This window comes from Urocitellus parryii, chromosome 8, assembly GCF_045843805.1.
Source record: "Urocitellus parryii isolate mUroPar1 chromosome 8, mUroPar1.hap1, whole genome shotgun sequence".
In the NCBI taxonomy this organism is placed as follows: domain Eukaryota; kingdom Metazoa; phylum Chordata; class Mammalia; order Rodentia; family Sciuridae; genus Urocitellus; species Urocitellus parryii.
Window position 1 is genome coordinate 54,026,135 of NC_135538.1, and position 72,089 is coordinate 54,098,223.

The following is a 72,089-nucleotide window of genomic DNA, read 5'->3' on the forward strand; positions in this document are numbered from 1 at the left end:
TGAATTTGAGGTGGGTTGGTTTTCCTATCAAAGGAATATTGTTATTTCTAGGGATTAAAGAGTCCTTCCCTAGGTCCACAAGGCCCCACGATGTCAAAGCATTATAAAATATGGAATATAAAAAAACATGATTACTATGTCTGCCCAGTGAGTTTTATCAATTCTTCAAGAAGAAAAAAAAAATCTAATTTTACAAATTGTCCTAGAGAATAGAAAAAAGGGAAAGCTATCAAACTCATTTTACAAGGCTAGAAGAATATTGATTTAGGTAAATTAGAGCAGACTGTAACATTTTAGGTATTTTATTTATTAACATTAATGTAAAGTATTAAATAAAACATGAGAAAATTGAATCTAACACTGCATAAAAAGATCAAAAAGGATTTACAAGAACACTAACTTTAGAAAACTATTAATTTAATTCACCACATTAACATATTCAAGAAAAAATATCAGGTGATTATCTCAAAAGACATTTTTAAAGGCATTTGATAAAATTCAATACTCATTCATGATTAAAAAAAAACTTATTAGCAAATTTTAATAGAAGAGAATTTTCTTAATCTTGTTTTTGGTTATCTACTAAAAACATATATAAACAGTATGTTGAATGGTGAAATTTCAGAGGCATTTCTTTTAATGTTAGGAATGAGACAATACTAAATTCAATCACTCAAGTTATTCAACATTGTATCAAAGGTCCTTAAGAATTCAATGGGACTGAAAAAAAAAAAGAAAGAGGTTTTAAGAGCCAAAATATATATCTTAGAAGGCAGACATATATAGAAGATATATAGAAGGCTGAGTGAAGCTGACTCTGGATGATTACGTAGAAAAAGAAAAACATTATGAGAATGTTTGACAGCTCACAGAATCAGTGGGAGAGCTGAGAGACCAGCTTGAGTCTCTGGAAGGGGCCATAGCATGCTACCAAGATGGTCTTGACAAGGACTGCTTTGCTGCCACCACTGAGCCCTAGAGATGGCTTTGATCATCGTTTCTGCTCCTGCAACTTATCAGAAATGATAACTCCACTAACACTAATGCCAGCTCTGCTTCATCACTGGGACATTGTCACCACTGTCACCACTGTCACCACTAAAGTTTCCGTAACATGCCCATGCCTCAGCTGCAAGGAAGGCTGTGAAAGGGATGGTGGAATGTTTGAAGCATTTATAGTGGAGCAGTCTTTGTCCTGCAGTCAGATTCTTGAAGTGGGAAATTCCTTAAACTTGGAAAGGAGTTCAATGCTGGGTGACCAAAGCAAATGATAAAAGATTAGTCAAAAAAAAAAAGTTGTCACTTGCAGATGGTACCATAATCTACACAGAAAATCTAAGTTAATACATAGGCAAACTTGTGCAACTAATGAAGAAGTTTAATTTCCTTGATATAATACAAATATAAAAACCAAATGCATTTCTATAAATCAGCAATAAGACCTAATAGGAAAAAAAAATCCCATTCACTAAGCAAACAAACTAGAATGTATCTGGGAATAAATCTAACAAAAGATGCATACTTAAAAAAATTTTTTTGGTTGTTAATGGACCTTTATTTATTTATATATGGTACTGAGAGTTTAACCCAGTGCCTCACACATGCTAGGAAAGCACTCTACCACTGAGCTACAACTCCAGCCCAAGATGCATACTTTAAAAAAAAATAAAAGCTTTAAGGATGTAAAGAAGACTTCAAAAATGGATATTTATATAAATAAAAATTAAAGTATATCTATTTATCTACATATCTATGTATGTATGTGTACATATGTGTGTATGTGTATATACATGTGTGTATAGATATGGCCTTGTTTGGGAATACTCAATTTCACAACAATGTCAATTTCCTCAAATTTGAAGTATAAAATTAACATAATTCCAATTTAAAAAAAATCCACCTGGAGTTCTTTATACAACTTGAGAAACTGATTAAAATGCAAATGGCAAAGTAAATACCTAAAAATATCCCCAACAATTCTGAAAAAAAGAAAATAAGGAATAAGGAGGTAGGACTTGCTCTTTCAAATAACAAAAAGCCTAGAAATAGATGCATGCATCTAAAGAATCATAATGCACAAACAGAAGTGGTATCATAAATTATAAAGTGAAAGGATGGACAAGCTGATAAGTAATGTGAACAGTTCACTTTCCATGTAGAATTAAAATTAAGATCCCTACTTCAGACAAAATACAAAGGCAAATTTCAGATAGAGTCAAGCAGTAGGTAGAAAAGTATATAAATTTAAAAAATTAAGAAAATTAGGGCTGGCATTGTGGCTCAGTGGTAGAGCGCTTGCTGAGCATGCGTGAGGCACTGGGTTCCATCCCGGCACCACATAAAAATAAATAAAATAAAGGTATAGTGTCCATCTACAACTAAAAAAAAATTAAAAAATGAAAAAATAAATTAAGATAATGTAGGGGAAATCTTTAGGATCTGGGTCAAATTTTTCTTAAATTAGACAAGAAGTACAAATGATGAAGGTAAAGACTACATTTGACCTCACTAAAATTTTCTGTATGACCAAGGACATATGAAGTATAATAAAAAGCACGAACAATTTGATAGAAAGTTTATGAAGAGACTCATGGGACTAGGGAACCCAAATGATTTATTAACATATGAAAAGATGCTCTACCTTAAAGATAATTAGGAGAAAAAAAATGTAGTAAAAGAAGCAATGACACCATGTGTCACCAATTAAGTGTTGGCATAGAAGTTAGGGAAAGGTAAATCTCTTCAACTGCTGGCTTGGGTATAAACAGGTGTGATCATTTAAGAGAAAAATTTGGAAGCATGTTATAAAAATTTAACAACTTCTAGGTTTATAGAAACTCTTACACATGTATTCAAAGGGACATGTGAGAAGATGCTCATTGTCACATCATTGGTAACCCTTTCCTGAAAGAAAAGGAGACCAATGTCCATTAATAGATACTAATATAATTTTAAGTAAAACATGACAATCAATAGATTGGATATTTGAATAATGCCTAAAAGGAACTAACTAGATCTAAATGGATTAATATAAAATAGATGCCAAAAATAAAACATTGATAGAAAAAAAGGAAGATTCATTTACTTGTGTATATTGAAAAATATATGAAACATTGTACACTTTAATATTTTATATAAGGTAAAACATTCATTTATAGATATTTATACAGAAATATAAAATAATGAGCTAGAATAATACCCACTCCTACTCCCCTCTAGTAGACTTTTTTCCCTCCAATGCTGAGTTGAGTGCTGGGTATCAAATCCAGATGACTTACCTTTTTTTTTTTTTTTTTGGTACCAGGAATTGAACCCAGAGGCACTTAACCACTGATCCCCATCCCTAACTCTTTTTATATTTTATTTAGAAGCAGGGTTTTGCTAGATTATTTAGGTCCTTGCTAAATTGTTGAGGCTGGCTTTGAACTCATGGTCCTCCTGCCACCGTGCCCAGCTAGATGTCTTGCTTTTAATGAATAGAATTGATGAGATGTCGCTTCTGAGACTATGTATGACAAAGTTGACTTCTCTCTTTGACTCTGGCTTTCGTGTGATGAAATAAGACGAGTTTTGTAAGATTCCCCGTGGAGAGGCTCACCTGGCAGCTGGCAGCTCTAACTAAGGAAGTGAGGAGCTGAATCCTGCCAGCAACCGCTAAGTGACCTTGGAAGCTAACTCTGCCTCGGTGGACCCTGGAGATGACCATAACATCAGCCACCATTGAGACTGCAGCCTTTTGAGAGGTCCTAAGTCAAATAATACACCTACACTGCACAGATTCCTGAGCTACGGATCTGTGTCATCAAGCCACTAAGTTTTTAGGGTAATTTGTGCAGGAGTAGGGTCACAGTCTGGATTAGGGAAGGAGTAGGAGGGGATGGGATTAGAGCAAGGATGGAGAGTTAATTATAAAATTGCTTTCATATGAACACTTAAAAAAATTTTTAAAGTTCTAGATGGACATAATACCTTTATTTTTATTTATTTATTTTTATGTGGTGCTGAGGATCTAACCCAATGCCTCACATGTGCTAGGCAAGTGCTCTACCACTGAGCTACAGTCCCAGCCCTATGAGAAGAATTTTAAATAAACATGATGAAATATTAATAATCATTAAATTCTGGGTCATAGGTCCATGAGGGTTTGATTCATTATTATATGTGTTTTATGTATTCATTTCTCAAAAAAGAATAATTTTCAACCCCAGACTAAGGAGAAAAATCTACAGCTAATGCTGGCCTTTTATTTCATTTTGAGATGCTGTCATCTAACTCTCTGGAGAGGAGAAATACACTTCTTATTTTCAACTTTAGTTTCACAAAATTATTGGTACATTCCTTTTTTTAAAAAAATGTTTTCATTAGTACATTATAATGGTACATAATAGTGAGGTTCATTATGACATAATAGGTATGTACATAACATCATTTGTTCCATTTCATCCCCCTCCTCCATTCCTCAACACCCTCCCTCCATCCTAACCTTCTATTTATTTATTTTAAATTGGTGAATTATAATTATTCACAAAGTGGGATTCATCTTGATATAGTTATACATGTACATAATATAATTTGGCCGATTTTGTCCCCCAATTATTCCTCTTTCCCTCCCCTCCACCCTCCCTCTCTCTTGATACATTCTTTAAAATACTATTTCATTTATTGTTTATAGAACTAGTTGCAGAAGATAATAGAAAAGAGAGTGCATTTGTATAAATTCTAAACTCAAAATGACAAGATTTCAGGAATGATGACTACAGATAGGAGGAATTAAAATGAAAGAGAAATTGATTTATTTATTTTAAAAAATTTTGAATTTGTACTAACTAGTTATACATGACAGTAGAATGCATTTGACACATTGTACACAAATGGAGCACAACTTCTCATTGTTTTGGCTGTACGTGGTAAAAATTGATTTATTTTGAAAATTATTATACTACTAATAAAGTAGAAATCATCCAAACATTTGCTAGGAGATGTAATTAGACAAGTGCAATAATTATCCTCTAATACAGACAAAGCCCATTTTCCCCAAGAAAGAAACTTTGGGGCTAGTTAAGTTTTGGGACCTTTCTTCCTTTTCTTTCTCCTACCCCCCAACCCATTCTTCTTCTTCTTAAGATAAACTAACTTAAATACATTTACTTCAAAAGAATATATTTTATATTTTACTTTTTTTAAAGACTGAGTGAGAGGGAGAGGGAGAGAGGGGAGAGAGAGAGAGAGAGAGAGAGAGAGAGAGAGAGAGAGAGAGAGAGAGAGAGAGAGAGAGAGAGAGAGAATTTTAATATTTATTTTTTAGTTCTCGCGGACACAACATTTTTGTATGTGGTGCTGAGGATCGAACCCAGACCGCACGCATGCCAGGCGAGCGCGCTACCACCGCTTGAGCCACATCCTCAGCCCTCAAAAGAATATATTTTAAAGTTAGCATATGATAAGCAGCAACTGAAATTATTGAATATCATTTTTATTACACATTTATTAGTGTTTGCATGCATTTGGGTGATTTACTATAACTAATTACATATATTTAAATTATTTAGGTTTATAAAAATATATTCCTTGTAATAATTTTATAATTATGCAAATTCAATGTTAGGCTTTAATTTTAAGGCTCATTTCCACATAGTTTTATTTTTCTTTTCTGTGCATTAGCCATTTTATGAAGGCCATTTTGATTTCCTCTTAGGGAGAATCCAGTTTAACAGTGTTTCTTTCATTTCATAATGAATGGTACAATTAAGATTTAATTAGAAGCACACTAGTGAAGGAATTGAAAGCTACTCTGAACCTGAAAATGAAATGTTACACTTTTAAATTGCTTACATGTTGCAACCCACCCTCCTTAGAAAGCTACCATATGTAAACTTAATTTGAGATGGAGCTTTTTAAAATAGCATGATTGCTTGTTACATTGAACCTCTTCCTTGTCATGTGCCCACCAAAAAAGCCCATTTTATCTAAAGAAAAAAGACTCACAGATGCTTCAAGGAAGAAAAGGAGAATCTTTAGTACATTTGCTTTACAAAGAACGTTTTGTACAGGCATTTAAGGGTGAGGAGAAGAACTTTCTCTCATTAATGCTGTCTACCTCTGTCTCTTCCCTTTTCAGCCTCACAAGAATATTCGGGAAGTGATTTGTGTATCATGTATGAACTAATTTTGGAATAAATATGTAGCTAAACAATGGTTTAAAAACTAACACTTATTACAATTTGGGTCTTCATTGTTGCTTCAAACCCCATTAACTTTTTTTTTTCAAATTTAGATATATCCTTTCCAAGACTGAAATAGGATATATATATATATATATATATATATATATATATATATATATATATATATATATAATTTTTTTATTTTAGTTGTAGATGGACACAATACCTTTGCTTTATTTATTTATTTATTTATTTATTTATTTATTTATTTATTTATTTATTATGTGGTTTCGGGTGTTGAACTCAGTGCCTCACGCATGCTAGGCAGGTGCTCTACCACTGAGCCACAACCCAGGTCCCCCCTGCTCTCCCCGCCACCCCACGCCCCCTAGAAGATATATTTAAAGGTAATTTGCAATTATGAGCCTTCTCATTTAAATTGTGATTAATTACTTTCTGAACAGTGGATTGGAATAGTAATTTAGTGTAGAGCTATGAGCCCAGTGAGATAAGAGAGGAGAGTTCAAGGCTGTTGAAAATGACCTATTGACATCACTTGACTAGAGAAAGAGATGTAGCTTTGCTCCCAGGTGAATTTCAGACATTTATAGGTATAACTGCCTAAGACTTAAAAGTTTCAGACAGCCTGGACTAGAAGTAGAGAATTAATATCTTAATACCTTTCCTTTCTTCTTGTTCTTTACATCTGTGTCCAGAAATCCAATGGTAGGAGAAAGTAGAGAAATAATCAAGTGCATCAAAAATACTGATGGTCACCGGATGATCCAGATTCGTGTTTTAAAGCAGAGCATTTCTGGAAACATCTTACTATTTTCAGGTCTTTGTCACTAAGGCAATATGATATCCTAGGAAATAGGACTTCTAATAATGGTATTGTATATTTTAAGGGGAAAGTAGAAGGATCATCTAGAGGTCATTATTTTAGAGAGATGACTAATGTAACATGACTTTAGTAACATTAGTCTTTCAATTTCTCTTTCTATAGTCTTTAGAATATAGCCCAAAGAAGGGTGGCCACATATAATTTTGCTAAAATCTAATTTGTCCCAGCATGGTGCTATGATTTGTCCCCACCAAAACTCAGGTAGAGGCTTAATTTCCCAATGTAATGTTGTTGAGGGGTGGTAGGACCTTTAGAAGTAGTTAGGTAGCCCACACTTGTTTTTTATTTATTTATTTTAAATTTTATGCCATTATACATGTACTATGTTTTGCATTACAATTCTTAATACACATATATACCACATTTTTCATATCTCTGTTTGTATATAAAGTATGCTGACATCCATTTCAAGTCTTCATACATGTACTTTGTATAATGATGACCATCACATTCCACCATCCTTGCTAATCCCTTGCCCCCACCCTTTCCCTCCCACCCCTCTTCCCTATATAGAATTCATCTAATCCTCCCATGCTCTCCCTCCCTACCCTACTATGAGTCAGTCACCTTATATCAGAGAAAAAATTCGACATTCGTTTTTTTGGGGATTGGCTGATTTCACTTAGCATTATCTTCTCCAACGCCCTCCATTTACCTGCAAATGCCATGATTTTGTTCTTTTTTATTGCTGAGTAATGTCCATTGTGTATAAATGCCAAATTTTTTTATCCATTCATCCACTGAAGGACATCTAGGTTGGCTCCACAGTTTAGCTATTGTGAATTGTGCTGTTATAAACATTGATGGGGCTGTGTTCCTGTAGTATGCCGTTTTTAAGTGCTTTGGATATAGTCCGAGAAGAGGAATAGCTGGGTCAAATAGTGGTTCCATTTCCAGATTTCCAAGGAATCTCCATACTGCTTTCAAAATTGGCTGCGCCAATTTGCAGTTCCACTAGCAATGTATGAGCGTATCTTTTTCCCCACATCCTCGCCAACACTTGTTGTTTGTCTTCATAATAACTGCCATTCTGACTGGAGTGATTTGCATTTCTCTGATTGCTAGAGATGATGAGCATTTTTTCATATATTTGTTGATTGATTTTAAATCCTCTTCTGAGAAGTGTCTGTTCAGGTCCTTGGCCCACTTATTGATTGGGTTATTTGTTTTTTTGGTCCTTAGCTTCTTGAGTTCTTTATATACCCTAGAGATTAGTGCTCTATCTGATGTGTGAGGGGTAAAAATTTACTCCCAGGATGTAGACTCTCTGTTCACCTCACAGATTGTTTCTTTTGCTGAGAAAAAAACTTTTTAGTTTAACTCCATCCCATTTATTTATTCTTGTTTTTAATTATTGTGCAGCCCACACTTGTAATCCCAGCTATTCAGGAGGCTGAGACAGGAGGATTGCATATTCGAGGCCAGCCTCAGCAACTTAGCAAGATCCTGTCATTGCAAGATCCTGTCTTAAAGTAAAATAAAAAAGGGATGAAGGTGTGTGTAGTGAAGGTGTGTGTGAAGGTGTGTGAGCATGCATGAGGCCCTGAGTTCAATCCTCAGTACTACAAAACAAAACAACAACAAAAAAACTCACATTAGGTCATGGGGCTCCATCCTCACAAAAGGATTAATGTAGTACCCTCTAGGTGGGTTATTTATCATAGGAGAAGTTTGTTATAAAGCAAGTCTGGCATCTCCTCTTGCTATCTGGCACATGTGTTTCTTTTTAAAAAATGTTTTAAAATTTGCTCCAATTAATTATACATGACAGTAAAATGCATTTTGATACATCATACATAAATGGAGTATAACTTCTCGTTTGTCTGGTTATACGTGATGTAGAGTTACATGGGTCTTGTAATCATATATGCACATAGGGTAGTAATGTCTGACTCATTCTACTATCATTAAATGTGCTTCTTTTCAGCATGTAGCCACTTGCTCTTTCACTTTCTGCCGTGAGTTGAAACAGCACATGGATCACAGCAGAAGCTGAGAATGGGTACCATGCTCTAAAATGTTCAGAACCATGAGTCAAGACAAACATCTTTCCTTTGTAAGCTACCTCCAGACAGGTATTCTGTTATAGAAATAGAAAATGGACTAGGAACAGATGGCATTCAATTACCCAGAATTTATTTAACCAAAGATGTGTGGGTGTGTTAAACCAGAGCTTAACATCAGCTTGTAATAAAGATTTGCTGCTACCAGTTGATATAATTCCATTCTAAGGCAGATAAATTTGATGTTTTAGATAGCCTATCATAATTTTGTGCCAGAAAAGTTTATTATTTCCTTTGGACCTTATGAAACATTGGAAATAGCATATGGGACATCAATTCTTCCCTTGTGGATCCTTACATGTCTGTGAAGCTTGGTCTGTAATCCAGTGGTTTACAGAATGGAAACAAATGAGTTACTCCTTGCACACTATAGCCATTTCAGGCATTATGATAACTGAGTTGAATCTCTGCAAAGTTGATCTAGATAATCACCATACATTTGCATTGGAAGATGGATCAAAATCCAGGAATAAGTTTATCACAATCAATTAAATCTCTTTGTATATGAATAGCCCAAATAATAAAATATATTTTTTAAAAATATATCTCTGATATGAGTTGAGAGGGTCCACAAAGTCCAATTGTCTCAATTCCTCTTTTACCAAATATACCTTAATATCATTCACCACTTTTTCCTCAGTGTGGTGTCCAGAAAGGCACTGTTTAAAATCAATTTCCTATTAGGACAGAAAAGAAGGCTTTGCAGTGGACACCTATTGGGTCAACCAGTGCCCTTTCCTGCAACTCTTCCCTTTCTCATTCCCTGGTCACAGGCTGGCACCTGGCAGCTATGGTTGGTTATACCTTATGACCCCTAATCTATGTGCTGGCTACAATGTAGACTGGACAATACAAAATTGAAAATAAGAGATCTGGTTGAAACTTTTTAATGCAGGACACATAAAACTGGGGAAGATAGATTTAAAAAATTACATAGAGTAGCACAAAGAAGAGCCGGTGCATAGTTCCAGTCCCATCCTGAGATATGAGCTTGGTTTCATCTTTGTATCTTTATTTAAATTAACTTGAACTGTTTTCTCTGCCCCCTGCACCCAACCCTCTCTCTCTTTCTATCTTTGGGTACTGGGGATTGAATTCAGTTCATCATACATGCTAGGCAAATACTGAGCTATAGCCAGCCCCTCTCCACCCTTTTATTGGAGACCGGATCTCACCAAGTTGCCCAGGTTGGCTTTGAATTTGTGATCCTCCTGCCTAAGCTTCCCCAGTAGCTGAGATTACAGATGTGTTAGTTTCTCTCTCTCTCTCTCTCTCTCTCTCTCTCTCTCTCTCTCTCTCTCTCTCTCTCTTAAACCAAAAGAGATCGAACAGAGAGACTATCTTGATGGAAGTCCATATTGGTCAGTCCCCAAATCACATTACTGCTTTTGTCAGATCAGCCAGGATTTTTCTTCAATAGTTCAGACAATTCAATTTCCAAAGATTAAGGAAGACAAACAAGGTACCCTAGGAGAGTCAAAATGCAATCTTGGCTTATATCTGACTGGTCCAATATTCACATATATATATGAACATATGCACATTGATTTGCTGTAAAACCAAGTAATTAGTTTAAATAGTTGTCATAGTCTTTAAAATGGAATCAGACCAATAAATGGCAAGTGATGGGCAACTACCTCTCTCATGGTATGCAACAACAAATATATCTCTCTATATTATAGGTATATATATTTAATATACATTTTATATAATGTATAGTATAAAATACATATTTTGTACATATATTATATATATATTTTGAAGGGTGAGTAGGTCATTTCTTTGTCCATTGTTCTGGAAGGAAAAAATGATACTATCAATAGATTTATCATTCAAATAAAGTATGATTCTTCATTCTTTGTAAAAACTAGGGTGGACGCAGCTGGAAAGAACTGGATAATTAAAATATCAATCAGAACAGGGGAGATTAAATGACTTGAATAGAGTAATTGGGCAGAATTAGAGTTGGAAGGAAAATAAAAGAGCTTATTAAAAAAAAGCAAATATTTTAACATTGGCCCTGTCTTCAAGTAGGCACAGAGGGAGGATAAGAATAAGTGGTAATTGTTCCAAATGTTGCCATAGGTAAACTTAGGAACATCCACATCTCTGAGACATGGACAGTCATACACTATATTTTGTGTGTAATATTTGCTTCCTACTGCTTCTGTCGTTATGTACACAGATAATATAACTTATTTACAAAGTATATTCAAAATATCACTATTTTTTAAAAGCATACTATATAGAAATAGCACCTTATTGCTTTCTTTAGCAATCTACATATCTCTGGAATTTATAATTAATAATAAAACATACTTTGAATCTGTCAAAAAATACATAAAATCTGTGTGGTTTTTAATATATAATTAATTGCATTTTAATATGATTTTTAAGCAGTGAAATTGCTTTTCTATTTATAATTAAGATATCTCTATGAGTCAGGGTTCTCCAGAGAAACAAAATCAATAGGACATATATAGAGAGATTGATGAGATTTATTTTATTTATCTTATTTAATTATTTTTTTAGTTGTAGATGGACACAATATCTTTATTTATTTATTTTTATGTGGTGCTGAGGTTAAACCCAGTGCCTCACGCATGTAAGGCAAGTGCTCTACCACTGAGCCACAACCCCAGCCCTGATGAGATTTATTATAAGGAATTGGCTCATATGATGATGGATGTGGAGAGCCATTCTCACATGTGACTGGGCGACTCCCGGTTTGGGTCTGAGGTGTTCTGGCTGTGTCGGAGCTTTCCCGGCCCTCTCCTGATGAGAGAACCTGTCCATGGGAGTGTGACTGACCACTGACCCCGGGGGCCCAATCACTGACCCTGACCTTGGAGTGCGGCCCCCCCTCAAACTTCATTGGATGGAATTCTCCCCTGAATTTCTTGTTCCCTAATAAAAGGCTACTCCCTGGCGTGCTCGCTCTCTCTCCCTCCTGCTAGCCCTGAGTAATCCTTGCTGCCCTGTTTGAGGTGGGAGCCAGAGAGGGGAGCCGTCTCGGACCTGGTCATAGAAAAAGGTAACTGAGTCTGTGTGTTTTATTTTGATCTCTGCTAGCTAACTTTTATGCCAAAAACCTCATTAATGAAACCAGTGCGCTGGCCACATGGTGGAGATGGACATGGAGAAGCCTTCAGATCTGCAGTTAGCAAGCTGGAGCCCAGGTGATCCAATGTATAGTTCCAGCCTTAGACTGGAACTGAGAACCAGGTGAGCCAATAGTGTAAGTTCCCCTTTAAAGAAAAGCAGGCTCGAGACCCCAAGAGAATTGATGTTTCAGAGTTCTGAGACTAGAAAAAACCAATATTTCAGTTCAAGCAATCAGGCAGATCTTCAATTGATTTGTCACCAGAGGTAGTTTGAGGAGTTCCTGGAGAAAGGAACCTCAACTCAAGAGGAGTAGAATCCTTGACATATGTGACTGAAAAGGATTTCAGCTTGCATCAGTCAGAGACACAGAGAGAGATTGATTTAGGAAAGCAGAGACACATTCAAGGGAGAATGGGGGCCATCTTGAGAGTGAGAGATGCTTTGGGGTTCTTCGGGTCTTCTTTCAAAGGAACCTTGGTGCGGGTTGTAGTTCTTTACCTAGTGGGGTGACCCAAACCTTCATTCCTGAATGCCTGGGCCATTCCTAGTCCTGGCAGGGTTGCTGTTGTAGTGTTCTATTGACCTTAATCATAGGGCATGGCAATACTAAGAGATTTCTTGTCTTTCAGACATATTCTTCCTTACCTCTATTGTGGAATAGTAGTTCGATTTCTCCTTGGTTGTAAGGATCTGTCACCCTATCCAGTATGTGAACACTTTTCTTTGCCTATTGATTTAGAAATCTGAGGAAACCAAGATGGCTGGGTGACAGTCTTAACATCTAGTTCAATAGAATCATTGTTAACTCCTGGTGGAAGTACTCTTACCTTTGGAAGACTTCTAAGCCAGAAAAACATAAAGTCATGAGAAAAGAAAAATTTTTGCTAGTGAGTGAGTAAGGGTAATAGGGATTGTGCCACTTTGAGTTCTACTTCTTGATGCCTCCATCTGTGAATTGTGGCTATGGCAGAAACAGTACCAAATATTAGGTATCCAATTAACAATTATTTTCTTATTATATTAGAAAATGAATTCAGTGATTAGAATTCAGTCCTTGATAATATATTTCTACTGCATAAACACACATATTCAGGTATATTTTCACTCCTTTAAAAATATTTATCAAAAATATGTTGAGGGCTGGGGCTGTAGCTTAGTGGGAGAGTATTTGCCTAGCATGTGTGAGGCACTGGGTTTGATTCTCAGCACCGCATATAAACAAACAAAGTAAAGGTCCATCAACAACTAATAAATATTTGGGGCTGGGGTTGTGGCTCAGCGGTAGAGCACTTGCCTAGTACATTCGAGGCTCTGAGTTTGATCCTCAGCACCACATAAAAATAAGTAAAAAAATAAAGGCATTGTGTCCAACTACACCTAAAAAATTTAATAAATATTTAAAAAATGTTGACACAACCATAAAGTTTTAATAAGATTCATCTATTAGAAATAACACATTTACAAATAGTAGTTGTCAGGTAAATGTAATTAAGCTTCTTTGTTTTAAAAACATTTCCTGATGCTGAGGCTATAAAATAATCTGTCAAGGGTTGAAGATTTGAAATGAGATTGGCCACCAGGGTAAATGCATGGGACTCTTTGCAAAGTGTCATGTATGAACATATAATTTATATTCCATAGATTCAAATCATCCTACTTGGACTTGAAAAGTACATGGGTATTAGGAGTAAACTGATAGCATTTTTTTTGAGAGAGAGAGAGGGAATTTTTCAATATTTATTTTTTAGTTTTCGATGGACACAACATCTTTATTTTATTTTTATGTGGTGCTGAGGATTGAACCCAGTGTCCTGTGCATGCCAGGCGATCGCGCTACCACTTGAGCCACATCCCCAGCCCCCTAATAGCATTTTTTGCATAACAAAGAATTAGGAAAATAAAAACACATTTTCACTGATCAATGTAAAAAGGATTGAAATGTAAACAATGTAAGTAGATGTACATGTGTGTTACATAAATTCAGTGTAATGAACTTATGTTATACTAATAAATACCTGGTCTGCTACCTTGCACATAGAAGGAACTCAACATATCAATAGAAACGAATGTGTCGAGTTCATTCTATGTGCAAGATAGATGACCAGGTATTTATTAGTATACAGCTATAACAAGATACAGTCCCCAATCTAGATGAGATTATCATCTCGTGATGAGAGGGGTCATAAGATACAGATTCTGACTTTATAAAGAGTGAGGGGTTGGGGATTTAGCTCAGTGGCAGAGTACTTGCCTAGTACATGCAAGGCCTGAGTTTGACCCTCGGCCCTGGGGTGGCAGGGGGAAAGAAGAGTGAGGTAAACTTGGGCATGTTGTTGCATGTTTGTAAAATCAGCGAGGCAGGAGTATTGCAAGTTCAAGGCCAGCCTCTGCAATTTAATGAGACCCTGTCTCAAAAGAAAAAGTAAAAAATCTGGGGATATGGTTCAGTGGTAGAGTACTCTTGGATTCAATTTCCAGTACTATTAACACACACACACATACACACACACACACATACACACACACCCGAGGAGAAAACAAAATGAAAATATTGGGAAGTAGAAAGCAGATGGACTAGTAACAACTGACTTAGTAGAACCAGGAAAACTGAATCCTGAGCCTGGATCCAGGGGCTGGGGGAGAGGAGAAGCAACAGAATTGTATTATAGAACCCCCAAACGACTGAGCAAGTAGGGGATCAGGCACTTCTGAAAGTGTAGGTGAAGGAAGAGCCAAGGGCAAGATGACTGAAGGTTTGTTTACAATTCCCTCCTGATAACTTTATGCCCCACACTGACTCCCCAGAATACTCCTGAGGTTCTGATTTATGGAGTGAAGCAGAGGGTGATTCTGGACCAAGAGACAACCTTAACTGAGGGCAAGGAATTTTTCTGAAAATAGGGGATTAGGTAAAAGTTTACTAACTGGATGTTAAGAAGACAGCTTTTTCTACTACAGGATCTGAGATTGCAGGGAACTGGATAGGTCTTCTCTGGAGAGTATGACCTTCCCAAAAGAAAAGGTAGAAAGCACTGATGTTTCCCACTCGTTGTTTTGGGTGATCATCCTGAGCTCTGAAAAATATTTAGCATTCATGGTTTTTACCCATTAGATGCCAGTAGCATTCCCTGCTCCCAATTATGACAACCAAACATGTCTCTGGATATTGCCAAATGTCCTGTAGGTGCAGAGAACAAAATTGACCCTCATTGAGAATCACTAGTCTATAGTGAAAAACCATATTCAAAATGATCCATCCATGAGCACAGAGCTTCCATTCAGCATTGAGTGCCTCCCTTTTAAATACAAGCAGACAGTCAAGGTTAGCCAGACATTTAAGGAAAGATGTAGACAAAAACAAACAGGAAAAAAGCAACTTGGAGGAAAAAGACTATGAGGAAGAGAAAACTTTAAGAAGATGCAGCCTCTTAAAAAAAAAAAGAGAGAGAGAGAGAGAGAGAGAGAGAGAGAGAGAGAGAGAGAGAGAGCGCTTCTGAAAATTAAACATATGATATAACATAAATGAAAAGCACCAGGGAACCAAGTTAATGAAATCTCCAGAAAGCAAAGTAAAAGGACAGAGATGGAAAATAGGAAAGGATGTAGAAGACAACTGAAGTCACAGTCGAGGAGAATTGTATTAGAAGAAGCTTAAACTGCTATAACAAATAAACTCCAAAATATTGTGGCTTAGGCAGCACAGAGGTTCTTTCCCCACCTGTGGCATAAGGTAGGTAGCTGACTCTGCTTTTATAACCAGTTTTCTCTGTCATGATAAAGATGTTGTGTCCATGTCCATTTCTGTATCCAATCCTGCTGTGTCCATTGTTATCATGTTCTAACTAATGAAAGTTACCAGGCATGGAAAGAGGAAGAAAAAGACAAGACACACCCAAGAACAAAATTAACCAATAGACACAGATTGAGAAATGACAGAGGTGATGGTATTACTAAACTAGGAACTAAAAGCAGATTTCACAAATCTTTTAAATATTTTCCAGGATATCGTGTTAGCTTTCTGTCACTGTGACAAATGCCTGAGATGAACACATTAAAAGGAGGGAAGGTTTAATTGGGCTCAGGATTTCATAGAACATGGTCACTTAGCCCTGTTGCTTTGGGCCTGTGGTGACAGGTGGAGCACATGGGAGTGAAGGTCTAGTGACTTCTAGACCATTCATCTCTGCTGGGATGCAGAGATAGATAGATAGATAGATAGATAGATAGATAGATAGATAGATAGATAGATAGAAAGAACGAACGAACGGAGACGGTCAGAAAGGAGGGGCCAGGGTCTCAATATTCCTTTCAAGGACACACTTCAGTGACCTAATTTCTTCCATTGGGGCCCCACTTCTTAAAAGTTCCACCACCTCCCAACAGAGCAACAGCTGATGACCAAATCTTTAACACATGAGCCTTTAGGGAACATTCCAGATCCAAACTAGGGCAGATATGAAGAGAAACATGAACATAATGAGAAGAGAAATGAAAGGTATAGAAATATAAATATGCACACACACACACACACACACACACACATACATACATACATACATATGTGTTAACAACAGGCAAAGTAGGACTGGGTACAGAATTAGATATCTTCTTTTTCTTGAGACCTAGAGATGGATTCTCACATTGATGTTTCCACAGGTTTGGCTGTTTGATTCCTAGGCAATATCTCCCTCCTCCTGGGGCTGATGATATCCTTTTTTATACTCTCTCCTTCCTTCTTTTCTTCAGTCTCTTTCTCGTCCCATAAATTCTCTATCCTGAAATAGCTCTCAAATCCATCCTCATGTCTCCTTCTCCACTTCCCGGTCATCTCTCCCCTGGAGGGCAACAAGGCTCCCAGATTCCCACCCTAACCTCCACTGCTTCTAATCTATTTTTTCCCACAACATAACCAGAGGGATTTTTATCAAATGAAATATGATTCATTTTTTTCTTATGGTCTTTCTTTCTTTTTCTTTCTTTCTTTCTTTCTTTCTTTTTTTTTTTTGTGTGTGTGTCTTATGGTCTTTCACTGCCCCTGGATAAAGTCCACAGTCTGTATTGTAGACAAAGGCCCTTCTTGATCAGCCCCATCTACTCTCCTCCTTGAGCTTCTTCTGGAACTATTCTTCCCTTCTCTCATAACTCTACTGTTGTCCTTTCAGTTTGAACATTTATCTCAATGACTTTTCATTCAGTTACTGTATGTTCCTTCATTAACCTCTCAGTTTCAATACCACCTGTTCAGGGGAAGACTTCCCTGGCCACCTCTGTGCCTTCCCATGATTCAATTAGGTGCTGTTCCTGCTACGTGCTCTCAGATTTCTCTGATTCAGTGGTCATATCACTTTTCTCACAATATTATTATTGTCTGATTGTTTTGAAATCATCACTTTGCCTGCAGTAGTGAGAAAAGGTCATAGGGGAGAAAGGGTGTCAGCAGAGAGATTGGTTATTGGCTTTAGTATCTGAGTCTCTTTTGATCATCTTTGACTACCTTCTTGGCCTACATCCTTGCCTTACCTCCATTTCACGTATTCTAAAGGCAAGAAAAAAGTATAATTTTCAGACAGCTAAAAACACAACTCTCAGGCTGGGGCCGTAGCTCAGTGTTAAAGCACTTGCATGGTACGTGTGAGGCCCTTAATTTGATCCTCAGCACCACCAAAAACAACAACAACAACAAAAGCAATAAGAAATTTCCACAACTTTCATACAATTATAAAATGAAAATGTGTCAAATGTTTATTAACTCATTATTAATGTCTCTCAAATTTGGTGCAGGTTCCAAAAAAGAGAAACTCTACTGCAGACTCCCTGTCATGCATACCCTGCCACAGATCCAAAAGCAATGGGGTCAACTGACCATGTACTGAAATCTTTAATATTGGAAGACAAAATAAACATTTTATTGAACTGGGGATTGAACCCAGGGGCACTCTACCCTATATCTCCAGCCCTTTCTATTTTCATTTTGAGGTGGATCTCACTAAGATGTCCAGGCTGACCTTAAACTTGTGATCTTCTGCCTCCGCCTCCTAAATCCCTGGGATTATAGGCATAAGTCACCACACTTGGCTAACAAACTTTTTCTCTCTATAAGTTCATTCACTCAGGGTATTTGTTATAGTAACAGAAAGCCAACCAATACAGAAAATTGGTACAAGAAGTGAGGCGGTTGTTGTGACTATAAGTGATGATGGGTACAGAATTAGATATTAGATATTGAAAATTAAATGTATGATAGCATAAATGAAAAGACCAGAGAAACAAGTTAATGAAATCTCCAGAAAGCAAAGTAAAAGGATAGAGATGGAAAATAGGAAAGGATGTAGAAGACAACTGAAGCCACAGTCTAGGAGAATTGTATTAGAAGTAGCTTAAACTGCTATAACAAATAAACTCCAAAATATTGTGGCTTAGGCAGCACAGAAGTTATTTCCCCACCTGTGGCATAAGGTAGGTAGATGGCTTTGGAATTGGTTTTCAGGAGGAGTTTGGAAAAGTTTGAAGTGGGCTATAGAAAGCCTAGAATGCTGTAAATGGAGTTTAGTGGGTGATTTTTGGATACACTCAGAAGAACATAATATTGATAAGAATTCGAACAGCAGAGGTAGTGTTAATAGGTTTCAAATGGAAATAAGGACACTATTGGGAATTGGACTACAGGCCACCATTGCCAAAAAATTTGAATGTGTTTTGTCCATACCTTAAGACCTTGTGGGAGACTGAGCTTAAAGGTGATGGGCTGTGCCAATGTCTCGGCTTGGCACTGAATCACGAGCAACCACACACCTTGTAGATTCAAACAGCAATTCTTTATTCCCGATCTCACACCGGCCTCTACACACGTTCTGGGGAAAATCTCAGTTCTGCCCACCCAATTCACCTACTCCACGAGGCTTTTTTCCAAATCCCATTTGAATCTCATGAGAACTCAACGGGAACAAGCAGCAGGAACACCCTATTCCCAGCAGCAATAATCTTCAACCTCCAACTTCCCTAAAACCCATATTGTCTTAAACCGGGAACGCCCTAAACTAGTCTTAAACCGGGAACACCTAAGCCTACGGAGCGGCATACTCCCTAAAACCTGATCAGCTCTAAACCCGGATCCGCCCTGGTCTTTGAAGCATACATGCAATGTCCCATTGAATGTCCTCTAAGCAACATGGGGTACGCTGGCAGGGAAATTTCGATGCGTCATTCCTACTTGGCAATGGCCCTCAGCAGGGCTGGTTTATCTAATGGAGGAATTTCAAGGCAGCATAGCATTCAGGTAGTGGTCTGAGTATTACTGGCTGCTTTGGGTCAAATTTATAGGGAGAATCATGAGCACAGAGGAGCAGAGTGGAAAATTTGAAAAGCTTAGGTTGGCTAGAAAAGGGGCACATTTATAGGTGCTGGCAAGGAGGGTGCAAGTTGCTAAAAAGATTAGTATCATTAAAAAAGAAGCCAAGCACTTTGCACTGGGATAATAGGAAAGATGCTTATAGGGCATCTCAGGAATTGGCAAGACCCCACACAGTGAAAATTTGCTTAAAGACTTTTCAGGGCAGAGTATTTTGAGAAGAGAGCCAAAGGAGGCCATGCTCACATCTCAGGATGTGTTCAGCTGACAAAACTCTCAGATGCTGCGGGAGTTGTGGTTCAAGTGGGCCCAGATGCAACCTGCATTGGTGCTAGACCTTAGCATCGTCCCTGTGATGCTGGTTTTGCAGGCATGCAGAGTGCAAGAGTTATGGGTCACTGAGGTTTCCATCAAGATTAAAAAGGAAATCCTGGGAGACTAGGCAGTTTGTGTCAGGATTGGGGCCCTTAATCTTGGAAGAGACTTTGGACTTGGACTTTTGAGAAATGCTGGAACAGTTAAGACTCTGGATACTCTTGAGGGTGGACTGAATGCAATTTACATTGCAAGATGGACATAAACCTTTGGAGGCCAGTGGAAGAATGCTATAGTTTAGATCTGGAATGTCCCCCAAAGACCCATGTGTTAAAGGCTCAATTCCCAGCATGTTGCTATTGGGGGATGGTGGAAGAGGTGGGGCCTAGGGGGAGGTTTTAGGTCATTGGGAATGTGCCCTTAAAGGGGACTGTGGGACCCCAGTCTCTTCCCAGCTATAAGACAAATGACTTTGTTCCACTATATGCTATTACAATAATGTAGGGAAGAGATGTAATGGACCTAAATTTAGGTGGCGATATTGCTTCTCTTTTGTATTAGACAAGACCATTCTTGATCTTATTCTTATATTTAGGGGCTATTGTGTAGATCATAAAGAATATAACCTTCTCTAATAACCAATTATTTAGCTTAGTGTCTTGATCTCTGGGTAACTCATTTATCTTCAAGGACTCAACCATCACATAAACCTCAATGATTCCCAACTCTAAATCCTTAGCCCTGTCATCTGTGCCAGTCATCTAATCTGTAGTTCAGAATGTTCTTTGTTGTCTCTACAAGAAGCATCCGGAGTTGACAATTCCTGTTGAATTCATTATTTCCACTCTATTCCAAATAATTGCCTTTTCTGTATTACCTGTTCCAGCCCATGGGACTATCATTTACCCAGTTATCTGAATTTGTAAACTTGGAGCCATCACTGACTCATATTCCAGATCTAAATAACTCCCAATTGATTATTGTTACTTTTGTATCATAATTATTCCTTTAACCAAACACTTCTTCTTTCCCACCCCCACCTACCCAAGTCTCCTCTGGGCTGTCACTGTCTTTTTACTTTAAAACTGCACAGTCTCAGTCCTGTAAAAAAAAATTTCCATATTGCTGCTAGAGTTCTCTTCCTTAAATGCCTCCATGGTTATGTCATTGTCCTGTTTAAGTTCTTCAATGTTTCCCCTACTTCCTGTAGGACAAAATCTAAGCCTTTTTAGCACAGAAAGTACCAAGCTGGTGAATTGACCTTAGCACCCTCCCTATCATCTCTATCAGTAATCCCATTAACATAAACTCTACAGGAAAATAGTGTGCTCTCCATGCAACTTCAGCTATAAGCCAAGTTCCCTAGTCTTCCTTCTATCTAGATTGATCTCACTGTTAGACAGTCTGAAGCTGCCATTGAATTTCTATTCATTCTATAGAACCTCATTTTTAAAAAAATCAACTCTGTGAAGAGGTTTCTGACTCTTCTTCAAACCTGTAGGCACAATTAGTTCCATCTTTAATGCTTCCCAAACATCTCTGCGTTATTTCCTCTAATATTTATTTAATTATATTGTACACATTTGGTTTTATTTCCTGTTCTTTGGGCACAATGCTATTTCAGCCATCTCTGATTAGTTCAATGCCTACTTCCGTGAATTACTGCCTTTGTTTTGCTTTGTTGTTTGTTTTGCATATTGTAATATATATAAAACATATATGTAATATATTGTATATATGTAATATATTGTAATATATGAGGAAAAGCAAATTTAATGAAACCCAGAGTAAGTCATTTTATTCAAATTTGTTCTAAATTTTTGGTTCTTCATTTGCTTTGGATTATAGTCTCCTATGAAAAGTGATGATGAAAATTATGACTTTCTTCTCAGAAAAACATATATACCTACAAAATTCTGTCAAGGTTTGTGGCATTCACAAATGTCCTGAGCCCACTGATAGTTGACAAGTTAGAAAACTATCTTTTCATTGCTATCAACTTATTGAACAAATGCATATTTCCATGGAACATAACTTTAAGAGTACTATAGTTTACAATAAACAGGATCTCTTTTAGCCCTCTTCCCACTGCCCAGTTCTTCTACCAAAGTGATCAATTTTGTATATCCTTCTGGGGACAGTCCATACATATGCCTGCACAAGCATTTAGTATCTTTATTCTTTTTTAATATTTATTTTTTAGTTGTAGTTGGACACAATACCTTTATTTTATTTATTTTTATGTGGTGCTGAGGATCAAACCCAGGGCCTTGCACATGCTAGGTGAGTACTCTACTGCTGAGCCACAACCCCAGCCCACATTCTTTATTCTTACATTTTCTCTTTTTTATTTATCTTGGCAGTATTCCACATCTGTACATAAAATTCCAAATGAACAGAATTTTATGGTATTTTTACCCTGATTTTCAATATATTTCAAGCTTACAAAAAAAGTTGCAAGTACAAACTATGTGTTTTTTTTTAAATTTTCTAGAACTATCTGAAAGTAAGTTGCTGATTTAATGTCCCTTCATGACCCCAGAATACTTTACAGTGTATTTTCTACAAACAACAACAAAAAAACTCAATACAATTTATTGGGAGTCGCCCAGGCTTCAAAGACTAACTTCCCCATCCCCCCAAGAAGAACCATCCAATGGTGAGCCCTGCTGGCTCACATGATCCTTACCCACCAATCAGACTAGCCCTGCTGGCTCACATGATTCTTACTCACTAATCAGACTAGTCCTGTAAAACCCTTCAACCATTAAATTGTCATAACTGTCAAACCACTCCCGTGGCTCTATAAATATGCAGAGCTGTTCCTCAATAAATGGGCATTTTCTCCAACAACAAGCCTTGTTCTTTCACAATTATCAAAATCAGAAAATTAACATTATACATTATTCCATCTAATGCTCAGATCCCTCCAAATGTTGCTAGTTGTTCTAGTAATGTTCTTTATATCAGGTGCAGCTCCTCAATCTTTTCTGACTTTTGTAGCATTAATACTCTGGAAGATTACTGGTTAGACAATTTGTAGAATGAACCTGAATTTGGTTTATCTGTTGCTTTCTCATGATTAGTATCAGGTAATGCAGCTTTGGCAGAAATGTAACAGAACTGATGCTGTACTCTTCTAATTGCATCCTATCAGATGGCATAGAACGTTTAATACATCTTATTATGATGGTGTTCATGTTGGTCACATAAGTAACATAGAGACTGACAAAATTCACTATAAATTTACCTTTTTCCTATTTGTAATCAGTAAATATTTTGAGGGCAAGAATCTTTAAAAATATGTAAGTACCTTATTCCTTATCAATTTATTCATTGATTAAAATATATCACTATAGACTTAGGTTTTCTTGTTTTATTCAATGGCTTATAACCTGTTAACCATCATTATTTATTTTGATACTAAAATTTTTTCAGATTGGGTAAGTAGTCAAGCTGGCTTTTATATATGCTCTTGATATGTTCCTATCATTCTTGGAGTACTTCCTTAGTTTCTGGCACAAGATGATTCAGGATCAACTTGTATTTTTCCTCCTCTATTGGTAGAATCAGCCACTTCTCTAAGGATCCTTCATTTCTTTTGGTGGAAAATGACACTCAGAAGCCAAGAGCTGGGCACAATGTGTGTCCATTATTATGGGTGCTTTTGCTACTAAGCCTTCTCACAGGAGAAACACACACGTGCATATGAAAATATACACTCATATATGCTTACATCTATATTTATATTTATTTATCTCATCTCCTCACCCCGGGGGATTGAATCCAAGGGTGTTTTATCACAGAACTACATAGCTAGTACTTAAAAAAATTTTTTTAGAGATAGGATCTCATTAAATAGCTGAGGCTAGCCTCAGTTTTGCAATCCTCCTATCTTCATCTATCTTCAGCTTCCTGAGTTGCTGGGAGACAGGTGTGTGCCAGCACACCTGGTTTATATCTATCTGTACGTATCTCAAGCCGTAAAGTGTACTATTTCTTCTTCTAATCCAACACTGTGCATAGTTCATTTCTCTCTTTTCATACTTGTAATTTCCTTTTCTGACAGTGGGAAGTTGAACTCCCATTATCCTTAATATATTTATTTGATCAAGACCTCTAAATGCAAGCAATCTCGTAGTCACTGCTGTACCTTCCCTTGCATGGAAACCCTTCACAGGATCCAACAGACTGTATCTGGCTGATACTGCTTTCCTCCTTCATGTAAATGTCTTCCTCTTCTTACCTGTGTTCTGACAACTCTTTCCAGGCCTCCACCAACCCAAGCCTACCATGTACAGATGCCTACCTTGCTCTACTTGACCTTTCGGACTTCAGGCTTCCAGGAAGGGAGAGGAAGGGAAGAGAAAAGTTGTTCATAATTTATTTAACAGGCTTTTTAATTTACTTTTTAGGAAATATTTGCAAACTTCCATATTGTTTATTGGTGCATTATAATTGTATACAATGGTGGGATTCATTATTACATATTCATACACGCACACAGTATAACAATATAATTTGGACAATATAATTCCCCAGTATTTCCCATTTCTGTCTCCTTCTCCCTTTCACTTTTACTATTTTAAACAAAACTTCAATGAATAATAGTATCTATAAAAAATTGGTTAATGTTTAAGATAAATTCCTAGAAGTGAACTTTCTGGGTCAATGAATATGTAAATCTATAATGTTGGTTATGCTATATTGTTTTCTACGGAAGTTAACAATGTACGCAACTGCTAGCAACACATAATGGTAATTTCAATATATAGAAAGACCTTAAAGTTACATAATGACATTTGAGAAAATTAAGACAACTTTCTGTTTTGGAAATACATTTATTGTTAAAATCCAATTTCCTACTATTCAGTTCCTTGGTAACAAAAATGAAACAAAATTCAGCTATCACAAGCAAACTCAGAAACAAAACAATAACAAGTCAGGTCGGGTACAAAGTAAGCTTAAAAATCCCATAGAAACATAAATTGGGATATTATACTACATAGGAATCTGTGTAGTAGCTCTGCAATTTATAAGGCCAAAATGATAATCTGAAAAGGAGAAAAACACAAAACAGAAAGGAAGTATTTTTTCTGCCAATCTTGTTAATTAGATACTTGTCAGAAAATGGTTTTCCAGGTCTGGGGATGTGGCTCAAGTGGTAGCGCGCTGGCCTGGCATGCGTACAGTCCAGGTTCCATCCTCAGCACCACATACAAACAAAGATGTTGTGTCCGCCAAAAACTAAAAAATAAATATTAAAAAATTCTTTCTCTCTCTCACTCTCTCTCTAAAAAAAGAAAAATGCCGCAGGCCGGCTGCAGCAAAATAACCGGGGGGGGTGACGAATAACTTGTGCACGTTGATACAGCAGGAATAGGAGCCCTTTATTGTAGGACAACAGAGCTATTTATACATTTTGCACAGCTTATCTTAATTAGCATAAACTAGATACATCAGTCAACCAATAAGGAATCTCCACACTTAATGGCTCACTTTTGTTACTTCTCAAACCACTCCCTCTGACATTTTGCCAGGCACCATCCAGACTTGTTTAGGAACTCCAACATTCCTCTGGCAAAATACCAGGTGTTATTTTTGACTTATTTACAGACCTTAACAGAAAAAAAGAAAATGGTTTTCCATGCTACGACCTTAAATTTTTTACAGTCCACCAATGGTATCAATTTGAAGTAAAGCGGGTTGCCCAGCATTTCCCAGGTTTTAGCATTGAAGGTGCTGCATCCTGGAAACTCCTTCAGTTCCAAGCAGACTTGCACTTTGGCCATCCACTGCCCAGACCTGTACCCACCCAATACAGTCGCTACCAGTCAGATGTGGCTATTCACACTTTAATAAAATAGAAAATTCAGTTCTTCAGTCGTAGTAGCCACATTTCAAGGGCTCAACAGCTACACATGTCCAGTGGCAACTGAAGCTTACAGAAAATCACGTCCCCCAGGAAGGACATGGGCCCTGAGCAGGTACAATATCCCTTTTCTATAATCGTTCCTCCAGTTGCTCCAAGCCTCTCTCTCTGCAGCTTCCGAATTTTCTCCTGCTAAGGCCCAGTCAAAATTCTTCAGCCAAAATTCACCTGCTCGCCCAAAGTAGCTGTCTCTTCCTATAAAACACTATAAAACTCTGACCTTTGCTGCAGCCCCCCGCCATTTTCTACCCAAAACGCGCCCCTCTGATGCCTGATTGACTCCGTTCCTTAATAAAAGGCATTGCTGATCCGTCGAGGTCTGCTCCCGTTTTGATCATTTTTGCTCACAGTTATTCTAGATGTAGATTATTATTATTTCCATCACTTTAGAAAGTTTTACCCCGCAGCGCTCTCGTGGACAGTTGAAAGGTTGCAGAATAAAAAGCAGGCCACTAGTTCCAACACCAATAACAGCCAACAGATGTTATTGCCTTTTTCTAAAGAGGACGAAGAAAACCATTATGTTAACAAACAACGAAGTAAAAAACCCGTCGAAGCCCACTTACTAGCGGACTTTCCCTGGGAACTCAAGGGACAGTAACCTCGACGGTCCAGGCCGTCGGTCTGGCTATGTGAAGACATTCCGCAGACTTCTAGAACACAGGGAACCCGCAAAGCAGCGGTCGTTTAAGGGTCAAGACCCGCAAGGTGGGACTTTTCAAAGAGCTGGAAGCCGGTGCTGAGAGCCTCGCGCGCTCTCAGCCCAGCGTCCGGCGCGCGCTCGACAGCGAAGCCTCCGCATCCGCGCGTCCCTGCGCGCGCGCCCCCTGAGCCTGAGGCCGTCGGCCGCCAATGGGGCGGGGCGCCGCGCACGGGGGCGGGGCCGTGACGCGCGCGCCTCGTGACCCCGCTCTCGGCCTGCGCCCGCGGAAGCCGGAAGCCGGGGCTGGGGCTGTGCCGGCGGGGGGCGGAGAAGCAGCGGTGTGCGACTTGGGGCTTGGGAACCCAGTGATGGATCAGGTCCCGACAGTGGCGCGGCGGAGAGCGTCGCTGCTGCGGTGGCTGCTGCTGTTATTGCCACTGTGGTCGAGGCTGGCCTTGGGCGCGCTCCCTCTCGGCAGCAGTCCGCGCAGGATCTTGCTCGACCTCCTGTCCCAGCAGCAACTGCTGGAGGTGGAGGACTTGACCATATCCCTGCTACGGGGCGGAGGTTTGGGGCCACTGACGTTACCCCCGGATCTGCCGAATCTGGATCCCGAGTGCCAGGAGCTGCTGCTGGACTTCGCCAACAGCAGCGCAGAACTGACCGGGTGTCTAGTGCGCAGCGCCCGGCCCGTGCGCATCTGCCAGTCCTGCCACCTGCTCTTCCAACAGGTCGTCAGCAAGATGGACAACATCAGCCGATCCGTGGGGGTGGGTAGAGGAACACACCCGGCACCTATGCCATGTAGTGCTGGGAGAGGAGAAGGTTGTAATGATGGTCAAGTCAGGAGGCTTCAGTTTTCCAGCCATAAAAAAGGGGGGGCTTGAACTGAGTGTGGAGTTTGGGGCATTTGATGGCATTATGGCGCTTGGGGTTTGCATTTTTACCTTTATAGGTGCTGTTGTGCATCCTGTTGGTACTTATTTTCAGATGGGTGTGACTTGTTTTCTTGGGGATCCTGCTTTCCAAACTATCTTCTTCCTTCTCCCTCTCCCGCCGCTTCTGCCACTGCTCCCCCCCCCTCCCGCCGTCTCAACCTGGAAGTCCCAGAAAGAACCCTTTCTTGAAACTACAGTGGAGTGGAGAAGCAGGTAGTGGTTAGAAGCGTGAGCTTGTAGCCAGAAATATTCAGATTCACCCATTGTTAGCAGTGTGTATTATTTGGATGAATGATCTTTTCAGAGCCTTAATTTCCTCAATGAAAACAAAACAACAATAGCTGCTTAATGTGGATGTTAAAAGAATTAAAAGAGATATGTATGCGAGTTCATCTTATTGATTAAGCCAGTGTGGAGCTAGTTGGCCAGGAATCCAATTCCATTCTGCTTGTTAGTGCTATACTCTAAGCAAGTTACACTCTCTGCTTGTTTTCTCATTTGTAAAGTGTGGGATAAATGAAGTCAAGGAAAACTGGTACATAGTAATAGCTCTCCATCTATGGGAGTTAAAATTTTAGGAAATGGTAAGTCTGTCTTCCATTCTTGGCACCCTGAAAGCTTTCCTGGTCATGTAGTAGGATTTAATTTAAAAAAAAAAAGACTATTACTGTTGTAAGCACTGTCTAGGATATAGACTAGGAAAGTTTTAGAGTGTCACAGTTGGTGAACTGAGTCACAAGGATGCCTGGTAAGGGGAAAACATGAGGATCAAGGGAGGTTGGGGAGTGGGAAAGTTCCTCTTGTGTTGAGGGGACAGCAAGTAGTCTCATGAAAATGTGGTTAGAGTTATCTCATAAATCATAATTGATATGGATAAATATAAACTTGTATATAGTTGCATTGTGCTTTAAGCCAGCTGATATTATTTTACATAAATGAATTTATTTGCATTAAATAAATGCTGTGGTCAATTAATCTGTAAAGAATTGGTTTTTCAAAATAGTTTAAATAAACTTAGGCTTACATGCAGTATATTCCAAGTGTACTATTAGAGGCTATACATATTTACATATTTAAAAATATGTGTATATATAAAATATATTTCTCTATGACTTTAAGTACCCATGGATTGTCCCTGTGAACTATAGCAGGGAATAACAGGACATCATATTTGGTTTTTGAAAAGTTAGTTGAGTAGTTTTTAGGGTGACTTTTACTATAAAGAACAAGTGCTATTATGGGCAGAATAGCCATGAGTCATGATATACAGCTTGAATCTTTTGAGGCAGCAAATACTTTTCTAATTTGTGTATACTATAGATTTAAGAAAAAATTATCCCAAACTCTAGTAGTACAGTATTATAGGTATGCATTTCCACATGAGTTTCCCATACCCCTTCTTTTCCTTCTGTGCCTCAGATTCTGCCAGTAACATAGGCACCTAGCTCACCTCACCCTATTGTGAAGAGAGTAAAGAGGTGAAAAGAGGCCAGAAAACCTTTTCTCAAATCTGTGTTTCCTCTCCAGTTCATCCTAGACTTTGGTCTCTGTTCCCCTTCTTTCCTCAGTAGAGCTGAAGGTAGTTCATTACCTCAAAAGCATGATTTCTATAGGTGCTTTATGGATTTAGTAGGCTTTTGTGGCTTGGTTTGGAAACTGAATCATTATTGTAATAACGAACCTATGGAAAAAATGTGTTCTGATTATCATGTGAATGGAACTTGAGGAAATTAGTTGTCTTTTGAGGGGAGGTTTATTTTTCCAGAGTAATGTATTTTCTTTGACTCATTAGACTAGTCTTTCATTTAAATCAGTTTATTTAGCAAGTACCTACTACTTGAATGTTGGGCTGGTAAGAGGATATAGAGGGAGAAAGAGAATAAGGCCCAGGCCTCAAATTATCAATATGGTTGGAGAAATAAACATATTAAGAAAAAGGAAAATATTATAAATTATATAAATTATACCATAGCAATGTAGAAGGAAATAAATTATACCATAGCAATGTAGAAGGAAAGGATGAAGGAGATGCTGAAAGAAGAGGACAGAGAGCAAGGTGTGATTGTTTAATCAGAGAAAACCCACAGGCTGAATTTCTGACTTTCTTTAAGATGAATAGACTCAGCTTGAGAGAGGACAGGAATTGAATAAGGAGAAAAAAAAATCTAAGGTTAGAAACTAGCCAGGCTGTTCATGTGGGATAGCAAGTGAATTAGTTTAACTAATGGAATTATCTGATGAGAATCCTATATTCTTGATTCTTCCTTGTGGAACTACTGGGACCAGGATCTCATGTAGTTTTGTAACTTCACAGTAAAGAACACAGTGATTTGTGAACCCTGAATGGTTAAACTGATAGGAACATGGTTTCATTGATCTGTTCAGCCTCATGAGATTGGTTTTAAGGATGCTTTAGTCCCCTCAGATTTTGAGATAGTAAGTTCTATCCTATTCTATTGGCTTATTTAAAACTCAAATAGATATATCTAAGTACATATTGTTACACACATGTTTGTGAAAGTGCTAGTCATTTGGGTTATGCAACTGGAGAGTATTCAACATTTTTAGGAGTAAAGGGTAAAAATGAGAACATAGTATAATCTTTATTTTTACTGTAGGTTAATGAACAAATTCTTAGTAATATAGGGTAAAGATGGGAGCATAGCATAACATGTCTTTCATTAGATATCAGAAAACTTAATTCTTCTTATGCATTCATTCAAAACATTGAATACCTATTATGTGCAGGCTGTGGTAGTTACTAGTAATTCTCTTCAAATGAGCAAAGCTTGTTGACTGAAAACAGATTGTTAAGTGTATCATCATACAGGTAATCATTTAATTCAAGTGTGATAAATATTGTAAAGAAAAAACTCAGATGTACCAAAGCATATAACCAGGGACTAATCTTGAATGGTTGGGGGTAGGTAAAGAGACCAGTACCTAGAGCTGACACCTGAAATGTGAGAGGGCGTAGGGTGGGGAGAAAAGGTATATATGTAAAGAAATGGCAGGTGTGAAGACTCTGAGGGTTTGGTGTGTTTGAAAAAAGCACAGAGAACAGGGAGACTAGTGATTTGAGCCTGAAGAAGTGGTCAGGTACTAGGTCCTGTGTTCCTTGTAGGGAGTGCTAAGGATCGTAGACTCAGATTTTAGGCAGTGCAGTATTGCTGGAAGGATTAATTCTGTGGAATGACATGGTCAGATATGTACTAAAGGCCATTTGGGCAACATGAAAGAAAATGGAGGGGATAGGGCTTGGGGGAGGTAGGGAAAAAGGACATGTGGGGAGATGAATTAGGAGATTAGTACAGTGATGTGAGAAATGGTGGTGGGTAGGTTACATGAGGCCCTTGTGTGGGGAGAAATAGATTTCAGAGATATTTAAGAAGTAGAAATGACAAGGCTTGGTTGTTAATTAAATGTGGGGAGTGAAAAAGGAATTGATGATTTCCAGGGTTTTAATAAGAGTAGTTTAGTGACAGAGTTGACATTTAGTGAGATGGAAGAAAGAGCCTGTTTAGTGGGAAATCATTCACTTGATTTTGAATTGTTGGTTTTGAGGTATTTTTAGACACTTAAGAGGAGATAATTGCATATGTGGTTGGGCAATAGATGTCTAGAGGTCTGGACTAGAGATAAAACCTTTAGAAGTGCTGGGCATAAAAATAATCCTTGAAACTACAGCATGGATGAGTATACCTGAAGAAAGAGTGAGAACACTTAAGAGGGCTGTGGGCTCAGTGGTACAGCACTTGCCAACCACGCACAAGGTCTTTGGTTCAGTCCCCAGGACACGCATATGCACACTCAACACGAACAGGTGGAAGCTAAGAGTTGAAGTTTGGGATAGAGGATAAACTATCAAAGGAAGCTGAGAAGGAGTCACAGAGATGAAGAAAAATAAAGAGAATGTAGGATCCTGTAAACCAAACAAGGGAAGGAGTGGTTATTTGTGTCAAATCCTGCTGAGAGGGTTGAAAGTACATCTATCAACAGCAGCACTATCGCTGACATTAATAAGAATGATTTCAATGGATTGCTTGGGGATGCAGCAAGAATAGGATGGGTTAAACAGTGAATGGAAAATGAGGGAGTGGGAAGAGTGAACCTGCATTACTGTGGGAGTTTGGCCTTAAAGGAGAAATAAGAAAAACATGTCATGAGTGATTTTCTTTGATTTCTTTCAATTCTTTTATCCCTCTATCTCCTTCCTTTTTTCCTTTCCTAAGATGAGAGTGAAATATGTTTAAAATTTATTTGTTTATGGAGATGGGCTGGCCTCAAACCACTGCATTTAAGTGATCCTCATGCTTCAGCCTTCTGAGTAGCTGGGACTGCAGGTGCATGCCTGTGCACCCAGCAACATGTTTGAAGGTTGATGGGAAAGGTGAAGATCTTGTAGAGGTGAATGGTTCTGTAAGAGAGAGTGGAGAAACAGATAAGGTCAGTTTCCAGGGAAGGCAGAGTGGGCAGAATCTAGGGTATGCAAGGAGAGATGGGCCTTTCAGAGGCAGGCACTTTCTCCACTGTAACCCGAGGGTAGAAGGAGAGGGTGAGTGTAGAGTGAGGCAAATCAGTTTTGGCTTGATGTCTTCTGTTTCTTCTGCCAACTAGGAGATTGGATCTTCTCTTGAGAGTAAAGAGAAGTCTGTTATCCAAGTTTCAGGGATTATGGAGAAGATTTGAAATAATGGTTATAAAAAGGAAAGCAGCAAGAAAGTGAGGAGTGTAGCTTAGGATTATGGATTTATGCTGGAAACAGTCTGCTTGGTTTTTAACTTTTTGCCAGCTGCTCCCAACTTCCTCGGTGCAGGCATGAGGAATGTGGATGGTTGGGTTCATGATAGTGAGGATTCTGCCAAATGATGATGGCAGATTTGGGTATTAACAATTTTAAGTATAAATCAAGGACCAGTATTTCAGCTACTGTGTTAGGTGTTAGAGTTTCCTCCTATGGGAACTTAATGTATAGATGGAAAACCTGGATACACATAGAGGTGGATATCATGCTATAAGAAACAGCCTCGGGCAGTGGTAGACCACTCACCTAGCATATGCGAGGCCTTAGGTTCGATCTTCAGCACCACATATAAATAAATAAATAAAGTTAAAAAAAAAAAGAGAAAGAAACAGCCTCAGTGTGGTTAAGTAGCTTATCCAAGGTCATGCAGAGGAAGAGGTAGTCTTTGAATTCAGGTGGATAACACTAATTTTATAGAAGTGTTAGGAGGATGAAGTGGGCTAATGCTCTTGGAGCATTTAGAACTAACTGCTCAACAAACACATCATCATCATTGGGATTATTCATCACTTCCTTTCCATCTCCAGTGTTGCCTCCATCTTTTCATCAGACCTGAACTATGGGAATATTCAAATTAGTCTCGCTGCCTCCTCACCCTAAATATCATGAGCTAGACATTTGTTCCCCACACTCTTAATTTTCTTGTCACTGTCCTCAGAAGTCTTCAAGAATTTCCTACTGACCCTCATGACCCTTAAGGCCTTTCCCATCCGTGTTTTAACTTACCCTTCTGATGTCTTTCATTATGGGGACTCTAGCGATATTTGTCTACTGAATACTTATAAATACCACATTATCACTTTTACCATATGATCCTTTTATTCTACAGTTTAGAATTCTCTTTCCTTTCTCAAAAGGATGTCTTCCTCACCTGAGCTATTCCTCATGTTGAGCACCTGTACAGGCCATACTGTATTTATTTTTTAGCAGGGGTGAGAGCTACTGGAGACTGAACCAGGAGCACTCTACCACTGAGATACATCCTTAGCCCTTTTTACTTTTTATTTTGAGAGAGGTTTTCACTAAGTTGTCCAGGCTGACCTTGAACTCAGAGACCTTCTGTCTCAGCCTGTGAGTAGGTGAGATTACAGGTATGTACCACTACAGCTGGCTATGCTGTATTGGTTTTTTAAGTTACTAGTTGTCAATTTGTGGAGATGCAACTTAAGTAACTGACTACCTACACTTAGCCAAATATATCCACTTAGAGCATTCCAGGTTGGTAGCAAGGTAGCTAGATGAAATACCATATAGCAGTTACTGTGTGCCAGATGTTATATTAAGTGATTAACATATTATTTCATTTAATATAGTAACTGTAGGACTCATGATTATGAAACTGAACCCCAGGCAGTTTAGGTCAGCTGCCCAAGATTATCAATGACTGATCTAGGCTTGTTGGATTTCTTGGCTAAGCTCTATTTAAAATAAAAAGCAGAATATGGTGGTGTATGCCTGCAATCCCAACAACTCAGAAGGCTGAGGCAGGAGAATTGCAAGTTTGAGGCCAACTTAATGAGACCCTGTCTCAAAAATAAACAATAAAAGAGGCTGTGGATGTAGCTTAGTGGTAGAGTGCTCTTGGGTTCAATCCCCAGTAATCACGCCCTTGAAAAAAAAATTTCTCCTACTACTTGTATTACTTTGAGATCACTCCAGGAAAATAACTTTAAAATGTTTTGTTCAATTCACTATTTTAAAAGCAAGTACTCATTTGCATCTTTTACCGAGATGACAAAACTAAACCACAAAGAGGATTAGCTTTCAGAAATGAATGCCAGTAATATTTTAAAGCAAGAATCTTTGCTTTAAGCCTGCCTTTCTTTCTTTCTCACCCCACACAGCTGATCAGTTCTTTCCCTAGAGTTACCACTGTTTCTTATACTCATCCCATTGCATAGCTCCTTACCTGTGTCTTCAGGGAGGTTCTGGAAGCCCCAGTATTGATGGCGTTCTCATACTTTTATGTGCTCAAAACTCCAGGATTTGTTTGGTTTCTGGCAAATAGCAGGAGTTAAATAATTGAAGGAATGAATGGTCAGTAGAATACAGTTTTTTGCTTGGAACACAAAGAAAAGTAAACAGTAAAGATTAAGTAATTTAGGAGCTTGGGTTTATTTGCATAGCATGAGTTTCTCTCATGATTAAGATGATCTGTAGAAAGCATATTTTCCTGTCTGAGTACCAACTGTTTGGATACTAATTGGATATGTCACTGGATTTTCTCATGTAAGACTTTGAACCAAAAATTGCTCAAAAGATGAAACCAAATGATTTGTGATCATTTACCCACAGATTAAAAATTCTGTATGTGTATGTATATATGTACACATGTGTATGTAAACATGTTCACTGTAAAAAAATTAGACAGCTTAAGAGAAGTGAAAGTAAAAACTGCCATATTTCTGTTATCCACAGATACTTACTGCTGCATTTTGGTAATGTTCCAGAATTTTTCCTCATGCATAAAAAGTAAGAGATTATGACACACAAGCAAAGCAACTGAGACCTAATTAGTTGAGACTATACTATAGAAGCAAATACTTATTAAAGAAGCACAGATTTTCTTTTCTTGCAGGTGAAATGGATGCCAATAATGATAGCTGCAAATTGTTTCATTATCATTGTTACTATTAATATCACCATTATCTGATCACATCAGAATCTTACAAGGTTTATAATAAATGTTTTAATTATTTTATAAGATGTTTGCCTCAAGTTGTTTGAAAAGTCTAAAAATACTCAGATTGTATTTTTCTTATCTTTTGTTTTCAGAATACTTCAGAGAGTCAGAGTTGTGCCAGAAGTCTTTTAATGGCAGATAGAATGCAAATAGTTGTGATTCTCTCTGAGTTTTTTAATACCACATGGAAGGAGGCAAATTGTGCAAGTAAGTAATTCCTCCATTTTAACGTTGCACTTGGTTCAGTGGTATAGATGACAGATTTTATTTTAGTTGATTTAAAAAGCTCTGAAACTATATAATGCTTTTTATTACTAAGTTTAAATGAACCATCATTAGCATCATGGTTTGTTATTGGTAACTACTTGGGCAAATACTGAAAGTTAGAAAAGTGTAACAGAGAATAATATGAGCTTTGAAGTCAGATGTGGGTTTGATCCTAACCCCTGCTACTTACCAGCTGTCAGATTTTAGGCCATTAACTTTGCCTCTTGAAACTTCAGTTTCGTCATTTGTAAATTGGTGGTAATATTAGAACCTCTCTTAAATGATTGTTTTAAAAATTAATTATTCAAGAGACTCTTAATTTTATAATTAAGATTAATTTGTCCAAGACATATGACCATATGAAAGAAGCAAGGTGTAGAGAAGTTGGATATCTTCTGTCTTAAAAGTACATGTGTACTTTCAGGGAAGTGAACTGGATAGCTGAGTGGGCAGGAAAGGAAGACCTGGTTTTCACTGTGTTTACATTTGTGCCCTTTGAATTTTATGGTATGTATTTAATACCTGTTCAAAATGTACAGAAATTTTAAAAGCAGAACATTCAAATTTGTGATGAGAATATGTTAGAGGTAGAGAGATTGGTTGTTTTCTTTTCTAGGATTATGCATTTAAAAACTTACCTCCCATTCATTGTTTTGTTTATACTTTAAAATTTAACATGACTTACATTTAGTATTTCAAGTGGAATTAAAATAGTTTTCTATAATTTTGGACTCCTCAAATTTTTTGACTGTTTTCTTTTATTTAGTGCTAGGCATTCTAAGACAAGCATTTTAACTAGAATCTGTACCAAATTACTTTATAGAGCTTCTCATTATGCTCCCTGCATACCTATTTAATAATGACAATATAGACTTTTTCTGAAAATGTTATTTAAACGATTATTCAAATAATTTAAACTATCAAAATTTAAGAAAGCATTCTTTCTTGGACAACATATACTTGTATAATGTAGCATAAGATGTAGCATGAGAAAAAGAATTTGAGGAAGGAAAAAATTGGGAGCTAAGCAAGGTAACAAGTCAGCAATTAAATAAAAAGTCTAGAACTAAATTCAAAAGGTTTTATGACTGTTTATTTTAGAGGACAGTGTTTTTTCATGAGTTAATGCCTAACATTTTCCCCCTTTTTCTCAGGGGATTGACCCAGGTTCTTAGGAACACACTCTGATGCTGGGTTACCCCCAGAGCCACCTAGCTTTGTGTTTTTCTTTTTTTTTTTCTTTTTAATATTTTTTAGCGTTGACGGATCTTTATTTTATTCATTTATTTATATGCGGTGCTGAGAATTGAACCCAGTGCCTCACACATGTGAGGCAAGTACTCTACCATTGAGCCACAACCCCAACCCATAACTTTGTGTTTTAAAGTACTGTTTGGCCAGGTGCCATGGTGCATGCCTGTAATCCCAGTGGCTGAGAAGGCTGAGGCAGAAGGATCAGGAGTTCAAAGCCATCCTCAGCAATTTAGCTATGCCCTCCAGCGAGACTGTTTCTCTAAATAAAATATTAAAAAAGGGTTGTGGATTTGGCTCAGTGATTAAGTTCAATCCCCAGTACTAAAAAAGAAAACAACTACAAAAAAAATTAAAGTGTAGTTTGACAAATTCATTGTACAATCTCCATTTTAAGAAATATAAATACACTTAGCCCCACTAAAGTTTAACTTTTATACTGTAGACATAGACATGTTTCATATCCTTTTCTGGTAATACTGGTGATTGAATCAAGGTCCACATGGTTGCATGTGCTCTATCAATTAGCAACATCCCCAGCCCTTTTTAAAAATAATTTCGGTTTGAGATAGGGTCTTGCTAAGTTGTCTAGGCTGACCTTGAGCCTGAGATCCTCCTGCTTTGGCTTCCCAAGGAGCTAGGATTACAGGTGTGTACCACCATACGCAGCTTAAAAGTCAGATCTTTTACTAAAAATATAAATGTAAAGTACTCTCCACCTCCTGCAAGATCAATTAGTTCTACCTAAAATTCAAACTAGATAATGTATAAAAATGCCTTTTAAAAAATACCTTTTAAAAAATGAAATTATACATGTTATAATGTCAGCCCTACACTGATCAGGCATCAGTAGCTTCATCTTTAACAACCTCAGATCTATTAAGCCATTGATTTCATTGGATCCTAGCTGTCTTATGTTGATAATTAGTCATATAAATACTTCTTTTTAGCTTTACATGTAAAAGAAAAATCAATGTCCTGTCTATCCAGTCTTTTTTTTTTTTTTTAAATCAGGGACTTTAAAAAAGTGTAATTACTCTTTTAATAAAATGGCAGAAGGTGATCACGTCACACTAAAATTTTAAACTAATCATGCTCAATTAGAAATTTGATTAGGGTGCTATCATTTTGTATATATACAAAAATCACAATATAAATATTCAAAAAACAACTTCTGGATAAATATCTTTTTATTTAAACACAAAGAATGACCAGCTTTCTCAGAATCTGTGTGAAATTGTTAAGCATGAGCCACTAGCCCACTTATCTTTTTTTTTATTATTATTAGTTGTTCAAAACATTACAAAGCTCTTCTCATATCATATTTCATACATTTGATTCAAGTGGGTTATGAACTCCCATTTTTACCCCGTATACAGATTGCAGAATCACATCGGTTACACATCCACGTTTTTACATATTGCCATACTAGTGACTGTTGTATTCTGCTATCTTTCCTATCCTCTACTATTCCCCCACCCCTCCCCTCCCATCTTCTCTCTCTACCCCATCTACTGTAATTCATTTCTCTCCCTTGTTTTTTTCCCCTTTCCCCTCACATCCTCTTATATGTAATTTTGTATAACCCTGAGGGTCTCCTTCCATTTCCATGCAATTTCCCTTCTCTCTCCCTTTCCCTCCCCCCTCTCTCATCCCTGTTTAATGGTGATCTTCTTCTCATGCTCTTCCTCCCTGCTCTGTTCTTAGTTGCCTTCCTTATATCAAAGAAGACATTTGGCATTTGTTTTTTAGGGATTTAGCCCACTTATCTTAGTTACCTTTTCCAATGATCAGATTATTAAATTTGCAGATACACAGTTGATAAATGATGCCAGTAGTAGGGATCTTAATAGTAAATAGTATGGAGTTGGTATAGTCTATCATCTAAAAGGAAAAATGGAAAGGAAAAAAATTACAAAAGAAGAACAAAGACCACTAATTTCTTTAAAAAGTTTGTTTTTAACTCAGACTTAAACCAATATGTGATCCATTTTGTACAAATGTATATTTTGAAATAAAATGTCTATTTCCTTTTGGTAGTAAGTACAAAACTATTAATTATATAAGTAAAAAAATTAAATGAATTTAGGAGGCTCTCTTTGTGCTGCTGTAATGAAATACCACAGATTATGTAATTTATAAACAATAAAAATTTATTTCTCACCGTCCTGGAGACTGGGAAGTCTAAGATCATGGCTCTAGCAGGTTCAGTGTCTGGTGAAGGCCTATTCCTCAAAGATGGCACCATCTGCTCTGTCCTCACATGGCAGAAGGGACAGACAGGGCAACAGAGGAACAAAAACCATGTCTTCACATAGCAGAAGAGTGGAATAGCCAAAAGACTCTGTGTAAAACTTGTTTTGTAAGAACCTTAATCCTGTTCATGAGGCAGGAGTCCTCATTGACTTAGTCAGCTTTAAAGGCCCCATCACTTGATACTTAATGGTCATATTGGCCATTAAGTTTCAACACCCTAGCCGCCCAAATTCATGTTATTCTCACATGCAAAACACATTCATCCCATCCCAATAGTCCCCAAAGTCTTAACTTGTTCTAGCATCAATTTTAAAGTCTATGTTCAGCCCAGAGCAGTGGCACATGCTATAATCCCAGGGACTCTGGAGGCTGAGGCAGGAGGATTGTGAGTTCAAAGCCAGCCTCAGCAAAAGTGAGGCTTTAAGCAACTCAGTGAGACCCTGTCTCTAAATAAAATATAAAATAGGACTGGGGATGTGGCTCAGTGGTTGAGTGCCCCTGAGTGCCCCTGGTGTCCCCCTCCCGAAAAAGTTTACATTCAGAGCTTCACTGAAATATCGAAGCCAGATGTGGGTATGCTAATCTCTATAATAAACAGCTGTTATTAAGCATATCAAACAGGCAAGTGCCACAGTGCCTGGTTCTTGTGTCTTAATTTTTAACTAAAGTGGAGTGCAGGGGCACATGTCTATAATCCTAGCAACTTGGGAGACTGAGGCAGGAGGATTGCAAGTTTGAGGCCTGCCTTTGCAACTTACTGAGACCTTATCTGAAAAATATAAAGGGTTGGAGATGTAACACAGTGGCAGAATGCCCTGGGGTTCAATCCCCAATACCATCCCCCCAATTTTTTAATTAAAAATATAAAGAAAAATATTCTTTTATAGCTGTACAATGTATGTGTTTTAAGCTAAATGTTATAAAAGATTCAAAAAGTTTAAAAAATACAAAAGTTCATGGAATAAAAAAGTTACAGTAAGTTGGGCTGGGGATGTGGCTCAAGCGGTAGCGCGCTCGCCTGGCATGCGTGCGGCCCGGGTTCGATCCTCAGCACCACATACCAGCAAAGATGTTGTGTCCGCCGAGAACTAAAAAATAAATAAATATTAAAAATTCTCTCTCTCTCTCTCCTCTCTCACTCTCTCTTTAAAAAAAAAAAGTTACAGTAAGTTAAGTTAGTTTATTATTGAAGAAAAATCTTAGGAATAAATTTACTGTAGCCTAAGTGTGCAGTATTTGTAAAGTCTACAGTTAATATTCTAGGCCTTTGTAATCACTCACTCAGAGTAACTAGTTCTGTAGGTACCACTCATGGTCAGTGCCCTAAATAGGTTGCCATTTTAAATTTTTTGTACTGTATTTTTATTCTGCCTTTACTATGTGTTTAAGTTTTTATTTTATTTTATTTTATTCTAATTTGTTATTATATGTTTAGGTGTATAAGTAGTTAATCATTGTGTTATAATCTAGTACAGTAGCAGGCTTTATTGGTTTGTAGCTGAAGAGCATGACACTGTATCATGTAGCCTAGGTCTGTGGAAGGCTATACTATCCAGAGTTGTTTACATACACTCTGATTTTCACACAATGAAAAAATTATAAAATGAAGCATTTTTCAGAATGTGTCCCTGACCTTAAGTTATGCATGACTGTATTCAGACCATAGAAGTGGCTATTTGAATTTTCGTAAAAATAGTATTATTTGAAAATATAAACATATAAAGATATTGTTAGAAGGGATATTATTAAAAATAATACACAGCCCAAAACCTCTACTGGATTTAACCTTTTTTTTTTCCTCCTTCTTTGGCAGTGCTAGGGATTGAACTCAGGGACTTGTACATGCTAGGCAAGGTCTCTACCACTGAGCCACATCCCCAGCCCAATTTAACTTGAAATAGGGTTGGCACCTAGTTTCTGTGGTTATTGTTTAATGAAAAGAAGGGTAGGAATCCAGTAGAGGATGAGTGCCATCCACGTTCCTTTTTTTCTTCAGAATTTCTGTCTTTGAATAGTATTGCTCTTGATAGGAAATGAATTATTAGAAATTGATGGAACATCAAAAGAAACATTAAGAGTCCAGCTCTTCACCTGTGGTGTATATACACAATGGAATATTACTCAGCATTGAAAGAGAATAAAATAATCGCATTTGCAGGTAAATGGATAGAGTTGGAGAATATTATGGTAAGTGAAGTAAGCCAATCCCCAAAAACCAAAGGCCAAATGTTTTCTCTGATATGTGGATGTTGATCCATAATGGGGATGGGAGGAATGGAGGAACTTTAGATGGGGCAAAGGGAAGGGAGGGGAAAGGGGGGATGGGAGGTAGAAAAATGGTGGAATGAGATGAATATCATTACCCTAAGTACATGTATGAAGATACGAATGGTGTGGCTCTACTTTGTGTACAACCAGGGATGTGAAAAATTGTGCTCTATATGTGTACTATGAATTGAAATGCATTTTGCTGTCATGTAGAACAAATTAGAATACATAAATAGATTTTTTAAAAAAAGAGTCCAGCTCTTTCTACCACAGTATAAATAACATGGATATTAGCTTTTCCTTGTGGAGAATGACTGCTAAGGGGTAAAGAAACTATATAAATGATTTTTCCTGTACAGAATTATAAAGCTGTTAGCAGTAATATATTGTTGACATAGGAATATATAGCCTTGTTATTGAGACCTTACCTGGTTATCTTGTATATACCAAGTTGAATAATTAGCAGAGTGACCAGATTTGATGAGACTATGGACTGTTTTATTGTCAAGTGTTTTTTTTTTTTTTTTTTTGGCAAGTAGTATATATCATGAACTATTATTGTATTAAGAAGGGCCTCCAAATTTACTATTTCAGATGTTTGCTCTTACGTGGTAAAAACACTTTTTCTTTGTGAGCAGCCTATATCTACAGTGATATGAATGATAATTTATGATTACAACAATGCTATTGAACCACTATGTAATCCTGATATACATTCTGATTCATAACAGGAAGATTAACCTGAAATTAGTACATGTAGCTTATGCACTGATGTTTGAAAAGTCAACAGTGAAACTTACTGGTTAACCAGAAGGTCAGTTAATGAGAGCTCTTTCCCATATTTTACCTAGTGGAAATGGACTACTAACCATCAGAGTTTATTTATTTGTATCTTTAAAATGTCTACGTTTTCTTATTAAGTTTAATTAAAAGTTTCCACAGTTTACTTTAGATATTCTGAAGCTTGCCCTGTTAGTGATTATTGTTTTCTATAAAACTGATTTTGAAAACAGCAGAGTTCTTTATACAACTTGTAATAGATGCCAAATACTTTATTTAAAGATGCATAATTCCCATTATGATGATTTTTTGGGCTTCTGTGAAAGGTCTTCACTTGGATCCTTAGCACCTTTAAGATTGCCTCTTAAGCTGAAGCCTGAGCCCTCACTGAGACAGAAGCTATGCTAATGTGTCCTTGATGAGGCTCCATTGATTATCTGAGAGAGGGAAATTCATAATGACCACTTCACTTAGTGCTTATAGGAAGCTTTATAATTGCTAATATTCTTTAACTTACTAATTTCTAAAATACATAGCTTCTCACTGTTTATAACCTTATGCCCCAGTTTCAGGAAAAGGATAAAAGAGGAATTTACTGAAGTTCCTTTGTTTTGAAGCAGAAAGTCAGGGCTTTTTAATAATGAAGACATTTTTAACCCTATTAAATAATGAACTCCTTTGTGCCTTATGATTCTGCTAACAGTTAATTGAAAAAGTTTTGATGGTTGAGTACAGTGCTTAACCAGATGACAAGAATGTATTAGCTTTTAGTTTAACTTGCAGATTATCTTCAGTGAAATGTAAATGGCTGTTAGTAAAATACAAGAGATTATGTCTTTTCGTTCTTCAGAGAAGCTTTGTTTATAAATTCCTTTTTAAATAAAGAAATTATTTTAATTATGTATCATGTGCAGAAGAAATTGCTATGGTCTCTCATAGTAAAAGGCTTTATACTATTGCAGGTAGTACTGGGACACATGCTGCTTTCCTTCTTATGTTGTATACATTAGTTGTCATGACATGGCTCATCATAACACAGATGTCCTGTTGCTGTGGATGAAATTGTGCTCCCTCAACTTCCTTGCAAGGCATCAAACACAAAATGTGTTGTTCAGTCTTATTAACTTAAAATACTAATATTCTGTGTCTATGTAATTGTGTTTATACACACACACACACACACATACATACTCTGCCTCATCCCTAAGAGAATTCAAGAGTACTTCATGGGGCATTTACACACATACACAAACACACACACACACAAACACACATTTTCTTTTTTGGGGGGGAGGTACTGGGGACTGAATTCAGGGACACTCAACCACTGAGCCACATCCCCAGCCCTATTTTGTATTTTATTTAGAGGCAGGGTCTCCCTGAGTTGCTTAGCTCCTCACTGTTGCTGAGGCTGGCTTTAAACCCAACATTCTCCTGTCTCAGTCCCCTGAGCCACTGGGATTATAGGCATGTGCCACCGCACCTGGCCACACACACATTTTAAATAATTTATTATTTGAATTTTGTGAAAACTGACAATTGAATAATATATTTAAATAGTAAAAAAAATGGTACAATTAAGAGAATATAGGAGTCTGGAAAGTATATTTGGTATTTCTGTGCCTTATGAACTCAGTATATGGGCCTCAATATACCACCTGATTTCTCTGGCTTAGTTTCTTAGTTTCAGTTTGTAAAATGAACCCTCAGATTTTTAAATGATCTGGTGAACAGTTAGTATGGAACTCATGTTCTTGGGAAAACAAAGCTGCAGAGAATGTAGGGTATACGAGTTCAGAGAGAGAAGAATCTAGGACTTGGTTTACTAAGAGGGCCCCATGTTCACTGGGTTCAGAGGGGGCCCTGCACAGGCCGTGTGTATGAGGGAGTGAATGGGGTGAATTCTAGTTGGCTTCTGAGGCAAGAGTGCCCTTTCATAATTCATCCACCTAGAGGAGGAGCCTTTTTCTAATTTGCCCAAAGGAGTCTTAAAGTGCTGGTTGCTGCTGCCCAGTTCACCCGGTTCGGGTTTCATTTTGGTTGCCAACTCTGTTGAGTTGGTAGAGACTGCCTGAATCCCTGCATGGTGTAAGATGTCTGTGTGCTGGACGGAGGAGCCATGGCATATGTTTGTCTACTCTGAGTCTTGACTTTTTAATTGTCAAGAATGTAGCTGTGAATGTGTTGTTTATTTTGCTGTGTTTGGGAGTACAAGCTCAAGAATCAGACTGAGTACACATTCTGGCTTTTTGCTAATCAGTTTCATGTCCTTGGGCAACCTTCTTAATTTCTCTAAGCTTCTTATTCTTGCCTCAAAGAATCATTGCAAGAATTGAGTAAGTAAATGTGTTTCAAATATAAGCATAGTGCTTGGAACATAACAATTACTCAGCACATGCCAGCTTTCATTGTTGTGATTGTTGTTTTTCATAGTGCATGAGACATCCTTTAGTGTTTTGTCCCAGTGTCTACCTGTTCAGCTCTTGTCTACCAAAGAATTCCATTTGGAACGTTGCAGTAGTTTTCTATGGCATCTCTCCACTCCTGGTTGAAAGATTTTTATTTATTTATTTTGGTGGTGGTATTAGGTATTGAACCCAGGGCCTTGTGCAGCTAGGCAAGTGCTCTTCCACTGAGTTACATCCCCAGCCCTTCTGTTTTATTTTGAAACAGCGTCTTGCTAAATTGCCCAGGCTGGCCTCGGACTTCATTTCTTCTGCCTTGGCTCGAGTAGCTAGGATAAGAGGCATGTACTACCACGCATGGCTGAAAAGATACTCTTAGTTAGCGTTAACTTTCTGAGTCAGGTGGATGCCATATAAAGCTGTCTGTTGAAATTAAGGGGGCAGGAATTGGACTGGGGACTAGGGAATAGAAAATATTTGGAACATTCCTGTGGAACATCCCTGTAGAGCAATTAATAGGGCATCTATGATGATGTGACTTCATAGGTCACATGAATTTGATTCGGGTTCTTTTAGTATAATTTTAGAATTTTATGTAATTGTGTTCTAGAACCAGAATCAGGAATAGAGAAAGCAGATGGAAATGTTTGTGGGTATGTGGAAGACAATGATTTGAGGAGATTAGTTAAACTGCAACCACCAGAGTGGGATCTGAAGCCCTGCTGTTGAGCCTGACTTGGAGATGATAGGCTGAGAACTCAGGGAGAGAAAAAGACAAAGGGAAGATGAAGAGTAGATTCACTAAAGAGGGGAGAATGGAGAATTAAATTGCAATATATTTATTTTTATGAATATATTTTTTCATAAAAAAAGCAAAGGAATGAATTAACTTGAGCTAATGCTAAGCAAGAGTAGAAGTTGCAGAGGAATACAATTTATGTAAGATTTATAAAAACATGTAAGACAATTCTGTTTATTTCCAAACTTTACTTAATACTTTTTGTCAGTATTTGGTTAAAATTTGCACCCATTTGTTTCTCTGGACTCCCAACTCATGATAGAATGAGCAAATTAAAAAGGCTACCCTATTAGGTACAATAAATGACCCTGTTAGTGAAGTTGGAAGAGACACAGAACTACTAAATTTGACACAAAGATAAAAAGGGAGAAGAATTGAGGCAAAATTAATGTAGCATAAACAGTGTTATGCCTAACTAGCACTATTAAGAGACCTGATTTTCATGATTATGACCTTTTTACCATTAAAGGTCAATTTAAATTTCATTTGGTATGATATATTGTTTATATAAAAGGAGGAAGGTATGTAATTATTTTAAGATTTTCATGAAAATGGCGGATTTAAAAATGTTTTTGGAAACTAATGAGGGTGAACTCGATGCATTTGGAAAATTCTCTTATGTGGAATACTTCATGCTTGCTGAAATAAAGGATTATTATAGTGCAAACAAAAGATGATAACTTGAAAGCTAACTGACAACATGAAATTGTTGCTTGTGATGTAGTAATATACTTTTTTTGACAGATTGTTTAACAGACAACGGTGAAGAATTATCAAACAGCACAATATATTTCCTCAATCTATTTAACCTCACCTTGACCTGCTTTGAGCATAACCTTCAGGTACTTTATATATATTTGAGATTAAAATGCTGTCTTGTACAAATGAATAATGTCTAACTCCAAGTTTTTATGACATTGTTGGTATTTATCTGTATCAGAGGAATTAGTAGGTCTGAATTTGTGCTCTTCAGTTCTTCTGCTTGCAGATATTAAGACTGCAGTTCTCTCATAGCTGATCTGCCTGCCTTCAAGTGTTTTTGTAGTGAAGATTTGGTGAGGTAGTGAGTGTGAAAACACTAACTGAGGCATACAGGTGTTTAATTAAAACACAATGTTGTTTAATCCGACAGTAATTTACCTTGACTTTATTTATACAATAATGGGTATTTCACTGTGCAGTATGATTCTGTCTACAGGAAGCTTTTTTTTTGCCTCAATATTTGCTTAACTCAATATTATACCCTTAAAAGGCATTATTTAGTAAGGTAATCTTGAATAATAAATTATGATACAAAAGGTAGCCTTTAAGAATTCTAACTTATACGTTTTTGTTGTCTCCATCTCTGACCCTTGAACTTTGGTATTGGAACTTGCCTGGTGGTAGTGAAGTATGAAATTGGAACCTTGGTAAAAACTGTAGTTTTGTATTTATTTGCACAATAAATAAGTAATCCCCACAAGTAGGTATAAACATGTGTCGAGTATGAGTATGTATGATTTCCTGTTTAATAAATGTTATTATATAGAGTTATAAATTTCTCTGAGAAAAACAAAAAAGATTTCCTATTTTCCAAAATGTGTTCTATAGGACATTAATAAAGTGACCTGTCAAAAGAGGGTTTAATATTCTACCAAGGTTGGGAAATGCTTCACTACAGTACTTAAGGACTTTTAGTGGACCTCATGTATTTTATAAAATTTAGTGGACTCGTTTAGATGGACATTTATGTTGACCACATTTACCAAATCTATTTGACCAGGGAACTCTTTGGTTTAAGAGACCAGTGTTCTAATGAATATATTTGTAGGATATTAACCCTTTTTCTGTGATGTTAGTCGCAAATGCTATTTTCCTAGTTTGTTGTCTTTCCATTGTGCTTTCTTTTATCATGAAGAAAAATTTAATTTTGTTGGATTTACCAATTTTATAATGACTTATGGTATTTTCATTACATTAGGAAGGCTTTTTGCCCCACATTGAGATACTTTAAAATTTTGTTTTAGTACTTTTATGGTTTCACTTTCTATATTTAAGCATCTTTTATCTAAAGATTTTTAAGAAATAGGTCTGAATCTGTAGTTCTCTCTCAGTTTTCAAGATTAGACAATAGCTACTTCTTCCCCAGATCAAGGTAGAATTCTATAATTCAAATAATCTGAAGCCTTAAAACCAGGTTTCTAGTAAGTTAGAATATTATATCTATTACTACAAATTCTAAGCACAGGGGAGGCCACTTCAAGCAAGAATTCCATAGGATGTCATTAGATGCTGCAAGGCACTTTGGCTGCTCCATAGAGGAGCTCAGGTGAAAGCAGGCCAAAGTGGAGGTGTGGAGGTACAAACTGATAGGAGGCTGCACAGGAGAGGGTGTTGTTGGCAGCATTGAAAAAAAGTAGATGAATTCAGAGCATATTTTAGAAGTCTGTGTGCAGGATTTGCTGGTGGAGTGGTTTGGGTTGCTAGTGAAGGAAAGCAAAGCATCTGGATGTAATTCTAGGCTTTGGTCCTGAGTGGCTGAGAGGATGATAGCATGGAGAAGGAGAAGCGAGTTTGTAGGGGAGTGGGATTAAGAATTCTGTTTTGAACGTGTTAAGTAGGATGTCTCCATTAGACACCTGAGGTGAGATGACACATGGGATTGGTTATAAATGAGATTGGAGCTCGGGGAAGAATTGTGAGCTGGAGATAGGGGTTTGGGAGACCCCAGGTCCAGATGGTGCTTATAGTCACCATCTGGATGAGAGTGAATGTAGAGAGATGGAAAGGGGCCCCCAATACTGCATCCTGGGACACTCCAGTGTTTTTTAGGGTTTGTGTGTAGGGGGAAAGCTCAGGAGAGGAGTCAGTAGGAGACAGCAAAACAGATAATGCAGTAGCAGTGAAATTTTGGTGATCTTGGCTGTGGCAGTGGCTTTCAGTTCAGGTGAATAGCAGGGAGGTGGGTTTAAGTGCCAGGTAAGGTCCAGCTTGGGCAGTAGGTGCCTGCAGGTAGCTTCTGTGGAAATCTGGCCTGTCCTGGTGACTGTGGAGAGGAGCTGTCTGCAAAGTGCTGGTTATCCCCACAGGCAGAATGAAGCTGTCATGCCATATGTCAGTACTTCACTGTTAAAAACCACTGCCACAGAGAACCTTTTTTCATATAACTTGGCATACTTGTGAAGACTTGTTTGGTTGACTCAGAGAAGTGGAATTGTATTAAAAAGACATGTGCATTTTGAGTTTTAATAAAAGTGACTAAATTATCCCCCATCAAGATTCTGTGCTCAATGTTTGATTTTGGGTTCAGCTAAATTTTTCTGTGAAAATTAGGTGATGGGCTTTTTCTTATGGCAGACTAAGGGGAGGCTATTTTTCTGTCAAATAAATGGTGAGGGTAACATTATAAAGGCTACATTAGTTTAATTTTTTGATTTGTCCTTTTTTCTTTAATTCCCATGTTCAGTTAATGTTCTTTCTTCATATAGTATGGCAAAAAATGAAGGGAATAGAAAGCAATGTGTAGCTGGGCATGGTGGTGCATGCCTGTAATCCCAGTGGCTCAGGAGGCTGTGACGGGAGAATTGTGAGTTCAAAGCCAGCCTCAGCAATGGTAAGACTAAGCGACTCAGTGAGACCTTGTCTCTAAATAAAACACAAAATAGGATTGGGGATGTGGCTCAGTGGTCGAGTGCCCCTGAGTTCAATCTCTGGTAACCACCCCCACACCAAAAAAAAAAAAGAAAGAAAGCAATATGTAAACTTGTTCTTGAAAGGACATGTGTGAATCTAGAAGTATAAAAAACAGATGTTCTAACATAAGTTATGTCTCCATCCCTTATTCAGGCTATCTAGTTCTTTTGGAGAGTCTCTCTCTCTCTCTCTCTCTCTGACTAGAAAGGCCCAGATTAAGAGTTTTCTGATAATTGAATTGAGTGGGGATCTAGTTGTAGTGCCTTTTCCTTTCCCATTATGGAAGTCCTGTCTCAGGCAAACTTTGGTGAAGACAGCACAGGCAGGGACATATTTTATTTAGTCAGCAATGGGATGGATATGTGCAGATATTATTGATGAGATAATTGGAGAACTTTGGCATTTAGTTATAAGTTACTTGGCATATGAGTTAGTGTTGTCTACATTTGACATTGGCTGGTGCCGTGGTTTTCAACATTTAGGGCATTTAGAAAGTGCCAAATATTTTGCCATGTGCTTCATATACCGGGTCTCTAATCCGTGGGACCTATAATACAGGTGATTTAGTAATGCCCTCAACCTCACAGCTCAGCACTTGAACACACCAGATTTGTCTGCTGTCTTCTGGAAGATTAGATAGTTAACAGAGATATTATTTATGATGTTTACTGAATGTATTACATCTGCCTTTGTGACTTCAGGAGAATGCACGCGGTCTTCTACCACGAAGAAATTACTCAGAAGTGTGTAAAAACTGTCGTGAAGCATACAAAACTCTGAGCAGTCTGTACAGTGAAATGCAAAAAATGAATGAGCTTGATAATAAGGCTGAACTTCCTGAAACACATTTATGCATCGATGTGGAAGATGCAGTAAGTACTTGCTTCTGATATGATGCATATTTTGCAGGGTTGTTAAATATACCATTAGTAGTATTATCTCTTTTGGAGCCACATTGGAATCTGCATGTGCTGTCTTCAACCAGAAATAACTGTGTGGTAGTTATAAAGTAGAATGTCCTGGTCTGTCAAACCAAATGGAAATTGATTAGGCACTTCACAAGTGAATTGACAATTTATTACTTTTTAAAAAAAAATTTGAAATGTGTGCTATTTTCAGAGGTGTGGGCATTATTGTATGTTTATTTTCAATTATACCGTGTACTCATTGTTTATTAAAGTTTCTAGATTTTACTATAATGTGTTTGAGAAGCCATTCCTCAGTTACTTCCTATCCCATTTATTTCTTTACAACTCTTACAATCTGAAAATACTTATTTTCGTTTATAGTTGTCTCCTCTCACTAAAATATAAACCACATGAGGACAAGAACCTTGTCTTTTTTGTTCATTGTTCAGATAATGCCTGGCATAGAGTGGGCTCTTAGTAAATAGTGTATTAATTGAATGGTCAGCAACAAATCTTTTCTTTCCATTATATAGTCAGCCTTTACATAGGTCACCACTAGATGGCGATCATGGCTTTTTAGGCAATATGATGCCTGAGAAGGCACTGGAGGAAAGAAATTACTGGCTCAGAGTGGAGAACTTACTTGAAATTAAAATTGATAAGCTTAATGGGTGCGAATAATGAGTGTGAATTATCACAGCAACTCAGAAGAAACTGTAGTGAACTAGTAATATTCAGGATGGTTTAAAAAGCACTTAAAATCACTACTTCATGAGGACTTTTGTTTTTACTGTCCTATTCCTATTGCCTAGAATACTACTTGGTTTGAAGTAGGCTCTCAGTAAATAATGAAATTTTTTAAGGATGGAAACAGGGTTTAACTACATTCCTATTAATATAAGTGCTCTGTTTGAAAGCTATGAGTGATTGATATTGTTATACTTTGGTCAGTATTATGAATTTGGAATCTGATATTGTTGTATTAATGTAAATTTTATTTTTTTATTTATAGTACCCTAAAAATTTTTTATGGTACTAGAAATTGAATCCAGGGATGCTTACCACTGAACTACATCTGTCCCCAGCCCTCTTATTTTTTAATTATTTTTTAATATTTATTTTTTAGTTGTAAATTGGACACAATTCCTTTATTTTACCTATTTATTTTTATGTGGTACTGAGGATTGAACCCAGGGCCTTGTGCATGCTAGGCGAGTGCTCTACCGCTGAGCCACAATCCCAAGCCCCCATCCCTTTTTATTTTTTATTTTGAGAATAGGACCCTACTAGTTGCAGTGGCTGGCCTCAAATTTGTGGTTCTTTTGCCTCAGCCTCCTGAGTTGCTGGGATTACATGTGTGCACTACTATGCCTGGCTTGTATTAATGTAAATTTTATACAATGAGTAGTTATTAACAAAATAATTATAAGAACTTGAAGACAGGTTAAATATAAAATAGAATAATGTTATTTGTTGTTTCAGATGAATATTACTCGAAAACTTTGGAGTCGAACTTTCAACTGCTCAGTCTCTTGCAGTGACACAGTGCCTGTTATTGCTGTTTCTGTGTTCATCCTCTTTCTACCTGTTGTTTTCTACCTTAGTAGCTTTCTTCACTCGGAGCAAAAGAAACGAAAACTCATTCTGCGTAAGTTTTTTTTTTTTTTTTTAACAATTATTCATTTGTTTAGATAATATCCTGTATTTAAAAGTTTATGCCTGTTTTAGAAATGATATATATTCTGAGAACTCAAAAGTATGTCAGTCTAAAATGGCTTTCTGCTTTACCTTTTACAATTATGCTTACTAATGGAAGAGATTTGTGAGAATTTTAGGAGTGCTGATAATAAAAAACAAACCTGAGGATGCGTGTATTTCAGATGATTAACTGTGAAAGCTGTATTTTCCCCAGAATAAGGTTGATAGTAGCAGAAGAGTATCAGCAGGGTCCTTGCAGTTCTACCGTGGTAGTAGTAGGGACATAAAGATAGCTCTTAGGCCATCGGAGTCCTGGTAGAAGGACTTATAAGTGGAGTAGTCCAGAAGAAAATTATAACTAACATGCCATTTGTTTATGAACAAAAGAGAATTGTTCCAAGGACGTTCCTTGACATATGTCACATGCTCAGTGTGGACTGATTTCTTTCCCTCTCCCCTGCCAGCAGGGCAGAGTAAGAGAAGCACTAGCTTGAAGATCCTGTCTAGCTAGAAAAGAGTCACTCTTGGATCACACAAATTTCTCCTTTATTGTCACAGGGAAAGAATGGGCTTGGCCTTTAGTAATTTTAGTATTTAAAAATGAATTTTTTTAAGAAAAGCTAATCTTTTTTCTCTTAAATATTATTTGTATTCTAGAACCCTACACTTTAAAAGTTCTTTTCCCCTTAAATCCTCTGGTACTTCTTCATCTGATTTCACTTCTAATACACTTACCTTAAAAAAATGATTATATGTAGATGAGTTTGTACAGAACCTATAATATCTTGCCTGTGTGTTTTAGTCAGCTATTTTGCTATTGTGACTAAAGATCTGACCAGAACAACTATAGAGGAGGAAAAGTTTATTTAAGGGCTCATGGTTTCTGAGGTCTCAATCCATAGACAGCAGACTTCATTCCTCAGGGCTCAAGGTGAGGCAGAACGTCATGGTGAAAGAGTGTGTGGAGGGAAGCAGCTCACATGATAATCAGAAAGCAAAGATTCTGACTTCACTCACCAGATACAAATATATACCCCATAGCCACACACTAAATCCCAGTAACCCCACTCCAGGTATAATTCAGTTAATCCTGTCATAGTATTAATGCATTGATTGGGTTAAAGCTCTTGCAACCCAATCATTTCTTCTCTGAACTTTCTTGTATTATCTCACCTGTGAGCTTTTGGGGGACACCTCACATTCCAAACCATAACAAGCAGTTACTGAATCCCTGCCAAAATACTAGCATTGTGGTAAGAATTGGGATTAAAAAGGAACAAACTGGGTGCGGTGGCACACGCCTGCAATCCCAGTGATTCCGGAGGCTGAGGCAGGAGGATCCCAAGTTTGAGGTCAGCTTCAGCAACTTAGCAAGGCCCTAAGAACTTAGACCTGTCTCAAAAAAATAAAAAGGACTGGGGATGTGGCTCAGTGGTAAAGCACCCCTGGGTTCAATCCCTGGTACCAATTTTTTTTTTAAATAAAATAAATAGAATAAAGGAACAAGGCATAATTCATGTCCTCAAAGAATACACTGACTCTGACTCAATTATTACAGTATGTAGTAGAGGTAGAGACACAGTATGATTCTGTTTTAGGTTGAAATTTACCTCTACACCATTGCTGGAGGTGGGTGTGGGGGGAATTTTAAAGGCCATGAGGATTTATCAGGAAGAGACTAAAGAGGCAAGAAGTTGTAGGTATATGTACCTACCAGTATTGCTGCCTGGTCAGTTTATTAAGTAATTTGATAATTGATAATAAGCTAGATCACAAAAAAACAAACTGCTGATTTAGTTTTCTTCCCTAAAGGCCTTTTTTTTTTTTTTTTTTTTTAATTTAAGTTTGCCCTTAAGTTTAGGCTTAAGCAAACACACTGGTCCAGGAAGTCATCTTGTCATTTTGCATGAACAGTGGGAATCAGGAGATCCCGATTGAAACTATAGCAGGGTTCTCATTCTTGACTATCAAAATCATTTACAAAGCTTGAAAACAAAACAAACAAAAATGGTGCCTGAGTTCCATTGCAGGTCTTCCAAATCAGACCTCTCCTCTAGGTTACAAACCATTGGAGTCAGGAGATTCCTAGTTTTCTGGTATAAGGTACTCTCACACTGGCACTGATGTTTTTCATTTCTAAAGCTCCGAATGAGAAATATTCTTATTTAACTGTAAGAATAAAACATATTACTGTGCCAAATAGGATGATTTTTTTCTGTTAAGCCTAATAACCCAATCCCATTAGCACTACAATCAAAACTGATTGTCACATATTTTCTTTGAAGCTATATATATTTGTGTTTGTGCATATGTTTGTGAATGTGCATGTGGTATACAGTTTATTTTTGTAAGTCATTGAATGTATTTTATAAAGAGTTCTTTCACTGATTTTTTTTCTTTCATGAAGTACTGGGGGGTTGAACCCAGGGCCTTGAACATGTTAAGCATAATTTTTTTTTTCCTTTTTAAATTAAATTATTTATTTATTCTTATTTGTTATACATGATGGCAGAATGCAGTTCATCTCATATTACACATATAGAGCACAATTTTTCAAGTCACTGATGCTACACAAAGTACTAAGCATAATCTTTATGACTGAATTACACCCCCAACCCCTAAATTTATTTTTTAATCTGAAAACAGAAGCAATTTTTTTTTTGTTTCCATATGGATACCTTTCCTTTTCTTTTTCTCACTATATTGCACTGACAAAATTAGTGGCATGATGTTAAATAAGACTAAATATCCTGGTCTTATTCCAGATCTTAGGGGAAAATCATTCAGTTTTTCATAATTGAGCATAATAATTACTGTAGAATCTTCTTAGCTACCCTTTATCAGAAAAAGTTTTCACTGACTTTTCTTTTTTGTGTGTGTCTGGGGTCTGTACTGGGAATTGAACTCAGGGGCACTTGACCACTGAGCACTTCCCCAGTCCTATTTTGTGTTTTATTTAGAGACAGTGTCTCACTGAGTTGCGTAGCACCTCACTGTTGCTGAGGCTGGCTTTGAATTCACAAAGCCAGCCTCCCAAGCTGCTGCTGGGATTACAGGCCTGTGCCACTGTGCCCAGCTTCACTGACTTTTTATTATACTATATAGCACTTTTATCATCTAAGTAGATTGCTTTTATCTATATTACATATTTAAGATTGTGATGTTCAAGAAAGTATAGATTATGTTTGTTTTATTTGATACTACTTCTAGCCATGTCATATGTAGTTTCTAACTAAGTTGTTTTTCAAAATTGGTAGAAAAAATGGAATTTAATATTTAGAAGATTGAATCTATTTGGATTCAAACAATAGATAAATACTGTTCTTACATAAAAATAATAAATAATTATGTTTAAAAATTAAATTTAAAATATAATACTTTTGTCTTATCTAGCCAAACGTCTCAAGTCCAGTACCAGTACTGCAAACATTCAAGAAAATTCAAACTGAAACCAACAAGATGAAGACCTGACATTTTATCACACAAATGATAAAACTTATTTTGGTGGAAGATAAAACTTGATTGAAAAGAAGAACTGTCAGGTTCTTAAGAAATGCAAGGACTTTAGATTTATTTTTAAATAAGAATTTTCATTTTTTTTTCCTTTTCACCCCTTTTTAAAATTGGATATTTTTAATTTTTAAGCATAGCAGTGTTGTCTATTTTAAAGTATATTTGTTACTATAACAAAAGATGCAAGAACAATCTTTGTTTTATTTTGTAGGCATGTTATTACTATTTGAGACTTCTAGTATCTCCCTATGAACATAAGTACCTCAAGTAAAAAAGTTTTTGAAAACAAACACTTAAAATTAATCACAGCAAAAACTTTGAAAAAGAAATATACTTGCCAAAAGATAGCAAGTGCAGAAGTTAATTTAAATTATTCTCCATTGCAGTATTATTATTATTATTTTTATTATTTTGAGACAGGATCTCATTAAGTTTCCCAGGCTGGCCTTGAAGGCGAGATCTTCCTGCCTCAGTTTCCCCAGTAATTGAGATTACAGGTGTGTACCACTATGCATGCCCCTCCCCCTGACATTATAGTATTATTGTTACAGATATATTTAATATGTCATATATGACAATAATACATAATTCAAACTCTGATTTCCCTAAAATCATTTTTGAAACCACTAATTATAGCCTTATCCTAACAATTTTTCAAAGTGGTAAACCACATAACATTTATCTTTGTAAGAAGATTTATGGTAACTGGTTTCTTACTTGACTTTTATAAATAGTATTTTACATCTTAATTTTTGCTTTTATTTCATAAGTAATTTGAATTCACTGGACTGCTTTATTATATTCAGGGCACGATGGATTTTTTTTATACCAGGGATTTGCATTGTGAATTACATTAAGTTATTTGGCAATTTATAATTTATTAGAACTTTAAATCAAATGTAGTATTATCACATTGTATTTAAATTGTGAGGTTTTTTTTTTAATGTAAATTTTCTCTTGAGATGTATAGGAATTTTTGGAGGGAGAGAAAGGAGGAATACAAAACTTCAGGCTGAGAAAACAGACCTGAGGGGATGCTCATTGTAAGACTATTGAATGGTACATATTAGAGACATGAATCAGATGATAGTCTCACACAGGAAGCAGTTAGATTAAGATGTTGTTTAGTTTTTGTCCTAAAGTGTGTAAATCAGGTAAAAATGATATGACTAAAATGAAGTAACTTTTCACTCTCAGAAAACGAATTCTGTTTTGGAATATTTGTATCAGCCTTTAAAAAATATTTAATTTTAGAATTGTTTATGATTTTATTTCTCAGGATTGTAGAATTGAAAATTTCATTTATTAATTCCTTCTTGCTTTCTTTATGAAAATAGGCTTTTTTTTTTAAATGTTGAGAATATGAAGGTTCCTATGTATAAGCAGAGTTCAGCTAAATAGTAAGAGGATTTGAACTCTTCATACACTAAAAAAATGCTCCATAGAGAATTAAGAGAGTGTTTTAATAGTTTTTTTTTAAGTGTTTACCACATACACAGAGTGAAGAGAAGGCTAATCCTGGGATATCTGACGTATCCAAAAGCTGTTACCATTTTTTGTGGTCTACTGTGATCTATTTAAACTATGCTGCAGTTCATTCTGCTGTTACTATTCCCACTGCTGGTACCAATAAAGCTGTCTTGATTTGAAGCATGTGTTTGAGGGCCATTGAAAGCAATCTTCATTAATGCAGATGAAACCAGTTTACTATGTTCAAAGTTAGAAAAATGACATATTTGAGTATATACGTAGTGACTTTGTGAGCACCTTTCAATATTATATGTTGGAAAAACCATTGCTTTGGGATATAAAGCTAATAAGCACTTTAAAAAAGAAAAGACAGCCTTTAATATTTTTATGGTGGGGTCATTGCTCTTTAGAAATTGCATCAGCCTTAGTAGATTTTAAAAAATAAAAATTAAGTGCTACACTAAAGGGGGGTATTTCATTCTGTAGTGATGGAAAAGTTCTGAATTGAGACATACAGCTTATGTATATACACAAGAACATCTTTAAGTTTTTGACACTTTAAAATAAAGTAATTTAAGGAAATTACAATGCTGTAATTGGATTTTAAATACATTTTTGGAAACTTCAGTTGTAATTTAACATCATATCTCAGTTTTTCATGTATTGAGTTTAAGTGCCCATCTGTCTTATAACTTTACTGCAAATAAAAATGTGCTTTTGGATTATTATTTTTTTTGGTTGAATTTGAGTGGTGAAGATCACATTAGATATTTTAACATGTAATTCTAAATCAATGAATAACATCAAAGTTTAGTTGGCAAATGATACTTCTGTTGGGACCAGCATTTTCTAATGTTTCATGGATGGGCTCTACTTTTTACTGCACTGTACTCCTTATAAAGTGAAATGTGCCAGAACAACATTGTAGTTAGGATTGCATTCCTGTCCAAAGATATGACCTCAAATAAAAAATAGACATCACCCATAATGAATTTTGAAAACAAACATATACTATTAACCTGTATAACAATTTTAAATGGGAAAAACTGTGTTCCCATTATATATCCTTGGATATCTGACATATCCAAAAGCTGTTTTAAAGATTTGAGTAGAATACACATATATTTATTTACGTGTATATGTGTGTAGGTATGTGTTCTCATATATATTATATATCTTTTTTTTTTCTTTTTTCTTTTTGCAGTACTGGGGATTGAGCTCAGGGCTCTGTGCTTGCTAGGCAAGTGCTCTACCACTGAGCTACATATCCCATCCCTTTTTTTTAATATTTATTTTTTAGTTTTTAGGTGGACACAATATCTTTATTTTATTTTTATGTGGTGCTGAGAATGGAACCCAGTGCCTCATGCATGCTAGGCGAGCGCACTACCACTTGAGCCACATCCCCAGCCCTCCCATCCCTTTTTAATGTTTATTTTTTAAAATTTGAGACAAGATGTTCCTAAGTAGCCCAGGCTAGCCTGGAACTTGCAATCCTCCTGCCTCAGCTTTCCAAGTAGTTCCAATTATGTGTATATTCTGAGCTAGAAGAAACCTTAGAGGTCATTTGGTCATAAATAATCCCAGTGCTGGACGGATCCCTAGAGACCATCTAATCTGACCTTCTGGCCACTACATGAATGTCTCTAAAAAGTATGTGACTTACTTCCTTATCTTCTTAGCTAGGGAAGCAGAATATTCATAGAGGGTTGAGACACCTAATCAAATGTTTTCTCTACTATACATTCTGCTTATCTTTTAAAAAATTTCAAAAATGATCATATTGATTATTAAAAGGGCTTTGGCCTATACTCTGTTGCACACATAGCACTTCAAAGTATAACTCTTCCAAGTTTGCTTGTTCTAAATTATTACATTGGTTATGATAAATGTTAGTTAAACATAACACATTTAATGACCAGGAACTTTGTCTCTTTGGAATTAAAGAGGAATTTTAAAAGATAATTTGACTGATCTGTGCTTCTTAAAGTGTGAAGTTCTTCAGTAATGATTTTTAAAGTTGGATTTTCCTATGATAAAGAGGTATTCTAAAAATCCATCTCAGCACCCAAATACAATAAAAATATTTCAGGGGCTGGGGTTTTGGCTCAGTGGTAGAATACTCGCCTAGCATGCATAAGGCACTGTGTTTGATCCTTTGCACCACATAAAAATAAAATAAAGATATAAAAAAAGGTGTTTAAAAAATATTTCAACCCTTTAAAATGAACGATAGATTCATTTTAGTCAGATACTGTAGTAATTATTCCATTGTCTTATTAAAATACTCAATTATATCCAAAAGATTTTCCCAATAGGCATTGGAAATAAATTTGAAATGTCTGGAATAATTGTATACAACTAGAGTGTAAATAGGCAGGATTGAAAATTATTATCTGTTTATTCAGCTAATAATTTTGAAATGGAAGAGACCAGAAGGTAGCAGAAGGCTCTGGGCACTGTGTGTATATCTTTCAATAAAGTAGCCACAACAGCAAGCCTTGTAGCCATCCCTGTTTTCAGAGAGGACCAGAGTCTCTCTCTTCTCCCTCTCTGGTTAGTACCTTATTTTATACATTCATATGAAGTGGTATTGCCAGGAATGTAATAGGAGCTGAAATACAAAAGGACTTGACCTTGGCTTTTTGAATCCTCTTTATATCCTGGCTGTCCTCCACTAAATAAGGCACCATGTTTATTTATACTAGTCAAAATCTAGCACCCTTCTCCTTGTTTCCATATACATGCCATCTCTTATTGCTTTTATCTTATGGGGTTCAAGAATTAATAGTAATTGTGGAATGGGCAGAAAAAAATCAGATGCAGACAACATGAAGAGGGTAGATGAACAAATATATCTTTATATTAAATTTATGCTCACCCCACTCACACTTCTACCCTGAGATTTCTGAATGTATAGGGGAATTCCATGTAGGGGTGGCAATCTATGTGGGAAAGGGGAGATGGGGGCATTTGTCATGAAGCTGTGTGTGACTAGCATATTCACTGGGCATTATTAGATTGTGTACTGGGGGAGCATTTAGGAAATAACCGAGATTGTGGAAAGAGCTAAAGGTCAATTTGACCTTGTGATGCCTGGCGTGCTCTGCCCACCAGGACTTTGCCATCCACTCAGGACTTACTTTTTGCTCCAATCCAATATCTCAGGAACAGTGTGAAATGAGTGTGACCATTCAAGTCAATGCACAAAATTAACCATAACAGGATTTTTGGAGCTAAAGTGTTTTAAGATTGTCATATTATTTGCAAAGAAGATAACAAAGTCCAGGTACCACTGGAGATTAGAGTTAATGTTGAAATCTTTAGCTACTAAAAGAAAAATAAAAGTATGATTACTAAACTAATAGAAGAGGAAATATCAATATAGCCAAATCAAAAGGAAATGAGGGGGGCTGGGTGGTGGCTCAGTGGTAGAATGCTTGCCTAGCATGTGCAAGGCACTGGGATCGATTCTTAGCACCACATTAAAAGAAATGAATAAAAGTCCATCAACCTTTTTTTTTCAAAAAAAGGAAATGAGCACATAGAACAATAAAATTAATAGTGAGATGGTAAATTTAAACCCAAATATCATTAAGTAGATTAAGGCAAAGGAGGGAGGGAGTCAAAGTCAGCATTCTCTTAATTTCAGACCCGATGAACATAGCACAAGAAGGAAACTGAATCTCACTGTAAAATATGGAGACGAAAATTTGAAATGCAATATTTGTGAACTCATTCCATCAGGATGCTAAAAATAGTATAATTTTTGAGCATGTGAAAGTTTGTTTATTCCAGGAGTTTGAGGTCCTTAAAAAAAAAATCTGTGTAACTGAGGTATCCTTTAGTTCTATAACCATCAAGCATCACCTGTCCTTTCACTTTAACACTCTGAACCTCACTGGAGTCCTGATTCTGCATAACTGCAGGGTTGTAGTCCTGGAGGATACTTAAAAATCCTGCAAATATGCCCTGGCTGTCCCTTAACACTTAAACTATCATTTTTAGAAAGCTATCTACTTTATGAAGATTATTTCTCATTATAGCTATATTTCCAGGATGCTGTTGCAGAAATTATAAGGAAAAAAACTCATGGATTTTTTTCTGTGTAAAACCAAAATACTTTCATCATGTTTTTTAAATGGGAGAAGTAATGTGGAACATATGTAACAATGTGTTACTTAATATATAAAGCATTCTATAAATTAGATAATTTTAATTCATAAAATTTAAAGTAAAAATTAACTGGAGGTAAATATTAAAAAACAGCAAAGGAAAAGGTGTAGAGAATTCTAACACAAAGAAAGTTAGCCAGAAGAGATATCGTTAAAGCGAGATTGCAATAAATCACTGTCGGGGGCTACCCTGCGCACAAGCAAAGCAGCCCACCTCAGCCTTGAGTAATGAAGGTATTGAACCAGCATCGCACGCCATGTGCTGTGTAAAGCAAGCGGGCCTTACCTTCACTCAGCAAGGAAGTGCTTCAGCTCTGGGCTTGAGTGTTATCCAATGGGATTGGGCAACTAACCCCTTCTGAAATTCTATCCCCTACCTTATTTGGGTGGAATAGTCTATCGAATAAATAGAGGGGTTCCGAGTGCACTTGCTCTCTTGCCTTCCAACATGGAAGAGGACCCTTGAGGTTGTAGACTAGTCCCACCCTTGACCTGAGAAACTCATGTCTGTGTGTTGTGTGATTTCTTCACCGTTTTCTTAGTTTAATGTTGCAGCCAGCTCTTTTGAACCTGGCTCATCTCATCAGCCAGGCAACTGGCTAGAAATCACTGAGTCCATCTTAAAGCAGGAGACGGAAACTTTATTCACCAGCCAGCATCTGGATCCACCAGCTGGGAGGCCAAGGGGTAGGCTGCAAGTCTACACCCTTTTACCCTCTCCCATGGTTTGAGTACACCTTTTATAGTCCAAAACCATATTAAAGCATAAATACCTGTTGCTATGATTTAAAACCATAAACGAATGTCTTGAGATCTTGATAAGCTCGAGTTCGGGACCTCCAAAAGACCACCAGAGACCAAGATTGATGTAAGCAGCAAAGAGGTGTTTATTGCGAGCTAGCTCTGTCCTCTGCGCACACAGCAACTGTTGATGCTGAGAGGCCCTGAGCCCAGGGTTTACAGCAGTTTTATACACTCTTCGGGGAAGGCAGGGACTTCACATACGTCATAGCATCTCTTAGCAAATCATCACACACCACGGGAAAAAATCATAAAACGACTCTAAAACATGATTAGCACATTCACTGGCAGGAACAAGTTGGGTAGGGGTGAATGATTAGTACAAGAGGGGGATTCGTTTGAACTGATTGGTTTAAGCCACGAGGGGTGTACGTGCTAAACTACATGGTTTCCCAACAAGTTATCAACCACTATAAATTACTGGGGGGTCATCTGGCATCCCAGGTATTTTCCCTGTCTCATGTTGATTGGTGGTTGCTAGGGGGTTGCTATGGGTCCTCACCTAGCCTAACTGAGTCAGGGACACCTGGTGCAGCAGATTTCTCCTGTTATTTACAGACAACTCAGAAGGGTGGCTATCTGCCTAGAAGTGTTCTGTGGGTTTTTCCAAGGACAAGGGTCATGCCCCCTTCCTTGGACAGGCTTTGCTCTGAGGTAGAGGCTGGTTTCTCAAAAAATGGAGTCACATCAGTTTCTCAATCTAAAATCATAAGCAGAAAAGGGAGTGGGTCAAAACATCTCTAGTTGAATACAAGTTAAAGAATAGTTACTAACATCTAGACAATCTCTGACAGGGTACATTGTCCAAGAAAAATGGGAACCAAAGAGAGAATACTTTCACATTATATAAGAATTGCCATTTTGTGTTACCAAGTATGCTATGCTAAAAAAAAACTGTTGATGGGCACACAGGTAGGGCTTTCTATGGGAGAAGTATTTCTTATATGACATGGAGTCTCAGGGCAAAATGAAGTCTATTTGGTTATTGCCCATATAGCCTAGCCCATAACAAAATAAATAGGTGTTCAACCTAACCATTCACATATTAAAGCTACATTGCAAACCTGTATTCCATTGTAATGGATTGGCAGTTTTTAAAAAGGAATGGTAATATCTGGTGTTGACATATGAATAATCACTTGAGGTGTGTCGCAATGGGCAAAAGGTTCGACTTATGCAGTCCAGGAGGAGAAATAAAGAATGTCTATGCACTTCTGCCCTTTCCAATGTTTTATTCACTCAAATCACTCAATACAATTTCACTCTATAGGTTCTTAATCAAGAAAATGACAATCTTTAATGCTAGGCACTGCAATAGACATAGTCAATTCACAGCAAACAATTCTAGATTAATTAATTCTAAGCACTGCAAACACACTTAATCATGACAGGCTAATGACAGACATTCCCTCTGCATGCTAAGTTCAAGTGTCATATCAAAGTCTCAAGCCTTGGGCTTCAAGTCCAGCAGATGCACACTCACTCAGACCCTGGTGATCAAGTCAGGAACCAAGGCAGGCTTCTCCTGGGGTGGAGCTGATGGCTGGCTGAGGAGGCAGTCCTAGGGAGAAATTGTGGTTTTCACCAGGGTCAAGATGTGGCTGTAGAGTTTGAGAGGGTGAGGATCACGCAGAGGATTAGGCAAACGATGATAAGCAATGGAATGTCAGTCCAGGTCCTCATCAGGCTCTCCAGCTTGTGTGCATCGGTATCAGCTGGCTGAATATCTGTTTATTTGCTCTATTATTTGTACTAAATTTGGGGGCTTTTGACCTCCCTTTCAATCCTTATCAGCTACCACCGGGATTTCTCAGTGACGACATTAACCCTGGGGTTAAAACATCTGATCTGGTGGTCCCCACCCTCATCTTTTTGTCCTTCCCTCTTATCTGGCAAGGAAGCCTGCCAGAGGTTTATCAGGATGGGGGGAAGTAACTTGTTTGTGCCTGAGGGCCATACTAGAGGGCTCCATTAGGCGTGCCTCCTCAGACAGCAGGTTTCAAACTGGAGTTTTTAAAATGGAGTTACTTAGGCTCAGGCCTCAGGCCATCCTCACAAGGGGAGAGTGTGAATGGATACAAGCTTTTTAAAAGGGAAATTTTCTTAATTATCCATTAGGCTTAATTTCTGAAAGCAGAGTTGACAGATGTGTTGCACCGTCAGAGCTTTTATCACTTTTAAATTGGGTCGAAGATGTGTTCTGACTCAGATCCAATTCCACTCCTTCTTCCTTCTTGACATCTTTTATAATTTCTTTCTGCTCTGGCCCTTTTTTTTTTTTTTTTTTTTTTTGGCAGTGCTGGAGACTGAGCCCAGGGCCCAGTGCATGCTGGGCAAGCCCTCCAACACTGAGTTATAGTCCAACCATCTTGTATTCCTTAAGGAGGCAACTTGCCATAAGGAGAAAGCAAGGACTATGAAATCAAACCTGGGATTAAACTCCTGTTGTTCCCCAAAGTTGAACAAGGAGATTAAATTTCTGAGTCTCTGTTTCCACACCTGTGAAATGGGAGGTGATAATATTTGCCTCACAAGATTATTATTCAACTTAAATAAGATTAGGTATACAAAGAGCCTATAACATTATAACAAAAACCTAGTACTTCATACTGCTCAGTAAGTACTAGCCCATCTTTTCCCAATGAGCTACACTATGTACAAAAGCAACTTGGCACTTGATGTATACCCCTTCCCTTTGTTTCCAAGGTTCTTTAGTTTGTGATTATCCTTCCTCTCCTAATTAGATTGTAATCTCTTCCTGTTCAGGGACAATATCACCTTTGTCTTTTGTACCCAAAGTTCAATGAATGATTTTAGAGTCAGAGTAATGCTTATTTGAGGACAGATGACAAAATACATTCCTGAAAAACATTGTGTTATGTCATAGGTGTCTTCATAACAGATCCAAGGGCTGTTTGAGACCTTGAAGAAAAGATCTGCAGTTGCCATGAAAAATATGAATGATAAAAACATAACTATGGTGCAAAGTGAGAAGTGCTACCTTACATTTAGGAATGCTCCCTTTGAGCACTGGAAATCCCAGGCTGGAGCCTGTGCTGGCTATCATGAACTGCTGCCCCTAAAACTAGCATCTGAAGTCATACATAATACCTTTTCTGGGCAAGAGTCCCATTGGCTTAATCTTTGCTAAATGGGTGTTTATTAGATCTGACTGTTGAAAAATACCAAGTTAACATGGACAGTTAAAAAACATCAACACGATGCCCATAACTGGTTTAATTTATCTTTCCTGTTCGATAATCCCACACATTACCTACTTATTTGCTATAATGAACATGCCATTCAGCTAAAATAAGATTAACTGCTTAAACCATGGCATTACAGGCAGAGAACTTCAATGCCGCTTTGTATTTCATTGGAAGGTTCAGCAGTTAAACGATATGGAGTTGTCATTTCTTCTTTTGTAATCAAGACGGTTTCACTTGGGATTAGTGCTCCCCAGCCGATTCTCCTGATGGAACATTTGAAGCAGCAAATTTATATGTCTAGGTTGCAGCCTGGCAGCAATAACAACCTTCAGAATCCAACCTGTTGGCCTCATCAGCACTCAAATTGCACTGCCTTTTGTGAAGTCCCCCTCTGCTCTAATGGTGATGGAAATCTCGCCTGCCATCAGACTGTAGGAGGAAAATTGAAAGGGGACTTGGTCATGCATCTGGAAAATAACACTTTGATGCCTTCGATGGGAGTAGGGTCCAGAAAATTAACCCAAGTTCCCCTGCCATGTGAATGAACCTGTTCTCCACATCAAGATTAGATCCACTTCTTTAATGGAGGTTTCTGGATCATTCCAGCTCCACTCATGTCTCTTTTCTTTGAACTCTAATTATAATCAGACTTCTCCCTACATTACTTAAGGTTGATTACTTACTGATTTGTATGATTCATATAATTGTTCTGTCTGAGCATTTACTGTCTTTTCAGTTAGACTTCAAGCTCTCAGAAGCCAAGGACAAATAACTGCATGGTCCTGTGTTCCTTGGGAGAAGGAAGTACCCTGGGTACTGCCACCTGTTCTCACTGTTCTGCCTGTCTGGTCTGGAGTGTGGAGGCAGCTTCGGCAGAGTGTACAGGAGGAACCCTGTCCTTGTCCCTTCTCTTCCAGGGAGCACAACTCATTTTGGGGGTTCATAACACCTAGAACCACAAAAAGAGTCATCATGATGACCAACAGATTTGTTCATCTGTTTGTTGATTTACTCATTCAGTCAGTACTTATTCAGCTTCTTTAGTCTACGAACCAACAAGCTCCTTGCTAACCATTTTGGCAAAAATGGGAGAAAGTTTAAAAGAGCTAGAGGATATCTCATTTCTTCTCATGCACTACCCATCAATCTCTACTGTGGACCAGGAGCAAATTCCTTTCCTGTGTTTTTTTACCTCTTCTCCCCCTTGTCCCCTCTCCTCCCTTGCCTTCCCGGATGTGATCATGGCAGGCTATTGGATTATCCTATGTGCAGCTTGTTTGTTCAGCTCTCCACAGGTGGTCTGCTCCTGCCATGTTGGATGGATTCCAGGTAATGCTCATCTGGATGGGATTTAGTCTGATTTAGGATTCCTTCCATGGGTGGCAAAGAGTGAGAAGAGAAGGGGGAGATTAGGTTGGTTCTGCCCTCTCAGCCTAGGGGATGACTTTTTAGCAAGACAAGGAGATCCGGAGTGGATTCCACACCATCCCCTCACCCCCGTGATAACAGCTTCTTATTGCAGAACATGTCTTAACATCTCCAGGGAAAACTTAGAGCCTTAACTGCCTATGGGATAATCTGAGGCTGGTTTGGGGGTATGTTGTAATAGGGGAAAGAGAGATAAGAATGTTGGAAATGTGAGATTAAGGGAATAAGTCTATAAAGTGGGCCCAGTGTGCTGACTCACACATACTTTTTTCCTAAAAAAGAAATTTACCTGCAGCCATGCCTGGCTTAAGTCCGCAGGAGATGTTACATTCCTCAGCAAACTACCTGTTATCTGCAGGAGAGATGCAGGCCCTGAAATGCTAATATGATGAACACAAGTTATCCTGAAGGGGGTGGGGGACTTCTGTCATTCTTACACAGACCAGAGCCCAAAACTCAGATAAGGGTAATTCCCTCTAACTATAATAATCTGTTTGAACAGTTTCCACTTTGACTGTCGGCCAAAGTGACCTAGAACTGTCAGGGCAGTGGGGACTTGAAAGTTCCATGTGATCCTGCTATCAGTCAAAAGTTAAGAGGTGCACCTGGGTGGGACTCTCTGGAAACTTCCGTGGGACCCCCAATAAAACTGGAGGGCAGTAGAGGCAGGCCATGCTTCTCCTGAGAGGACCCACTCTCTCCTGTAAGAGTATCCCCCTAGTTGGGAGCAGTGGCACACACAAGTTAGCCCCGCAACTTGGGAGCCTAAGGCTGGAGGATCAAGAGTTCAAAGCCAGCTTCAGCAACTTAGCAAGACCCTAAGCAAACTAGTGAGACCTTGTTTCTAAATAAAATATTTAAAATGGGCTGGGGATGTGGCTCAGTGGTTAAGCGCCCTTGGGTTCAATCCCTGATACCCAATAAAATAAAATTGTCCCCCTTTCCTGTTTCCCATCCCTTCTAATAAACTCATGCTTGCTACTTTGAGTGAAATGGCTGAGGTCTTCATGACCTGATCTCAAGAACTGGGGTTTGAAGGGGGGCTTTGACCCTGCTTCAGTTCCTAGAAGACCTTGGTCCTGTAACATTGTAGCAACTTCCCTCAGAGCAGGACTGCTTGGGAAACCTGAGCTCAGGCTCTTGATAGCTGCAAGTCCAGTGGTGATGCTCCCTATGTCCTTGTCTCCTTCGTTTTCCAATTAGAAATAGGGCATATACTACACTATTAGACTGATACTCAAAACAGACATTAAGTACACTTTATTACAGGCTTCTTTATTTCTTGGAGAAAGAAGTTACAACTTAGTCTAAGAGGCATACCTAAGCAGACAATGGTTAGTGGCAGAGCTGGAACTGTGACTGCCAGGCTTGCTCCCTCTCCATGACATCCTTCCCTCTGGGTTTCTCCACCTCATTTATCTGCCTCTCAATCTATTCCATCTTCCCTGATTACCTTACTATTCCTCTCCCTTTTACAATTTGAAAAGCAAAAACCATCCATATAAAAAGAAAAATAAGGAGCTGGGAATATATCTCCATTGGTAGAGTGCCTGCCTTGCATGCACAAGGCCCTGGGTTCAATCCCCAGCACAAAAAAAAAAAAAAAAAGAGAGAGAGAGAGAGAGAAACAAAAATGAGCAAAACTGGTTTTCCCAATATTATACCAAATAACTTTGACTTGTCCGTAGTTGGCTAACAAATAATTCTTAGATACCAGTCTTCTCGATTCATTCCACTGAATTTACTGTGGGCTTGTAGAAGCTTGTTAAGCATATTTCTAATAGGAAGAACATTCTACTCTTCTCCTTTTAAATTCAGACTTGTTTTAATTACAAGTGACAAACCTAACTAGCTTAAGCACAAAAGGAGATTTATTGGGTCACGTAAGTGGGAATTGATCTAGCGGGAATTGATCTAAGTGGGAATTGATCTAGCTTCTGATTTGACTAGACTCAGGAATTCAAAGAAGGCGGCCATCTGCATCCTCTGCACACTTGTCTATGTTGGTTTCATTCTTTCCTACCACAGATTGATGTTGCAAGAATGGCTGCTGGTGGTCCCCATTCACATACTTCCAAAACAAAGCCCTCTCCTACTCCAGCTCTGAATGGAATACCAGAAAAGGACACTGATTGGCCTAGACTAGGGCACATTCCATCCCTGGAGCAATTACTGTGCCCAACAGAATGAGATACCATGATTGGCTGCTTCCACCACTACACAGGAACACACACACACACACACACACACACACACACACACACACACCTCTAGTCAGAAGGTAGAGTTCTTCACTTGGCAACTTCATCAAAATTAGAGTGGCATAGGAGCAGTTCCCCACAAAAAGACGTCTTGAAAACATAAAATTGGCAGATTCCTTCTTCAAAAATCCTCCTACTTCCTCTCCATCAAACACTCTGCTTCTGTATCCTCTGGAGTAAGTCTCTATCGATAGTCTTTCTATTCCCATTGAGCACCCCACTTGTCATTACCATGGACAAGGACTGCGCCATATCTGCTCCCTGGTGTCATCTCCAATCTCTCCCTTTCCTAATCACTTAACGCCCTACTGGGTTAATATTGTTACCACAACTCTGATCGTATTTGCTTGTCTACTATGAAACCTATAATAACACTCCAGTCCTAAGAATTGTGGAGGTGGTCACAAGGTAACAGGATGGACATGCCAGGAGGATGCCACGGCTACTAGGCGACTCCATGCTCTCGTGGTGAAAGATACTATACCATTATACCCAGCTGTTCCCATCTTTTAGATATGACACATATTCTGTAATTCCAGTTATGGCTAATGTAACATCCAGTTTTGTGCCTTGACTTCTTGGTGTGTTCAGGTTGTGGCACTAGTCTGGGACAAGTTCTTCTGGGGCTCACATTTGGAAATTGTGCTCTGAGAAGAGTCTGAGGTGAGGACAGAGTGGGACACAGTAGCTTTCCAGTTTACTTTAAATTTTTTTTTTTTTTTAGTTGTTGATAGACCTTTATTTTATTTACACACAGTGCTGAGAATCAAACCCAGTGCCTCACACGTGCCGGGCAAGTACGCTACCACTGAGCCCCAGCCCCAGCCCCAGCCCCTCCAGTTTACTTTTGATGGGACACCATACCACGCTGAAGGACCGAAAATTACTTTAAATGCCCTCCTTTAACTATTTGAAATAACATAGATTTAAAAACCAAAAAATCCTTGCCTGTCTTTCCTATTAACTGTAAGGAAGAAGGGGAGTGGCAGAAAGGCAGGTATCTGTGTCAGAATCTGCTGTTTCCAGTATTCTCTTTATATTTCTTTCATAGTTACTGAAGTTTAGCTGGATCCGTGACTTCACAGAATAAGGGCAAAATTTCTCAGCCTCCCTTATTCCTAGGGTGGCATCCAATTGAGTTCTAATTATGAGCTCATAGGCAGAAATGTTGAATGGCAATCTCCAGGATTCTTTTTTTTTATTTGAAAAATTTTTAATAACTTTATTTTATTTATTTTTGTTTGTAGTGCTGAAGATTGAACCCAGTGCCTCACATATACTAGGCAAGCGCTCTACCACTGAGCCACAACCCCAGCCCTCAAGATTCTTGTTTTAAGAGAAAACTAGTGTAGTTCTTTGTCTTTCTCCCGACTCTGTCCTGCTGCTTGCAATATGGCTGTGATGCTAGACCTTCATCTTAAAGATAGGTTGAGGCCACGCAGAGCAAGATAGAGGAGGAGCTTGTGTGCAAGACACCACGGAGTTCCCTACCAGCCCTCACAACTCTCCCAGGTTTTATATGGTGTAGGAATAGCTTCCATCTTTTTTATGCTGCTGTTCTTTTGGGGTTTTGGTCATTCACAATGAAACAATACAACTGATTCAATATAATTCTAGTGAGCAGATGAGAAGGGGAGGATTCTGCTTTGCACTAGGGACAAGAAAATATGTTGGATTATCTAAAATAGGTGAGTGTATGATAACCTGTTGTAGGAAGGGTGAAAAATGAGATGCTGGTTTGGGAGAGTTGCAGGAGCAATAGTATTACCTAAAAGTAACTTGGGCTAAGGCTTTTCATCCCTTCTGTCTCTGCCATTGATCTACCAGAGCAAATCCCTGGAACACTCAATGTCCATAGTGGTGAAAGACAAATAGTGTCCTGTGGTGTGTTTGGCTTTTAGTTTCACAAATAAGAAACATTAAACAATCAATAAGAAATAAACATTCTCAAGAGTTTCAAATGGGAAATAATGGAATAAGAGTTCCAATTTATTAAGTTGTATATTTTATAAGCACTGTGCTGTCCCAAGTGCTTTAACAACATGATCTCATTTAACCCAACCATCAAATGAGTTAGATACTATGTTTACTCCCATTTTCTGAATGAGAAAACTGATGCTTAGATGGAAAGGTTAAGTGCGTCTAGAACATGTCTGCAGGGCAGGAGTGGTAGCTCATCGGTAGAGTGTTCGCCTCACACATGTGAGGCACTGTGTTCAATTCTCAGCACCACATATAAAGAAGTAAGCAAAATAAAGGAGCATTAACAACTAAAAAATATTTTTAAAAAACACACCTGCATGACCCCAAAGACCATATTCCTAAACAATATTTGAAGTTGAGAAGAAAACCTATTCTATTTCTCTCTCTCTCTCTCTCTCTCTCTCTGTTATAGATAGACACAATGCCTTTATTTTATTTTTTATTTATTTTTTTAATGTGGTGCTGAGGATTGAACCCAGTGCCTCACACATGCTAGACAAGCATTCTACCTCTGAGCTACAACCCTAGTCAGAGGTCTCTTTTTAAAAAAAAATTTAAATTTTTATTATTTTTATGTTTTATTTGCTCTTTTTTAAGATATACATGACAGTAAAATGTATTTTGGCATATATAAAATGTATTTTGGCATATATAAAATGTATTTTGGCATATACAAACTTATCCTAATTAAGATCCCATTCTTGAGGTTGTACGTGATGTGGAGTTTCACTGGTTGTGTATTCATATATGCACATAGGAAAGTTATGTCCAACTAATTCTATTGTCTTTCCTAAACTCATCCTCCCTCTCTTCCCTTCACCCCCCTTTGTCTGATCCAATGAATTACTATTCTTCCCTCCCCCATCTAGGTCTCTTTGAATAGCTTCCTTTTGAAATGGAATGTCAGTAGGTGTATCAGTGAGGCCCCCATAGAGAACAGAATTCAGATGGTTCAGTGAAGAGACTTTAATCAAAAGACTGAGAGGTGTGGGCAGGGTTAAGGAAATGAGGAAATTTGAGGCACCCAGAATCTGGCACCAGCAGGTCATTTTCCCCTTAGGATAGAATAGTCAAGGGAGAAAGAAGTGGCCTTGGACTCTGGTGAGAGGGGCCTCCTGCTGAGAGTGATAGGTGTGGAGCATCACAGCTGCCCAGAGAGACTCAGCTCCTAAGCAAGTGTGGGCAGAGAATAAAGCCTACCCCCTCTCCTTCTGTCCTTGTTCTAATGTGCTGAGCGGCTCATGCAGCTCATCCTGCAACCCCACTCTGTCTGTTCCTTGATGCCTTGATGCCGCCTCTCCAACCACCCTTTAAGCATAGACTCAACCTTTATTGCTCTATTCCTTTGTGTTATAGGGAGGAGAAGCATGTGGTCAAATAAAAGGTTGCTTCAAATACTGCTATTTATGTATAATTATTATAGGCCAATAAAAAATTAATTTAAGAAGTTTCTTCAATGACATGTATTTCTTACTTATACCTACTGTACTTGGTTGTTTTTTTGTTTGTTTGTTTTAAATAAATAAATATTATACCAACATGAACCAAAAATTTAGCTTCAAATTGCAGGAGACACTTCTTACTTGACAAGTAACAATGGGTCAAGGCCAATACATACCCCTACTATCAGTATTTCATAGTACCCTCAAATCTGCTTAAGAAAAGGAAGAAAGGTGCAGGGAATTTGTGGAACAATATTTTGAGTGAAATGAAGAATAAACAAACTGATGATAATTTATTGTCTTTTGACTTCCTTAGGAGGAAAAGAATTCAAAAGTTGTAGATTCCTCTCAAATATCTTATACTCAGTAACTATTAAAAATAACATTATTGCAAGGAAAAAAGGAACAGATAAGTTCTGATCATATGAGCCTCTGGGATGCAGGAGTGTTACTGTCACCTAGAGGATAATCCCGTTTTAATGAGAAAAAGTCTGAAATTTTTTCAGCAGCCTACGTGGTCCAAATCAAAGCTTTTATAAGCAGGTATTGACACTTTGGGGGTCACTAGAAACTAAAATCTAATCTTTGGGCAAATTATAAGACA

The 72,089-nt window shown here is 37.7% G+C and overlaps 1 protein-coding gene across 1 annotated transcript; it reads left to right on the forward strand.

The window, feature by feature from the left end:
• Positions 1-26,755: 26,755 nt before the first annotated feature.
• Positions 26,756-57,177, forward strand: Ostm1 (osteoclastogenesis associated transmembrane protein 1). Its single transcript, XM_026389651.2, has 6 exons — positions 26,756-27,244; positions 34,992-35,106; positions 45,670-45,767; positions 49,299-49,469; positions 50,988-51,153; positions 54,597-57,177. Exons 1-6 carry the CDS (start codon positions 26,843-26,845, stop codon positions 54,650-54,652), a joined length of 1,008 nt encoding a protein of 335 aa, XP_026245436.2. The 5' UTR covers positions 26,756-26,842; the 3' UTR covers positions 54,653-57,177.
• Positions 57,178-72,089: the final 14,912 nt, after the last annotated feature.

Bases quoted from the DNA above. Each gene is read 5' to 3' on its own strand.
- Ostm1 (XM_026389651.2), top strand. From the start codon at position 26,843: ATGGATCAGGTCCCGACAGTGGCGCGGCGGAGAGCGTCGCTGCTGCGG. The intron at 27,245-34,991 runs GTGGGTAGAGGA...TTTTGTTTTCAG, and splicing joins ACATCAGCCGATCCGTGGGG to AATACTTCAGAGAGTCAGAG. The intron at 45,768-49,298 runs GTACTTTATATA...TTGTGACTTCAG, and splicing joins GCTTTGAGCATAACCTTCAG to GAGAATGCACGCGGTCTTCT.